At 46.2% G+C, this 70,451-nt stretch overlaps 5 protein-coding genes and 3 non-coding genes across 9 annotated transcripts; 5 read left to right on the top strand and 3 right to left on the bottom strand.

Moving 5' to 3' along the window:
- Positions 1–11,747: 11,747 nt before the first annotated feature.
- Positions 11,748–12,224, bottom strand: LOC112880074 (early nodulin-20-like). Its single transcript, XM_025944548.1, has one exon. It carries the CDS (start codon positions 12,222–12,224, stop codon positions 11,748–11,750), a length of 477 nt encoding a protein of 158 aa, XP_025800333.1.
- Positions 12,225–12,886: 662 nt separating this feature from the next.
- Positions 12,887–16,169, bottom strand: LOC112881936 (nuclear pore complex protein NUP50A-like). Its single transcript, XM_025946870.1, has 2 exons — positions 15,983–16,169; positions 12,887–14,554 (listed from the first exon to the last, which is right to left on the bottom strand). The coding sequence occupies exon 2, from the start codon at positions 14,534–14,536 to the stop codon at positions 13,181–13,183; it is 1,356 nt and encodes a 451-aa protein (XP_025802655.1). The 5' UTR covers positions 14,537–14,554; positions 15,983–16,169; the 3' UTR covers positions 12,887–13,180.
- Positions 16,170–16,698: 529 nt separating this feature from the next.
- LOC112880073 (basic blue protein-like) lies at positions 16,699–17,314 on the bottom strand. Its single transcript, XM_025944547.1, has 2 exons — positions 17,149–17,314; positions 16,699–17,039 (listed from the first exon to the last, which is right to left on the bottom strand). The coding sequence occupies exons 1-2, from the start codon at positions 17,312–17,314 to the stop codon at positions 16,699–16,701; spliced, it is 507 nt and encodes a 168-aa protein (XP_025800332.1).
- Positions 17,315–34,346: 17,032 nt separating this feature from the next.
- Positions 34,347–46,083, top strand: LOC112880414. Of its 2 annotated transcripts, XM_025945026.1 has the most exons (16): positions 34,347–34,672; positions 37,855–37,977; positions 38,763–38,880; positions 39,410–39,490; positions 40,334–40,446; positions 40,567–40,608; positions 40,692–40,835; positions 40,923–41,007; positions 41,086–41,267; positions 42,280–42,444; positions 42,532–42,603; positions 42,686–42,797; positions 43,473–43,865; positions 45,095–45,429; positions 45,525–45,592; positions 45,974–46,083. In XM_025945026.1, exons 2-16 carry the CDS (start codon positions 37,861–37,863, stop codon positions 45,984–45,986), a joined length of 2,040 nt encoding a protein of 679 aa, XP_025800811.1. In that variant the 5' UTR covers positions 34,347–34,672; positions 37,855–37,860; the 3' UTR covers positions 45,987–46,083. The 2 variants fall into 2 exon arrangements, with proteins under 2 accessions (XP_025800811.1, XP_025800812.1); XM_025945027.1 differs by lacking the exons at positions 40,567–40,608; positions 40,692–40,835.
- An 18,569-nt stretch (positions 46,084–64,652) lies between these two features.
- LOC112883189 (eukaryotic translation initiation factor 3 subunit I-like) lies at positions 64,653–68,587 on the top strand. Its single transcript, XM_025948450.1, has 8 exons — positions 64,653–65,186; positions 65,301–65,428; positions 65,892–66,011; positions 66,092–66,181; positions 66,677–66,763; positions 66,847–66,926; positions 67,806–67,908; positions 68,358–68,587. The coding sequence occupies exons 1-7, from the start codon at positions 64,787–64,789 to the stop codon at positions 67,879–67,881; spliced, it is 981 nt and encodes a 326-aa protein (XP_025804235.1). The 5' UTR covers positions 64,653–64,786; the 3' UTR covers positions 67,882–67,908; positions 68,358–68,587.
- LOC112883674 lies at positions 67,020–67,102 on the top strand. The gene has a single exon (XR_003226928.1). It is a non-coding gene; the product is annotated as a small nucleolar RNA U54 (small nucleolar RNA).
- On the top strand, positions 67,413–67,495 carry LOC112883672. Its single transcript, XR_003226926.1, has one exon. It is a non-coding gene; the product is annotated as a small nucleolar RNA U54 (small nucleolar RNA).
- On the top strand, positions 67,571–67,652 carry LOC112883673. Its single transcript, XR_003226927.1, has one exon. It is a non-coding gene; the product is annotated as a small nucleolar RNA U54 (small nucleolar RNA).
- Positions 68,588–70,451: the final 1,864 nt, after the last annotated feature.

Raw genomic sequence — 70,451 nt, 5'->3', positions numbered from 1 at the left:
GGCCGGCGCCGTCCGCCGCCGCCGCCCCTGCCCCTCCCCTGTTTCCTGTCAACGGGAGAGGAGGAAGAAAGGGGCATTATGCCCATAACCCCCTCCCTTTCCTGTATTCCCTAAAAGAAACCCCCCCTTGGTTACTTCTTTTGCCAAAGAGACCTTACTCTTCTTAATATTTCAAACCGGGTCCTCCATTACGTAAACCCAATTATATTCGACACCCTTTAGCGTACACTGAATACTTTTAGGGTTCGCAAATAAGCCCCTACCCATTTCAGATAATCACGAATGAGTCCCTGGACCCCCGTGTAAGCCCTGAAACCACCTTTAGCGCGTCATTTTATGTGCGAAACGACCTCCGATCGACCCGAAACTTTACCACACCCTTTCTAGTATAGTTTTAGCCATGCCATTAAGAAACCACCCAGAGATACCACCCCTAACTCCGTAACTAAATTATTTCCGATTCAAGCCCAACGATAAAAGCTTTCAGTTCTTGTGCTTGATTGTGTGTCTGTTTGTTTGCGTCGTAGGACACGGAGTGAACGACGAGGTTCCCGACCGCGACCAAGCAACTGAGGACCAGTTCTGCGACCCCGAACCCGAAGGACAGTGCTTCGATCAGGACTTCCCGCAAGGGTTTGACGATGGCAAGTTCAATTCCGCCCTTTGATGCATGTTTTTGTCCTAGTTTTTATAAACACAACCCGATGGCCTGTTTTATAAAATTGCATGGTTTTGCGTGCCGTAACCATGGTAGGATAGCCACCCTTGTTGTGACAACCATACCTTGACCACCTGATTTTATAAAGAAAATGCGTGTGTGTGAGAAAGGGTAAAATGTGGATTTGAGAAACGAGTCGGACGGGATGGATGGCATTTCTGTGTGAATTGCCGTTGGTGTGCTCGTACCTGTGTGGTTGAGCGAGGAAGGGAGATATCCATCTTGTCACCCCTAAGGACCGAGTTGATGTGACATCTCACCTAGCTTCTTGTCGTGCGAACCACTTGACCGTTGTATGGGCAACGGCTTAGCATAAATCCCACTAGTTAGTCTGATAGCCATCAGGAGAGCTGAGAGCAACGGGTGATCAAGGAGAAGGGATAAGCTCTGTGTGACTTATGCCCTGGTTAAACCTCGGAGATAGGTTGAGTGACCCCTTGGTGGATCCCGTGATGGCTAGTCAGGTCTAGCTAAGGTGGGTAATGGCTTTGTTGGGATCTGCACCGGCACTAAGGTGTTCGTGCTGTGGTACCCCACCTGTGGGTAAAGTTGCACACCTCTGCAGAGTTAAAAATCTATTCGAATAGCCGTGCCCACGGTATTGGGTAAGTTATGGTGTGGTCACATAACTAGTGTTTATCTTGGGAATGGATGGGCTAGTGTGAGTTGTTTGGAAAAGTGTCCGGCAGTTGTGCCGTGTGCTACGGCGGACGGGGAGTCTGGTAGCAGTTTAAAACTTGGATCCTGTGTGGATCAACATCGTGTGCTCCTTGGTATTGGAAAACTTGTTTTGAAACGTTTTCGAAATGAACCCTTGCATGTAACCGAGTTTCCGCAAAATAAACCCTAACCGTACCCTTGGACTGTCCTTTGCATTAAATTCTGTTATACCCCCTCCGTGGGTGTGATTGGACTTGCTGAGTACGTTCGTACTCACCCCATTCCTATTTTTACAGTGGAAGACCCAGACTACGTCCCCGAAGACAACGAGTAGGGTTTCGTCCTGCACCCAGTCTTGCCTGTGGTTGAGGCCACCGTTGGATTCCGCATGGCGCAAGACTCTGATGATTCTCTTTTCGTAGCTAGTGTAGTAGTGTGGGTTCTGGTTGTAATCCTCGCGATAGTGGCGCTTCACTGCCCATTACCGCGTAGAGTTGTACGGTGATGTACCATCTGATGTAATAAAAGTGTTATCAGCCTCCTGGGACTGATAAATCGACACTTTTAAGTCTTCCCTGATGGGGGGACGCTTCACGCCGGCCTTCCCAGTATAGCATGGTAAGAAGATTCAAAGCTGGCCACCTCGAACTTGATGAACTCGGTACGATAGTTCTCCCTCGTCCCAAAAGTGACTGGGAGAACGACTGTTCCAAGCGGGTGCGCGGCATTGCCGGGGACAATACCGTAAAAAGGAGCTTTGCTCGGAGTGAGCTTGTTGGTAAGGTCCAGACCCATCTTCTTCAGCGTGCTAGCGAAGATAAGATTGAGTCCACTCCCACCATCGATAAGAACCCGAGTAAGCTTGACTTCTGCGACCACGGGATCCAGCACCAGTGGGAACTTCCCAGGCTCGGAGAAGCTAGTCCATTGATCGTCACGGGAAAATGATATGGGGACCTCCGACCATCGGAGTGGTCGTGGTACCGCTGGTTCAACTGACAGGATCTCTCGTAGCAGCAACTTCTGTTCCCGCTTGGAGCAAAAATCTTCGTCACCGCCAAAGATAACATTGACGGTCTTGGAGGCATCCTGGAACTTAGGCGTCTCAGATTTGTCCTCCTGTTCCTCGTCTTCGGGCTCTTTGCCCGTCGACTTGTTTTTCTTGCCGTTTCCAGGAGAGCCGAAAGTACGCTTGAGCTGAAAGCAGTCGATCGCTGCGTGTTTACAGTTGACACACCACGGGCACTTCTTCTGCAGAAGCTTTTCAAACTGCTCCTGCGTGGTCGACTTCTTGCCACGCGAAGGGCGTTCCACAGCCGCGACGAGATCGTCTGGCTTGCGTTTACGGGACGAACCCGAAAAGTCCTGCCGGCCTTTGTCAGTCCGGTTGTCGTTGTTGCGCTTCTGGTTGAGGTCGGTGCGTCTTGGGAACCTCTCGCGCATCTTTTCTTCTTGTTCGGACGAGTCGTGCATCATGTCGCGTAGTCCTGCAACTGTCTTTGGCCTGTTACGCCCAAAGTCACGATATATACCTGGGTCAGTGAGGCCGTTGTAGAAGCAGTCGATGATGTCCTCTTCTGAGATGTTGGCGATGGTGGCCCGCACATCGAAGAAACGGCGGGTGTAGGATCGGAGGAGTTCATTACGCTCCTGCTTGCACTGAGCAAGGTCATGCCGTGTTCCTGCTCGAGATATGGCCCCCTGGAAGTTATCGATGAAGACCTTCTTGAGGCCTTCCCAGGAGTCGATGGAATCGCTGGGGAGACTTTCCAGCCAAGTCAACGGTGCAGGTTCCAGAGCCATCGGAAAGTAGACGACCTTGGTAGTGTTGGAGCCGCCAGCCACCTCAATGGCAGTAGAATAACAGCGGAGCCATTGCTGGGGGGCCTGCTTGCCGTCATACTTGGTAATGCCAATTGGCTTGAAACCCTCCGGGTACTTATAGTTGTTGAATCTCGCAGTGAACGCGGGGAAACGATCGCTGCAGTCAGCATCGTCTCGCTCGACTACCTCGCGCTCCCGTCGTCTCGAGTCGAGGACTGATCGGGCATCGCGCCCCTCATTGATCTTCTGACGAAGATCAGGTTGGTGACGTGGAGGATTGGGCTGCCTCGGGTTGTTTGCCGGAGGTGGCTGTCGCCTCCCACCGGTGATCTGGCTTCCACCCACGCCATCATTGTTGTTGCTGCGTTGGGGTCGCGGGCGATGACCCGTTGTTCGACTTGGGGCCTGGCTTCGGCTGTCTCCGACGTGTTCGCCCCTGACGAGCGATGCCGGAGCCTGCTGGTCCAACTGGACCCACGCCCGTTGGGCGTAGATGAGTGCTTGTCGGACGTTGGGGTCGTTGCTTCGCTCGAGTAGTGCTGTTACCCGAGCAATGTTGGCCACAGGAGTCCTGAAACCACGTTCATCTGCCGCGGCGAATTCGGCGTCGAGTTCGCGCTGTGCAGAACGTATGCGCTCGTTGGTGCGCCTTCTGCGAACCGCACGAGCTCTGTTCCTTGCACGTCGCGCGTCGCGCTCGGCGTCGTTCTCGTTCTCGGCTTCTGCGGTGTCTTCATCTTCCGATATGCCGTCAAGTGCGCCAATGGGGATGAGGGCGTCGTCGTCCCCTTCTTCCGCCATCATGACTTGGCGAGTTGCGAGTTCTTCGGAAGGGGCTTCGACTAGCTCAGTCGAGCCCTCGGATATGGCAGCCAATGCCCTGCCCTCTTGAAAAGGCAAAGGCTCCAGATGGGCTACCAATCGGTCTTCATGTCCGAGTGGGTCGGACAAGTTCATCCCCCTCCAATGAACAATTCGTCCTTCGGAGGTGGTGGTGATCATCAGCCCGCAAGCAGCCAGGTGATCCTCAGCCTCCCGACATGCGGTGGCCTCGGAGCCTCCAGCCTGGAGCAAAGAGTCCAAGTCCTTCTCCAACGTGGAAAAAGGAACAGTAGAGACAGATGCTGCCTCGGTTTCCCTGGCAGAGTCAGAAAACGGCAACTCGTCGAGATTATCGACAAAGTCGTCGAGCCTTGCGGCAAGTGTTTTTAGCTTGAAGGTGTCGTCGACGGCGTGCCGACGGAAACCGCCTGCGCCGTTAGCGACGCAGACCCACGAGCCAAAAACGAAGGTTGTGCCCTCAAGGAGCACAGGACTGGGGAACTTAAAAATCGCCATCGAGTTCTCCAGCGGATCTCTGATGCGCCCCCCTACCTGGCGCGCCAGCTGTCGGGTTTTATCCGGCTGCCCACCAAGGGGTATACCCAAGGTGGTAGGTTTTAGGTTGGGATGCGCCGAGATCAGGAACTCGAATGTGCAGACAACACAAGATTTAGACAGGTTCAGGCCGCAATATGCGTAATGCCCTACGTCCTGTATGATGGTTTGTATTGTCTTGATGTTGATCTGGTGATCTTATGTTTTTAGAAGGGTCCCTACCCGCCCTTATATATCCGGGGGGACAGGGTTACATGAATCCTAGCCTGATACTAGCTTAGGAATCGTACTCCAGTACAACTCGAGTAGTTTCCTTCTGTATCGACTAGTTCTACTCCGCATGCGAGTAGAATACAATATAAATGAGGTACAGCATATGTCCTATCCCCTAGTCCAATACGGACTCCTTAATGTACACAGCCCCGTGGCCCCGGGTCTGACAGAGCCCCCAGACGACATGTGGTAACTCATGCACCCATTTTCCTCCCTTCTTGCTATTCTCATCATAGAGTCTCTTCTTGAGGCCGTCGATGATCAAGCCGTTCGCCCGTTCGACTTGTCCGTTAGCTCTGGGGTGTGCAATCGAGACATATTTGACTTCGATGCAAGCATTCTCGCAGAACTCCCAGAACTGGTTCGCCGTGAAGTTTGATCCCAAGTCCGTAATAATGGAGTTGGGGAAGTCGAAACGATGCAGAATATCTGAGATGAAGTCGACGACCCGATCTGGTGTGAGCTTGGTTATCGGCTTGTACTCGATCCACTTGGTAAACTTGTCGATAGCCACCAGAACATGGGTGAAACCGCCTGGTGCTGTCGTGAAGGGCCCGATCATGTCAAGACTCCAACAGGCGAAAGGCCAGGACGGCGGTATGGTGATGAGGCTGTAAGCTGGAACGTGCGTCTGTTTGCCGAAGAATTGACAGTTTTGGCACATGCGCACGAGATCCTCCGCGTCGGTCACCGCGGTGGGCCACCAGAAGCCGGCTCGGTAGGCTTTCCCCACCAGCGTTCTTGAAGCCGCATGGTTACCGCAGACGCCGTCGTGGATCTCCCGCAGTATGGCGTAACCATCTTCCTTGGTGACGCACTTCATGAGAACCCCTGACCGGGCGCCTCGCCGATAGAGCTTGCCGTTGACCAGGACGAAACCCTTGCTTCTTCGCAAGATGCGAGCTGCGTCAGTACTCCTGGCGTCGACTCCCGCTGGCAACCGTTGATCTCGTATGAAGTCGATAAAAGCCCCTCGCCAATCTTCCTCCAGCACCATAACCTCTCGATCGGGTTGTTGGGAACCCGCGTCGATGGCTACTTGCGGAGAGAACTTGATCGATGGCTGGTTGAGCTCCTGGACGTAGACTCCTGGCGGGACCTGGGCGCGTGTGGACCCCAGTTTAGACAGGGTGTCCGCGCCGACATTGTGCTCCCGCAGTACATGATGAACCTCGAGGCCGGAGAACTTGCTTTCCAACTTGCGCACTTCCTGCACATAAGCGTCCATTGTTTTCTTGTTGCAATCCCATTCCTTGTTGACCTGCTGAACAACAAGAAGAGAGTCGCCATATACAAGTAGTCGCTTAATCCCTAGTGATATCGCCAAACGAAGCCCGTGAAGCAAAGCTTCGTACTCGGCTTCATTGTTGGATACCGCCCACAGGATCTGAAGAACGTATTTCAACTGCTCACCTCGTGGGGAAATAAGCAGAACCCCAGCGCCGCCGCTGTCGAGCTTGAGGGACCCGTCGAAATACATGGTCCAATGCTCTGGCTTGTTCACTAGAGTTGGGACCTGATTCTCCCTCCATTCGGCCATGAAGTCGACTAGAGCCTGTGATTTGATTGCAGTGCGTGGCTTGAAGTCTATTGACAAAGCCCCCAGTTCCACTGCCCACTTGGATATGCGCCCCGTGGCATCTTGATTATGGAGAATATCCGCCAGCGGGAAGTCCGTGATCACAGTGATCTTGTACTCGTCGAAGTAATGGCGCAGCTTTCTGGATGTGATCAAGATAGCATACAAAAGCTTTTGAACAGCGGGATACCGTACCTTGGATTCGGAGAGGACCTCGCTGACGAAGTAGACAGGCCTCTGCACTCCAAACGCATGGCCTTCTTCGCCTCGCTCGACCACAATAGCACTGCTGACGACATGAGTTGTTGCCGCAATGTAAAGTAGTAGATCCTCCCCTGACAACGGTGCTGCGAGGATTGGAGGTGACTGCAGATGATGTTTCAGATCTTGCAGAGCCCGCTCAGCCTCCTCTGTCCATTGAAACTTATCCTGTCGTTTCAGGAGCTTGAAGAAGGGTAGTGCTCTCTCCCCGAGCCGGGAGATGAACCTGTTCAGAGCCGCCATACAACCTGTTAACTTTTGCACATCCTTGACTGTGGCCGGAGCCTCCATATCAGTGATGACCGTGATCTTCACAGGGTTGGCTTCAATGCCCCGGTTGCTAATGATGAACCCGAGCAATTTCCCTGAAGGTACGCCGAAGACGCATTTGGTGGGATTGAGTTTCCACCGGAATCTGCGCAAACTGCTGAATGTTTCCTCCAAATCCGTGATCAAGTTATCGGACTCTCTGGTCTTGATGACCACATCATCCACATAGGCCTCGACATTCCGATGCAGCTGATCGGCGAAACACATCTGGATCGCCCGCTGATATGTCGCACCTGCATTCTTCAACCCGAAGGACATTATTTTGTAGGCGTAGGTCCCGTACGGGGTGATGAACGCGGTCTTGATTTGGTCCTCCTCCTTGAGCGCAATCTGATGATACCCTGAGTAACAATCAAGAAAACAAAGAAGGACACATCCAGCCGTTGAATCGACTACTTGGTCAATGCGCGGCAGCCCAAAATGATCTTTTGGGCAATGCTTGTTGAGATCGGTGTAGTCGACACACATTCTCCATTCATTGTTCTTTTTCTTTACAAGGACGGGATTCGCTACCCACTCTGGATGGATTACTTCTTTAATGAATCCAGCCGCGAGAAGTTTAGCGATCTCCCGTTTAATGGCCTCACGCTTGTCGTGGGCAAACCTCCGGAGCCGTTGCTTCTTAGGCGTGGCCTTCGGGTGTACATTTAAAGCATGCTCGATCAACTCCCTGGGCACCCCTGGCATATCCGCTGGTTTCCATGCGAATACGTCTCGGTTAGCCCGAAGAAAGCTGACGAGCGCGAGTTCCTATTTATCACCCAAGCCCGCGCCGATGATGGCGGTCTTGGATGAATCTCCCTCCTGGAGCTGGATCGTCTTAAGGGCCACACCATCAGTCGACTAGATGCTCGACTTGTTGGCCTTCTTGGAAGGGATCTCCAGCCCGGTCTGGGAGAGCTGCTGTGCGGCCGCGAGTACTTCTCCCGAAGCATCTGGCACGCGAGTAGTCGAAGCGTACTGGATCGCCTCCTGATTGCAGTCATACGACTTCTTCAAATCGCCACGGAGGGTGAGCACTCCACCGAGTCCTGGCATCTTAAGAAGCAAATAGACATAATGCGGCACTGCCATGAACTTGGCAAGTGCCGGACGACCCAGTATTGCATGGTAAGAAGAATCAAAAGTAGCCACTTCGAACTTGATGAATTCAGTATGATAATTCTCCCGCGTGCCGAATGTGACTGGGAGGACCACCGTACCAAGCGGGTGCGCCGCATTACCTGGGACGATGCCGTAGAAGGGAGACTTGCTGGGAACCAGCATCTCCTTGAAGTTCAGGCCCATCTTCTTCAAAGTATTGACGAAGATGAGATTGAGCCCACTCCCGCCATCGATGAGGACCTTGGTAAGCTTGACCTCTGCCACCACCGGGTCCAAGACTAAGGGGAACTTGCCCGGCTCGGAAAATCTCGTCCACTGGTCATCACGAGAGAACGAGATGGGGACCTCCGACCAACGGAGTGGTCGTGTTACCGCCGGCTCGATGGACAAAATCTCTCGGAGGAGCAGCTTCTGATCCCGCCTGGAACAGAAATCCTCGTCTCCCCCGAAGATGACGTTGACCACTTTGGACGCATCCTGAAATTTCAGGTTGCGCCCGTGATCCTCCTGATCATCATCTTCGGGTTCCTTGTCAGCAGGCTTCTTATTCTTCTTGCCACCACCAGAGTTGCTGAACGTCCTCCGAAGGTGGTAGCAGTCAATGGCAGCGTGGTTGGCGCCCGGGTGCCATGGGCATTTCTTCTGCAGGAGCTTCTCGAACTCCTCCTGAGTTGTTGACTTATTGCCCCGCGAAGGACGATCGATAGCCGCGATGACATCATCTGGCTTTCGTTTCCGGGGTGGCCCAGAATAGTCCCACTGGCCTTTGTCGCTGCGGTTGTCGTTTGAGCGCTGCAGATTGCTATCATGGCGCCGCGGGAACCGCTCCCGCATCTTCTCCTCCTGCTCGGACCAATCGTGCATCATATCACGAAGGTCCGCAACAGTTTTCGGCCTGTTCCGCCCGAAATCTCTGTATATGCTCGGGTCGGTGATGCCGTTGTAGAAGCAGTCGATGATGTCCTCCTCCGAGATGTTCGCAATGGTGGCGCGGACGTCGAAGAAGCGACGCGTGTAGGACCGTAGAAGCTCGTTGCGCTCTTGCTTGCACTGGGCAAGATCGTGTCGAGTACCTGCACGGGTAATCGCTCCCTGGAAATTGTCGATGAAGACCTTCTTAAGTCGTTCCCAGGAGTCGATGGAGTTACTGCCGAGGCTCTCCAGCCAAGTGAGCGGCGCAGGGTCCAAAGCCATCGGGAAGTAGACGACTTTGGTGATATTTGAGCCCTCCGCGACATCAATGGCCGTGGAGTAGCAACGGAGCCACTGCTGGGGAGCCTGCTTGCCGTCGTACTTGGTGATGCCGACTAGCTTGAAGCCCTCCGGGTACTTGTAGCTGCTAAAACGAGCAGAGAAAGCTGGAAATCGATCGCTACAATCAGTACCTTCAGCTTCGACTTCTTCACGAGTCTTGCGCCTGGAGGAGATCACGGTGCGTGCATCGCGACCATCATTGATGTGCTGGCGCAGGTCCTCCGGAGGAGGTCGTCGGCTAGCCTGTCGCGGACGACCCCCCTACGGTGGCTGTTGCCTCCCGCCAGGGGCCTGGCTCGCGCGTGCGTTGTCGTTGCTGATCTGATGTTGAGGACGACCACCAGTCGTTCGAATGCGGGCCTAGCTCCGGCTCTCGCCCACGCGCTCTTCCCAGATGACGGACACCGGATTATGCTGATCCAACTGGATCCAAGCCCTCTGCGCATAGAGGAGTGCTTGACGTACCTCCGGGTCATGGCTGCGCTCGAGGATGGCCGTGACCCTGGCAATGTTGGCCACCGGAGTCCTGAAGCCCCGCTCGCTTACGGCAGCAAACTCGGGGTCGAGCTCGCGTTGCATAGATCGCCTACGCTCGTTAGCTCTCCTCCGCCGGATTGTTCGGGCCCTGTTCCTGGCCCTCCGCGCCTTACGATCGGCGTCATTCTCGTTACCGGCGTTGGCCGTGATCTCATCGTTGGAGATCACATCAAAGTTATCGATGGGGAGATCCCCGCCGTCCTCGCCTTCTTCGGCCATCAGCACCTGGCGGGAGGAAAGTTCATGAGAACTTTCGTCGACTAGCTCCGTCGACTCCTCCACCGCGGTGGCCAATGGCCTACCTTCCTGGAAAGGCAATGGCTCGAGGTGAGCCACGAGCCGGCTCTCTGCCTCGAGTAGATTGGAGAACTTCATGCCCTTCCAATGCACGATGTGCCCCTTTGGCGAGGAGGCGATCACCAAATCACCGGGGCCAGAACAACCCGAAGCCTCCTGACACACGGTGGCTTCAGGGTTTCCGTCCCGGAACAGCAGGTCCAGATCCTTCTCTAACATGAAGAGGGATCCAGGCGCGTTAGCCTCCTGAAGATCAGTGGCCGATTCGCACAAGCCGGGTTGAGTCCGACCATGCGAATCCCTAGATTGGAACAAGTCCAAACCAGGAGAAGTTGTCGCGACACCAGAAGAAGTCGAGCTTGGAACAGATTCCATCTCGACCTGTGCCGCGGAAGCGTGGAGCGACAAGTTATCGAGCTTGTCGACAAGCTTGTCGAGGCCGCTGCGAAGATCCGCAGCGACGGTTTTTGGCGTCATGTCGACGAGGAATCGCCGAAAGTTGCCCGCACCATCTGCGATGCAAACCCACGAGCCAAAAACAAGCGTCGTACCCTGAGAGGGAACTGACCTGATGAATTTAAAAGATGCCATCGAGCTCGCCGGTGGATCTTCAACGCGCTCCCCTACCTGGCGCGCCAGCTGTCGGTGTTTAACCGGCTGCCCACCGAGGGATATACCCAAGGTGGTAAGTTTTGGGTGAGGGAACGCCGAGATCAGGAACTCGAAGGTGCAAAGAACACAAGACTTTAGACAGGTTCGGGCCGCACGGAGCGTAACACCCTACGTCCTGTATGGTGGTTTGTATTCTCTTTGATGTAGATTGACCTAATGATCTTCTGTTTTGAGGGGGGTCCCTGACCTCCCTTATATATCCGAAGGGTCAGAGTTACAAAGATGCTAACCAACCCCCTCCGAGGGATCACACCAGAACTGGTCTCGAATAGATCCTCTCCGTGTTGGTTAGCTCTATCTCCTATTTAAACGGGATAAACAAGAGATAAACAAAACGAATAAGAGATAAGACGGGCTTAATCTCTTAAACTCCGTAACATGCCCAGCCCGGTGGCCCCGGGTCTGACACCCACCAAAGTTCATAAATTGTGATATACCTTCAAATCATATACTTAAACTAAATTACAATTTTATGACATATTTGGGCAAGAGAAGGATTAATCTACTAAAAGCTTAGGAGAAATTCACATTAGAATTTGAACTATGTGCTCCTAGTATGTCAATAAGAGTTTGGCCGAAAACCTTTGGCCCAAAAAGAGACCTCCTATATGTTACAAGGGTGATATAGCTCATGAAAACATTGTGGGCTCAAACAGTAAACACCAGGTTCATCTTTTTGCTGGCTGAAATGTATTTGTCCCACATTTTTTTTTCTAGCTGCCTCAAACATTGTCCAGTAAAAGTACAGTACAAACAAGACCAAACGAAAAACTAATCCAACAAACCAACGCGGCGCTCACGACAACATGCCGGCGCACATACGCGTCCATGACCATGATCAGAGCTCGACGATGACTCGAACTACACGAACACGGCCGCGACAAAGGCGCCTGCCACGACAGCCGCCCGAGCAACCGCCTCGCCGATCTTGTAGCAGTTCAAGCCGGCGGACGACTTGTCCGGCGACGGAGGAGCTTCCGGAGTGGGCGCAGGGGACACCGCCGTGGGCGCCGGAGACATCGGACGAACGTTGACAGGCGAAGGCGCCGGATTAGGCGGCTGATGATGCTCCGGCGCAGGCGCTGGGGCCCCGGAGGCGCTGCCGCCGGCGACGCTGACGAAGAGCTTGAGCCCCAGGTCGCAGTGGTTGGCGAGGCTGGAGAAGAACCAGCGCCGCCCGGGGTTCTCTAGCGGGACGACGTCGTGGCCGGAGGTCCACTCGTGGACGGTGTTGCCCTGAAGGTAGCACTCCCTGAACGTCTCGCTGTCCACCTCCGTCACCGTGAACTGGCCCTTGGGATAGTCGAACACCGCATCATGCGGCAGAGAATGGGCCATTAATCGATAGAGTGGCTTTAGCATTTATGAAACAGATTTTCATGCTTGGATTCTGATGAAGTTTTTTTATTAAATAATTGGATCATGGTGATTATTTATATGGTGAAGTTTTCTTGTATTGTGTTCCTTCATGGATCATTGGTTTATATGGTGAAGTTACGCTGAAAGTCTGAAACAAATTAAAAGTGTCTTTTTTGTACCTAGACTGTCGCCAACTTTGAAGGTTTTCCCTTCCGGCCAGCCGATGGGGTAACTCAGGTTCCAGCCAGTTGTGTCCCCCACTAGGAAGATCTCCGCCACGGCCGGCACCGGGAGGAAGGCAGCGGCCATTGCCGCCGCGGCAAAGAGCCAAGTCAGCGTGCTGCTGCTGGAAGCCATGGATAGTGTTTGGGTCTCTTGCTATCTCAGCTTGATCGTCTCTGCGTCCTTGGCTGCTGTGTGTGGCCGGCATTGCAAGCGTGAGATGGAGAAGGCCATGCATTTATAGCAGAATGGTAGAGCTTATTAGTGTAGTGCAATGCAAGGGGAGCCGAGCATGATGCTGCTACGAAGCCGCTGTTCCATGGCGCCGGCCGGCATCATGCTGTCCGCATTTGTAGTATAGTGCCCAATGGAATGCTGTAGAACAGATATGCGCTAGAGAAACACACACGATGGAAGGCTATGCTAACACGGCACGCATATCTTAACTGACACAGCGTAAAGGAGCATAATACAAAAGCATATAGACCAAGAGTCTCATCTCCAGGTTACTAAGAATATGGCTGTAACAATGAAAGTTCGACAGGCTACCCACTGTTCCAAAAGCAGCATCAGGGAACCGTATGAACCAGAACTAAGAACACCATCGCATGATACGATGTTCTTACTTAAACACTCCGCGATAACTGACAGTACCTCTCCAGCTCCTTCCTGGACACGTATAGAGGATGCGCAAGTGTGACTCGAGTGCAGCTTCAGACCTCCGCTGCCTTGGGCGAGTTCTCAGTCGTCTTCAGCGGTGCTTCAGGTGCTTTTCTGGTCTTGTGAGCCTCCACCTGGTCCTTGAACTCCTCCCTGGTAGCGGTGTCCTTGAACTTCAGGGCAAACGTGGCGAGGCCGCTCTGCGACTCGCTGATGCTGTTCACGCAGGCAAAGGTCGCGCCCTTCTTGTCCATGTCCTTGAGCGACATGTCTTCGTAGAGGCTTGCGTTCAGGACCAACCTGTAGTTGCCCTTGGTCCTCATGACAAGCCGAGCCCTCTCACCACCAGATACAGGGACGTTCAGCTTCAGTTCACCTTTTCCTCTTTCTTTCCAGCCCCCATCTAAGTATTCATACAGAGCGGAATCAGCAGTAAATACCGCCTTCTCGTTTTCTTCACCAGTTTCAACAGGGCCCTCTGTCATAGCAAATTTCTTGGGTGCCTCTGCTGAAGTAGCAAGAGCTGAGTTGTTAGCACCAAGATTAAAAGAAGGGAACGAAGAACCATCAGTCTTCAAACCAAATAGGGTACCAGCACTTGAGTCATCTTTAGAGGCTGAACCAAACGAGAATGATGAGCTTGAAAATCCAGTTCCAGCCAGACCTGTGAAGGCATTTTGACCACTTGACAGATTCTTGAATGAGAAAAGAGGTGTTGCTGATGATGTCTGCCCTTTGTTATCAGCATCTTTCTGCTCGTCAGACAACCCATTTTTGGTCTCCGATTCACCTCCATCTTTCTTGGAGGTATCATCCTTGCTAATTTTATCTTTATTTTCAGCTTCATCTGCCCCTTCCTTTTCTTCAGCATCTCCTCCTTTTGTTTTGCTCTCGACATCAGATGGCACGTTGTTACCTTTGTTGGGTTCTCCGACTACCACTTTGTCTCCAACAGATCCATCCTTTGTGCCTTCTGCCTTGTCACTGGTTTCAATAGGTAGATGTGGAGCTTCAGTTGTGGCACCAGTATTTACAGTTGATTCATCCTTCTGAATCTCAGGTACCTCACCAGAGCCTTCATTCTTGTCTGGCACAGACAAAGTATCTTTCCCACTACCATTGCTGCCCTCATCAGCTTTGACATTTGAAGGCTGAGGCTCTTGGACAGGGGCACTAGAATCACTTGGGGTAAATCTGATTGCAGAGAAAGGATTAGAAGAAGGTGCTGATGATGGCTGCTGGCGCCGAACCTTTACAATTCTTCGGGAAGCCATTACTTCCTCACTAGCTTTCTTGAACGTACCCATCTCTTGCTCTGGTCCGTCATCATCAGGCTCAGGATTATCCTTGTTGATTTGGGTATCTGCAACCCTCTTCTTAGAGCTTGGAGCTAGTTCCTCATCTGCCATCTTCCAAGTTGGCAGCACCTGAAATTCAAACATAAGCGCAAACTAAGAAAACAGCAAAAAGAAATAATTTAATGAGCCAAAAAAATCATAAGACACAAAGCCACAAGGGTACCACAATTCAGAAATGAAAATGTAGAGTCAAATCTAAAATATAGGGTTTATACTACAGCATTTACATGTTAGCATGCTATCTTGATAACCCATCAAACCATCTACATTCTGAAGAAACCTTGAAAAACTTTCCTACGAAATGCTGAGGATGAACAAATAGCAAACCATGGTGCAATAGGTTCTACCTAGGCCAAAATAAACACAAAGATATTTTTTCCAACCTATCTGGCATCAATAACCACACAAGATTTGTCATCCAAACCCTAGTCATGGACAAAAACCTTCCCAAACAGTTCAATAAATTTTAAATATGATTAAATGTTGTGCAAGCTATGCTGACATCTGATAGCATGAAATATATATATGCTAGATAATATAACCCAGCCAACGAAGCATGTTCAAAACTCTATTCATGAAAATAATATAACCCCGGAATTAAGCCTCTCTTCTGCTTGCTCTATATATAACGTCCACAGGAAAGTTTCTGATCTACTGGGGCCATTTTAGTGCAAGTATGTCACCAGGAATCAGTTTGGGCTATTGTTCCAAATTCCAATTCCCTTCTCATCCATTTTCCAACTTCCCTCAAAGTTTAAACTCAGTGAGCAATATAACAAAGGTTCATATGCTTAAACAAACATTAATTAAGTTATATTTCATCTAACCACTCACAATTTTCATTACTTCTCATAAAATTGAGAAATTACAAAATCAAAGTGGTTTCTGATAGCAAAAGTGGCAGCTCTAAGCCTCTAACCAATTTAAGCCATCAAACGCAAACGGGAACAGGGCATTAACAGGAAGAAACTGTTCCAGTTCCTTCAAACTCACTAAATCTACAAGTTGCATCAGTTCATTAGGAGCTGGCATGTGATGTTGAGTTTGGAACTAGAACATGTTTGGTTCTTAGCAAACAAAGAGGCATTGCTAGAACTGACCAGTTCATTAACGAACCACTACAGTAAATAGATTAACTGCTTAGAAAACTCAACTCTAGATGAGAAAACCAACAGGAACATGTCTCTTATGCTCTGCAAATACAACCCTATGTTTCAGTTGGGTCATAATTCATCAACCACCACCACTATGCCCCTATCTTAATGAAATCAGCCCCCCCCCCTCACTCAATTAAACTTAGTTCTGTAATCACCCAACTAAACACGCGATAAGCTCAGTCCAATCGAACACCGGAACAGACAAATCGGCCTTACACATGACTACGCGTAACCCTAGTCCACCAGGAACCGAACCTTAGAACCCGAATCCACTCCAAAAGCTCGACCTTTTCGCGGGCAAATCCAAAAGACCAGGAACAAGATCAATTCAGATTGGTACCTTCCGGAGAGCTGTGGCGAGCTCGCCGCAGGTGAAGTTGACGCCGGCGGTGGCAACTCGACGGGGCCGCAAGGGAAGGGCTGGAGACGGAGGCACAGCTCGCCGTCGTCGCCTGCCCTAGGGGCCTTGCGCTGGCGTCGCCTGCGGAGTAGGGTAGATGGGGCGGAGGGACGGCGGAGTCGGGAGCGGCCAAACCCAACCTAAAAACCTAAAGACGTGAGCTCAATTTAGGCTCAGACCCGCCCATGGGCCCTGGAAAGATAGGCCCGTCAAGCTACTGGTCGGGCTTATAGGCCCACAACAAACTCGGCCTATCCTGAGCCTGGCCGAAGTGCACTTTTTTTTTAATGCCCCAAAAATAGAGAACCCGACGACCATGCAGGCTAGAAAATTACACCGCTTTTACATCTCTGGTCAATAAAATGTGTATAACCCCTCAAAAAAATAAAAAAAATAAAATTTTTATAGAGATAAACTTTATTAGAATGAACTTATTAATGCCGGCAATACAGAGGACGGCAAACTCAAATCACAACACATGACTAGGCAGGCCCCGTGTTACATACCGTTGAACTCATGCTACCTAGTACTAGTTCAAACACGAGTCATAGCAGCAGTACATGTAAATCCAAACGACGGTAATTCGCCGAACAAGAAAAAAAAATGACCGGACCACACACGAAATGAAGTCATGTAACGATCCTTATGCAACCGTCCTAGAACGCGAGCACCACCGCGACCACGGCGCCGGCCACGGCGACCGCGGCGCCGGCCGTGTAGCCCATGACGGGGGCGGACGACGGCGGCGGAGCCGGCTGCACCGGGGCCGGGGCCGGGGCGGCGCCGTCGCCGACGACGTTGATGACGAGCTTCATGCCGTTGTTGCAGTGGTCGTTGATGCTGCAGAAGAACCACATCTTGCCGGGCTTGTCGAGGGGGACGACGTCGTTGCCGGAGGACCAGGCGCCGAGCTTGTTGTTGGTCTTCACGTTGCACGCCGCGAAGTCCTCCTTGCCGACCTGGATCACCGTGTGGTTGCCCTTGATGTACTTGAACACTGCAAGCGAGGAATCGGAGGAGCAAACCGAGCCGGCGATCAGCTACAGTATACACATGCACCGATTTCTGAGAGAAAATGAATAAGCAGCAGGGGCGTGCTTGCTTACGGAGGGTGTCGCCGACTCTGAACGTCTTGCCGTCGGCCCAGCCGGTCTTGTTGAACTGGGCCCTCCAGCCGCCGTCGTCCCCGACCTTCCACTCCGTGGCGGAAGCCAGCGACGCGACGGCGAAGACGACGGCCAAGAAGAGCAGAACTTGCCGGTGAGCCGCCATTGCGCTGCCTCTTCCCTGGCGAGCGAGCTGAGCTTCCGATCAGTCCCGCTGCTGCTGCTGCTGCGGCTTGGCAATGGCAAGCACCCGCGTCGTCTATTTATACAGCAGAGGGCACAGACTTGCCTTGACTAGGTAGCACGAGACCAGATCGAACAAGTCTGAGGTCGGTAGCGCCGCCAGAGGCGCAAGACAAATGGAGTGTTTCGCCATCCAGGCATCCAGCTGATAAAAGCGAGGCGAAGCCTGCATTGGGATCGTCACTGGATGGAAGACTGCGGGGACATGGGAAAGAGACAACGTCCGGCGACGCATCGGTGTTTCCACCGCCGGTTCGTCGCGCGCCCGGGCCGGGTTGACGTTTTCCTGGCAATTTCCTCGCATTGCATGGCTAGACGTACAGCTCTCGATCCCGCGCGTACATAAACCTGGCGCAGGCGGACAGGCTGACCTGACATCGACCTGCAGGAAACCAGGAACAACGCGAGACACATCGTTCATTTTCAATCCAACTGCTATAAATAAAGCTCATCGCCTGAAATTTTTTTAGAAAAAATTCGATTTACACCCTTAAACTATCGCAACAATTCAATTTTCAATCTTCAATTACGAAACAGGATAAGAGAGGTCATCCAACTGTCGAAACCGGATAAATTTGGCCCTTAGGGTAGTTTCGAATGTGGTTTTGTATTTAAAAAAATAAAAAATTATAATTAGATCTAAAAATTAAAACTAATTCATTTTAAATCAGAAAAATATGAAACTAATTCCTTTTTAAAAAATGTAACATATCTATTATTGCTCTATTTAAATCTTATTTATTCAAAGGCATAACCACAAGCAACCAAATATTATGAGCATAAAAAATGGATCCGAATAACTAACAAGTCCAGTGCCAATAGATAGACTATATTTTTAGAAAAAAATTGCTACCCATTTCATATTTTTTATTGAAAATAAATTACTTATTAATTTTTTAGTTTAAAATTGAATATTTTTTATTTTTATAAAAATAGAAAACCACCTTGGAAACCACCAAAGGGCCAAAATTGCCCGGTTTTGACAGTTGGATGGCCCACGTTATCCGATTTTGTAGTTGAACGTTGAAAATAAGACTCCTGTGATAGTTCGAGGATATAAACCAGATTTTTTCTAAATTTTTTTAAAAATATTATGCAAGTGACTCCGGTAGATGATGGTGCTCGATCGACACGAAATCTTGTTTGCACTCAGTAATACGTCCGGGGATTAGAAGTATATGGGTTACAAAATGAACATACACACATCTCACGGACAAACACAAACAACACACGCATCACGAATTATTCACGTCACGCATGTATGCTCCGCCGCATATACGCAGAGATAAATAAATAAATACATGCGGGGAATTCAAGCATGCATTCGCGCCACACGCGCATCATGGGGGCGGCGTACAATGCGTGGGGAGCCTGTTCTCCACGACAGCCTCGAGGGAGACCTTGCGCGGCATGGACAGCCCGAACTTCTCCTCCATGCCCAGCTCCTCCGTGCAGAAGGTTGGTCAGGATTACCTGTACCATACCTCAAACATGAATTGTACATTTGGATCGGAAGCATAGTGGCGCTTAACGAAGAACTAGTAGGAACTCGGGAGATGTCTCTCTTTCAAATGTCTCTTAACTTTTGAGGGATTCTTTTCCTTATCTGCCAAGTAGATAGGATACTATTTAATATTCGATGATTGACAATGTGTTTTGACTGTCTCGATCTGAGTAACATGAGGGATGAACAAAGATGAAAAGACATACATAGTTGTCAACATATTATGTACGTAGCTAAGCTTACAACTATTATCATTTTTTGGATCTCAGGGAATAAAAATATTACCTATCAAATTATCCATGTAGACTGAACGTGTAGTATAGAACTGGAAAAGAAAGCTACATAAGTTTAACAGAAAGTTAAACAAAGCATGCACAAAAACTGAAAATCTTTCAATTCATATGCTAAATATTGCAGGGAGTAGATGTAAGCATCTAGGCCCTCAAGGTATGTTTCGGTGATTAATGACAACCATTATTGTGACTAATGAGTTTGTGCAGCATTATAGATCATTATCGCTCATTTGGTCATATGTCAAAAGAGGCCCCTAATTTTCATTATTCAAAAAGGCGATCTCGGCATTCAACTCAATAATATGTCAAGACTAAGAATCTTTCTAGTCCTAAGTGTCATAAGGTTGAGAAGGACACTTAGGTTAGTATAGGTTTTATAGTTTTGTAGTGATCGCACTATTAAGAGGGGTTTTTAGGCCAAGTAACTTGAGCATGGACATGGTCATTTGAAAATGGATGCACACAATGGTCACTCAGGTTTCTAGAAGCTCCAATAAGTGGTTCTCAACTTATATCTCAAGAATAATTGGATTACATTCAAGACTCAAGTCAGAAAAGGCAAAATCAGGAAAAATTCTTAACACCGGTTTAACCGACGCCTCAACTTTTCTATACGTCGGTTAAACTTGGTCAGCAGAGTCTGGACAAGTCAATACACCGGTTAAACCGACGATGTTTGAAATTGGACGTCGGTGCAGTTGTCCAGAGACTTGGTTTTTCAGTTGATCAGTGGACAACTACACTCACCGGTTAAACCGACGATATTTGAAATGAGACGTCGGTGCAGTTGTCCAGAGACTCGGTTTTTCAGTTGATCAATGGATGACTACACTCACCGGTTAAACCGATGATACGTCGGTTAATCTGCCCAAGCTGTAACGGCTAGTTTTCAGATGGGGTAGTTTACATTCACCGGTTAAACCGACGATGACTATTGGAGGTACGTCGGATTAACCGGCGCTATGCAGTCTTCTGGCAGCTTTTTCTCCAACGGCTCTATTCGTGTGAGCTGCCTATATATACCCCTCCAATGGGTCATTCTACCACTCTTGACACCAGGCAACATCCAAACACTCATACTATAGTCAAGAGCCACCTTGAGCTTCATCATTTCACGTACTTGTTCATTCAATCATTCAAGAAGCAAGATTAAGGACTTGAGTAGAGAGAAGCTTGTGTGCATCCGTTCTTGGTGATCGGTTCTTGCTCAAGTGAAGGTGTAAGTGCAATCAAGCTCTTTGTGGGTTTTGGTGTTGATGACCACCTAATTAGGGAACTAATGAGATTCATCGAGATGACATGCAGGTAATTTAAAAAGAGGATGATGTACAGGTTGGAGGATCCCCCAAATCTATTTGATGGCTATCTTGACTCATGAAGGCTTAATTTATTTTATATTTTGAATATTGAGTTTAAGGAAAGCCGTACTATAAAGAGGGATCCAAGAACAACTGTCCAACTGTTGAACCAAATGCTCAAATCCTGAAAACCACATCCTCGTACTCAACCAAAACAGCCAGCAAAATTTCATATCCAGCAGAGTTGTTTTGATGGGTGCGGCAGTGCCGCGCCTTGGTGCGGCAGTGCTGCACTTAATGTACCGCTGGGACCAGAGGGGTATAAATTCCCCAACGGTTACAGACCTCAATACAGGGCTTCCCAACGTTCATATTCGCAGAAGACAGAACCAGAGCTCTTCTCTCTCTCCTCCATTGCTCCCAACTCTCCCCTCAAGCGGATCTCCACATCCCACCACCAAATCTTGAGGGAAAAGGCAGCAAACTTCGATTGGAGAGCAGATCTACTGTTTCCCCCACTCAAAAGAGCATTTGGTTCACGTTTGGCCGGCGGATCTAGGGTCTGTTACTCTTGGAGTTCACTCCTAGCCGGCTAGTGGTCGCCCTCGAGCTTGCCCCTTCGTGTGGCAGCCTTGGGAGGTCTGTAACATTCTCTTGCAGCTAGTAAAATCACCCCTCATCTCAAGAGTTCACCCTCTTGACTTGAGAACGAGGAAGGGCCGACCTTTGTGGTGAAGCCCAAGCCTTTTGTGGCAGCCTCAACAACGTGGACTTAGGCCAGCCTTTGTGGCGACGCCGAACCACGGGATAAATCCTTGTCTTGCGTGCTGATTTACTTTATTGGTTAGTTTCGTTCTTGTTCAAGGTTTGAGGCCGATCTATTTATCTACTGCTGTGTTCCCTGTTCTAGTTCCATATATGTGTTGCTGACACCTGCAGGAAGCCTAGGAATTAACTCGATCTACTTTTGTTTCAGCAGTTTTGAATTCTGTAATTTGTGTTCTGTCTGAGCACGGCAGTGCCACACTCGACACGGCAGTGCCGCACTCTCCTCTAACAAGAATTTGGAGTTGAGTTTTTGCAGGCCTATTCACCCCCCCCCCCTCTAGGCCTCTTTACTGGTCCAGTGATCCTACAAGTGGTATCAGAGCCGCGTTGCTTCGTATACGCTTCACCGCGTGAAGTATGGAGACCGGTGGAGGTTCGAGGAAGATCGGTGGCAAGGGAAAAGAAGTTCGCATGGAGGATGTTGGTAGTAGTAGTGAGTTGTCACTATCTACAGCCAGCAACACCACTCTCAAGGATGCTCCCGAAGGAAACACCACCGATGCTACGAGAAGAAAAGAAAGAAAAGAAAGAAGAGAAGCAAAGCTCAAGAAAAGAGAGGAGCGTGAGCAAGAAAAGAAGCTTCAAGAGAAGCTGAGCCGCAAGGAAGCTAGAAGAATCACAAGAGAAGAAAGAGCCAAGAGAAGAGAAGAAAGGGTCAAGAAGGTGTATGAAGCATCATCAAGTGAACTATCATCTAGTTCGGATGATGGTGATGATGATGTATCATACCATGTCTCTAAGGACAGCAAGAATGGTGAGAAGAAGAAGAAGGATGAGAGCAGCAGCACCGAGCATTTCATAGCAAATTGTCCTTATGAGAAGAAAAACAACAACTACAAGAAGGACAATCATGAAGGCAAGCATGAGCACAAACAAGTTTATAAGAGAAAGAAGAAGCCTATGGGAGAGGCACACATTGGGCATGAATGGGATTCGAGTAAGGAGTCAAGTGAAGAGGATGTGAAGATTGCAACCGTAGCCATCCAAAAGCCATCCTCTACACCAAGACTCTTCAACAACATGTCCGATGATGATGACTACCACTTCTCTCACATGTGTCTTATGGCAAAGGGTGAGAAGATAAAACTGAAAGCCACATCTCCTTCCTCACCATCTCTTGGTGATATCTCTAGTGAACTTAGTGATAGCTCTAGTGAAGATGATGTCTCTAGTGATGAGGAACTAAATGAGATAACTAGAAAACTAGACCCTTCAACTAAAATCTTCATCACTAAAACTTTGGAGGACTTAGAGAGTGTTCAAGCTGAGCTAACAACTAGAGATGATGATCTCTTAGCACAAGAAAAGCTGTACATTGCTTGCAAGGAAGCTCTTGCATTAGAGAGAAGTGAGGTGTCCTCTTTGCGCAAAGCTTTGGCTAATGAGCAAAGAGAACATGCTCTCACAAAGAAGGCAAATATTGCACTCAATGACAAGTATTGTGTCTTAGATGAAAAGCACAAGGACCTTGAGATGCAATATAACCTTCTTTGGGAGAGCACCTCACATCCTTCTAAAGCAAAGGACACCTCTACTTCCTCCACTAGTCAAGATTGTGGAAAATGTCATAATGTTGATTTGAATGTTTATTCCACTAACCTTGCAAACATGGAGGCCATGAGAAAGGAGATTACAAGGCTCAATGCTATGCTGAATAAAAGTGGCAAAGATGAACAAAAAGGACCAAAGTACAAGGATGGGAGATTACCTCACATCAAAAATGGACTTGGTCATGAAAGGGGTAACAAAACCAATGGTCGCAAAGTGATCAATGGTTTTGAGTGTGTTCAGTTCATCAGCAAAGGGAAGATAGGTACAGATAGACCTGCACAGTGTGTGACACAAAAGCCAACCCGAGCAGCACAGCCTGTCAAGCGCAGCAGTGCTGCTGTGAAGGGCGGCAGTGTCACGACCCCAAGAAAGGGGAAGGTCACCTACTTTTCTTTTGCTCATGATAAGCCCAAGAAGCAGGTCTACAAAGTGAAGAATGAGCCCCAGAAGTCGAAGAATACCATCTGGGCCACCCCAAACAGATATTCTTATCAACCGAAGGCTCATGCATATAGACAAAGCTTGAGTTCATGCTTTGTGCTGAAGAAAAACAGCAAGGAGGAGGTGTATGCCAAATATGTTGGCAAGGACAGAAATGTTCATATTAACACCTCTATTTGGGTTCCTAAGATTCTTGTTACTAATATGCAAGGCCCCAAAAATATTTGGGGACCTAAATCAAGGAACTAAATCTGTTTTGTAGGCATACTCCTCCGGTGGATCAAGTTGGGTGCTTGACAGCGGATGTACAAATCATATGACCGGAGAAAGGAGTATGTTCTCATCATATTCCCCAACTACAGATTCGAATGAGAATATTATTTTTGGTGATAACTCAAAGGGGGATGTGATTGGTCTTGGTAAAGTTGCTATTACACGTGAGCATTCAATTTCTGATGTTTTACATGTTGATTCGTTGAGTTACAATTTGTTGTCGGTTTCACAACTTTGTGAGAAAGGCTTCAATTGTCTCTTTACGGATAAGGGTGTGGAAGTCTTTAGTAGGGAGGATTCCTCTATTGTCTTCACAGGTCACCTCAAGAACAAGCTCTACTTAGTTGATTTCAACAAAAGTGAGCCTACGCTTGAGACCTGTTTAGTGGCAAAATCTAGCATGGGTTGGTTATGGCATCGCCGACTAGCTCATGTTGGGATGAGGAACTTGGCCAAACTACAAAAGGACAACCACATTCTTGGACTAACCAATATTGACTTTGACAAAGATAGGATTTGTAGCGCTTGCCAAGCCGGAAAGCAAGTAGGCGTACCTCACCCACCAAAGAGCATCATGACCACCACTCAACCTTTGGAGTTGATTCATATGGATCTCTTTGGACCGGTTGCCTACCTTAGCATCGGGGGTAACAAATACGGATTAGTTATTGTTGATGATTATTCCCGTTTCACTTGGGTATTCTTTGTCTTTGATAAGTGCCAGGTACAGGACAAGGTAAAGACATTTGTAAGAAGGGCACAAAAGGAATTCGGTCTCCCTATCAAGAAAGTGAGAAGCGACAATGGGACCGAATTTAGAAATACCCAAGTTGAAGAATTTCTTGATGATGAGGGCATCAAGCATGAGTTTTCAACCCCATATACCCCTCAACAAAATGGTGTAGTAGAGAGAAAGAATAGGACACTCATTGATATGGCAAGGACGATGCTTAATGAGTACAAGACGTCGGACATCTTTTGGTGTGAAGCCATCAACACCGCTTGTCATGCCATCAACCGCCTCTACTTACACAAGAAACTTAAGAAGACTTCATATGAACTTCTCACTGGTAACAAACCAAAGGTATCATACTTTAGGGTGTTTGGGTGCAAATGTTTCATTCTAAACAAAAGGCCCCGAACCTCTAAATTTGCACCTAAAGTTGATGAAGGCATTCTTCTTGGTTATGGATCAAATGAGCATGCCTATCGTGTCTTCAACAAAACCTTGGGTAGAGTTGAAGTCACAATAGATGTGACATTTGATGAATCTAATGGCTCTCAAGTAGAGCAAGTTGATTCAAGTGTTGTAGGAAAGGAGGATCCACCATGTGAGGCAATCAAGCAATTGGCCATCGGTGATATTAGGCCACAAGAAGTTCAGGCCACAGATGAGGAGGATCCACAAGTTGTTGCTGCACAAGATTCCGCTGACGTACTCGATGACCAAGTGCAGCACACTCCTGCTGGAAATCAGCAGAGCGGCAGTGCCGCACTTAGGAGCGGCAGTGCTGCTCCCTCTGCCTCGGCAACAGCTTCACCAACTTCTGCACCACCAATTCAGGGGGTCAATCTTGATCCCATATTTGAAGTAGAAGAAGCTGAAGGTGAAGAAGAAGAAGAAGAAGAAGAAGAAGAAGAAGATGTTGAGCATCCTAAACTACGCCAAATCATTCAACGGGATCACCCTATTGACAACATCATTGGAAGCATCCGAAGGGGAGTAACAACAAGATCACATTTGGCAAGTTTCTGCCAACACTACTCTTTTGTGTCACCCAAGGAACCAACCAAGATTGAAGATGCTCTAAAGGATCCAGATTGGGTTTTGGCAATGCAAGAAGAGCTCAACAACTTTGAGAGAAATCAAGTGTGGAGCTTGGTGGAAAGACCCAAGACCAACATCATCGGCACCAAGTGGGTTTTCCGCAACAAGCAAGATGAGAATGGCGTGGTGACAAGGAACAAGGCAAGATTGGTAGCTCAAGGCTTCACTCAAGTTGAGGGCTTGGACTTTGACGAAACATATGCACCGGTGGCAAGGCTTGAAGCAATCCGGATACTCTTAGCCTTTGCTGCTCATCATGACTTCAAGTTATACCAAATGGATGTCAAAAGTGCATTTCTCAATGGTCCAATTCAAGAATTGGTATATGTGAGGCAGCCACCAGGATTTGAAGATCCCAAGTTCCCCGACCACGTCTTCAAGCTCCATAAGGCGCTCTATGGGCTTAAGCAAGCTCCAAGAGCATGGTATGAATGCCTTAAGGATTTCTTACTCAAACAAGGCTTTGAAATAGGCAAAGCCGATCCTACACTCTTTACACATAAAGTTGGCAATGATTTATTTGTGTGCCAAATATATGTCGATGACATAATATTTGGTAGTACTAATCATGTGTATGTTGAAGAGTTTAGTAGGACCATGACAAAGAGATTTGAGATGTCTATGATGGGTGAACTCAAGTTCTTCCTTGGATTTCAAATCAAGCAATTGAAGGAAGGGACATTCGTATGCCAAACCAAGTACACCCAAGATATGTTAAAGAAATTTGACATGGTGAATGCAAAGCCAATCAAAACTCCCATGCCAAGCAATGGACATCTTGATCTTGATGAAGAAGGAGCACCCGTGGAGACCAAGGTATATCGTTCCATGATAGGCTCTTTACTTTATCTTTGTGCATCTAGGCCCGACATTATGCTTAGTGTGTGCATGTGTGCTAGATTTCAAGCTAACCCGAAAGAGTGCCATTTAACGGCTGTTAAGAGAATCTTGAGATATTTAGTGCACACTCCTAACCTTGGCTTGTGGTATCCCAAGGGCTCTAAGTTCAATCTACTTGGGTATTCGGATTCCGATTACGCCGGTTGCAAAGTAGATAGAAAAAGCACTTCGGGGACTTGTCAATTCCTTGGACGGTCCCTAGTGTCTTGGAGCTCTAAGAAGCAAAATTGTGTAGCCCTTTCCACTGCCGAGGCCGAGTATGTTGCAGCCGGTGCATGCTGTGCTCAACTACTTTGGATGAAGCAAACCTTAAAAGATTTCGGATGTCAATACTCAAAAATCCCACTCTTGTGTGACAATGAAAGTGCTATCAAACTTGCAAACAATCCTGTAGCACACTCTCGCACCAAACACATTGACATCCGTCATCACTTCTTGAGAGACCACGAACTTAAAGGAGATATCGAAATTCGCCATGTGAGCACCGAAAAACAACTAGCCGATATCTTCACTAAACCTCTTGATGAGTCAAGGTTTTGTGCTTTGCGCAGTGAGCTAAATATACTTGATTCTCGTAACGTGGTTTGAACTCCTGCACACCTTTTGAGTGATCAACTAGCATGTGTAGGAAAAGAATTTTAAAATAAAACATCATATTGGGTTTCAAAACTAATTGCAAAACTAGCTCCAAAGTTTCTGACCATAGCTTGTATTGATTATTTGTTTCTGGTCATGAAACTTGGAAAATATAGGTCCATATCTAAGATAGGAAGAGTCACCTAGATGGTAGCTAAAACTGGTCACACTGGGCAGGTGCGGCAGTGCCGCACTTACGGTTTTCTATTAAAAATTTACCCGTGACTTATTCTCTCTGTGGGGGCCCGTTTTTATTCTTTCCTATCTACTCTGGCCCTGCAGTAACTCTTCCTCTCTCTCTCTTTTCTCCCCGTCGCCCGTGACCGTGCGCTCTCTCTCCCTCTCGCGCGCACACGGGGTGACGGCCGCCGCGCGCCCTGTCACAGCAGTGCTGCGCCGCCTCTGGGTGTCCTCCTGCTCGACAGCACCCAAGGGCTAGGGTTCCTGGCCGGACCCCTTCTCTCCTTTCCTCTCCATTCCACGCGGGTAGTCAAGGTAAAACCCTAACCAAATCTGTTTGTGTCCGATCTGTGCAATGTGATGTTCCTGCTCTCGGATTTCTGTTTCTAGATGCAATGTGGGGTATTTAGAATTGATTTTGATGGTTTAAATTGAATCAATTTGGTGTTCCATGATTTGGAAGAAAAAGGGGGAGGGCGGCAGTGCTGCCCAAGGCAGAACATCAATGTTCTGTGTTGATTCAAACAGCAATATATCCCTCTTTCATCCACATCATTGATAACCAAATAGATTGGATTTACTCTCTACAAAGTCAAGTCTTTATTTCCCATGTTTATTCTCTCAAATTCATGAGCAAATATCATAATTTTTTAGACTGTGATTCAGAGATTTTGATAAAGAAAAGATGGAGCACGGTGATGATCAGAGAGGCAAGAGAAAGCCGATTAGGAAGCAGCTTGCTCGCAGAGGCAGGGGGAGGGGATCCAGCAGCAGTGCAGCCCCTCGAGAGTCAGTTGACAGAGAGACTCACAGGCAGGACATGCATCAGGAGGAGTTGCAGCAGCAGATTGGGTACACCATCCCTACTGAAGGTGATCAAGGCACTCCTCTTCACCTTGCAAATGCTAACATTGGATACATGGTCTTAAGAACAGAAGAATTTAACCTCACAGCTCCAAAGAATGCAGCAAATCACCGTTTTGAAAGCTATTACAGAAAATTCAAGGAAGTGGCAGATGCTAGAGAGATCAATACTTACACAAATCCAAAGAGTCTAGTTGTTGACCATAGATTTTGGGATGGGTTCCATTCCAACTTCTATGCTTCTGTCATCTTCGACTGTAAGAAGAGTAAGATTTGCAAGATGCACTATATTGACTGGGCAGCTATGAGAGATAAAAATGAGCCCGAGTTCAATGCTGCAATTGACACTTGTGAGAAATATGAGTTGACTAACATCATGGGTTTCAGGTATAATTGGAATGTGGAAATCCTTGCTCAGTTTCATTCCACATACTTTTGGAACAGAGATTCAGATGAGATCCACTGGATGACTGATGGTAGACATTACCGTGTTAGCTTTATCACTTTGTGTCAGATTCTTAGTTTTGGGCAGATGCACAGAACTTACTCCAGGATTCACCAGGATAATCCTTTCAGGGTCAGTGACATTAGCCATTGTTGGAGAGACCCCAACCAGGCAGATGGCAAGAGAAGTGGTCTGAAAAGCTACTATTATGTCATGAACAACCTTCTGAGGAACACCATTGATCCTAAGGATGGAGCAGCTTCAGATATTTGTGGCTTTGTGAGAAACTTGCTTGCTCGTTTTCCTGATGGTGAGAAATTCAATGTTGGTAGGTTCATTTGGGTGCAGCTAGCTTATGCTATGGATGATGCTAGGAGGAGTCTGCCCTATGCTCCCTATCTTATGTTCATGATTGAGAGGGTCTCTGGTTATATTTTTCCTAAGGATGGTTTCCACACCGTCTATAATATTGAGAAGACCCAGTCTTATGCAGTAGCCACAGAGACAGTTGGTGGCACCTCCAGGGGTCGTGAGGACATTCCCGAGAGTTCTCACTCTAGGTCTCGCTCTAGGAGCAGTGGCAGAGGGCTGAGTAGCACTGTTAAGGCTTGGATGAGAGCTATCTTTGGACATTGCTCTTATACTTCTCAGACAGCCTATGACACAAGGATGGAGCTCAGAGAGTCACTCAAAAGGACCAGAGAGCGTGCTGGGCTTGCACCATTTCCACCTGCTCCTGTCCCACCTCAGTTTGAGTTGCCTGATCTTTCTGGGACAGAGCAGAGCAGTGACTCAGGACAGCATTCAAGTGATGATGATGATGAGTGATTCCTCTATCTTCTCTTCTCTTTTTGGTACTTGATGCCAAAGGGGGAGAAAATTAGAGGGGTCAAACTTTTCTTTTGATGCCGTGTCCCTGCTGCAGCTGTGTTTCATGTCAGATCCGATGAGAGCAGATGTTAGGTTGTGAGTTTGAGAGGCGATCAAAACTCTATTTGTGTAATATTACTACCTATATGACTCTATTTGTATCGGATAAGGACATGCATGTGTTTGTGTGCTGCAGCGTACTTCATATTTATGCTAGAGATATTATCTCTCATATATGTCTTGCTGAGAAATCTTTCTTGTTGATCTGACTGATGCATATGAGTGCGGCAGTGCTGCACCTGTGTGCGGCAGTGCTGCACCTGTGTGCAGCAGTGCTGCACCCCATTGCAACAGGCAGATCCTATTATGCTCTGAACTGTCACATGCATCACGTATTGTTATTTTGACACAGTGTTCAGCACCCCACAGCAGGCATGGATGTAGGGGGAGCCCCCAAATCACATCTAAATATATGAACTTTGACCTTTATGTCAAAATTGGAATTCAAATCCAACTCATATATTTAGGGGGAGGCTCCTACATCCATTTCTCGAAAAAGTCTCAGTTTTAGTTTATATTTTTGTAAGCTCTAATTGGGTTGTCATCAATCACCAAAAAGGGGGAGATTGTAAGTGCAATCAAGCTCTTTGTGGGTTTTGGTGTTGATGACCACCTAATTAGGGAACTAATGAGATTCATCGAGATGACATGCAGGTAATTTAAAAAGAGGATGATGTACAGGTTGGAGGATCCCCCAAATCTATTTGATGGCTATCTTGACTCATGAAGGCTTAATTTATTTTATATTTTGAATATTGAGTTTAAGGAAAGCCGTACTATAAAGAGGGATCCAAGAACAACTGTCCAACTGTTGAACCAAATGCTCAAATCCTGAAAACCACATCCTCGTACTCAACCAAAACAGCCAGCAAAATTTCATATCCAGCAGAGTTGTTTTGATGGGTGCGGCAGTGCCGCGCCTTGGTGCGGCAGTGCTGCACTTAATGTACCGCTGGGACCAGAGGGGTATAAATTCCCCAACGGTTACAGACCTCAATACAGGGCTTCCCAACGTTCATATTCGCAGAAGACAGAACCAGAGCTCTTCTCTCTCTCCTCCATTGCTCCCAACTCTCCCCTCAAGCGGATCTCCACATCCCACCACCAAATCTTGAGGGAAAAGGCAGCAAACTTCGATTGGAGAGCAGATCTACTGTTTCCCCCACTCAAAAGAGCATTTGGTTCACGTTTGGCCGGCGGATCTAGGGTCTGTTACTCTTGGAGTTCACTCCTAGCCGGCTAGTGGTCGCCCTCGAGCTTGCCCCTTCGTGTGGCAGCCTTGGGAGGTCTGTAACATTCTCTTGCAGCTAGTAAAATCACCCCTCATCTCAAGAGTTCACCCTCTTGACTTGAGAACGAGGAAGGGCCGACCTTTGTGGTGAAGCCCAAGCCTTTTGTGGCAGCCTCAACAACGTGGACTTAGGCCAGCCTTTGTGGCGACGCCGAACCACGGGATAAATCCTTGTCTTGCGTGCTGATTTACTTTATTGGTTAGTTTCGTTCTTGTTCAAGGTTTGAGGCCGATCTATTTATCTACTGCTGTGTTCCCTGTTCTAGTTCCATATATGTGTTGCTGACACCTGCAGGAAGCCTAGGAATTAACTCGATCTACTTTTGTTTCAGCAGTTTTGAATTCTGTAATTTGTGTTCTGTCTGAGCACGGCAGTGCCACACTCGACACGGCAGTGCCGCACTCTCCTCTAACAAGAATTTGGAGTTGAGTTTTTGCAGGCCTATTCACCCCCCCCCTCTAGGCCTCTTTACTGGTCCAGTGATCCTACAGAAGGCCTTAGCTTGTTACTCTTGGTGATTGGCATCACCTAGGCGATCTTGGTGATCGAGGTGATTCTCGCGGAGCTTGCCAAGGATTGTGGAAGCCCGGAGAAGAAGATTGTACGTGGCTTGATCTCCACCACACCGGGATGGTGAATGGAGACTCTTAGTGAGCGGCCTCGTCTTGGTGACTTGGGAGGTGACAATACTCTTTGTGAGTGTCACAACGTGGATTAGGGGTGTGTGCCAACACATCGATACCACGGGAAAAAATCCGGTTGTCCCTTGTCCATTTTACTTATTCAAGCATTATCTTTCTTGCAATATTTTCATGTGCTTGATTTAGGGATCATCACTTTGCTCTACCTTGCTAGGCTTTACCTCTTTTTATCTTTCCTAGCTTGCGTAGATTGTTTAGTTACCCGGTTGGTAAATTGATGCCTTTCTAGCTTTGCATAGGTTAAGGTTGCTTTACCTTGTTTTAGAAATTGAAAAAGACCCAATTCACCCCCTCTTGGTCCATCGATCCTTTCAGTAGATCTCATACACTACTAAAAAAGAATTTTAAAGGCGGGTAAAAATGTATTTATAGTGGTGGAATCGGTACATGTCCATGCTTTCTTCTCGCAGCTAGAAATAGTTGTTTGCAAGGGCGGATAACGTATCCGTCCTAGAAATTAATTTGTAGGGGTGGGTTAGCCCCTATAAATACAAAAATTTAGAAAAAAATTGAAAACAACAAAAGAAAAGGAAAAAAATATCCTAGTCAATCAGCCACCATCCATAAGCCCCTCTTCTTTTACCAAATATGCATACTTGTGTTAAACAGGGTTTGAACCGCTTACCTAAAGTCTCGCGCATACCCTCCTCTCCATCGTACTACATAATGACTCGTGACTTTATGAGGTATGCCATTCTTTTGTATTATTTCTAAAATTGATTTCCACTGGCGTGTTACGCCACCACACGCCCTGAAAATATTTTTCTATTCTATTCTGAAAAATTATTTAAATCTTTAAATATAGAAAAATAATTTTTTAAAAAGTGAAACTTCTACATTATGGTTATTGTGAACTATGTTACAGAGAAAAAAAATATGCCAAACATATTTCAATGTATATAAAAGTTAAGATTGTGGAAATCTAAAAGTATAACTTGAGTTGTATGAGTTGTACGAGATACTACATTAGTCGTAACCATGGGTAGGGCACAACTATTAAATAATATTATGATCCTAAACGGTCTTAAATTAATAATGTATAAACTATAAAATTTCAGATCTTACCACCATAACTTTGATATAGAGCTACTCGACATCTGTCGCATGATGGGAAAGGGGTCCACCCAGCCCTGGACAAAATTAAGGATAAACGGGCTAAAGGCCCTCCTAGGCCATTAGTAGTAATAGGCCAAACTGAGACGCCTTCTAGAGGATTTGAGACCGTGGGAGGCCAAGTGCCTCTCCAGGATGGGGCAGTTCCTTCGTGGAGAAGGGATCGCCTGACGGCGCATTTAATGCGCCCGCCTTGCTACAACTAGGTGAGGCACGTGGGCGGCGCGTCTTCCCCATAAAACAACATGACTACGGGAGAGTGCGTGCTCTCAAATGGCGCGGCGACCGGGACAGAGGAAACCTCCCATCCCGGGTCACGTCACGTCATTTGGCGAAGGATGGTGGGGTGGCCCCCACCACTCAAACCTCCCGTCACATCAGATAGATATGGAGAGATGCGCCTGCGGCCCTGGGCAACACACAGGAAAGCCCCCGGACGATGAACGGAGCCCGGAAGAAACCTCGGAGCATTCTGGGGTCCCTCAAGGAGGACCTCGGGTGACGACACTCCTAACCCACGGCACAAGACCCTGCATGGCGGGCGGACGCCATTTGCAGGCCGGCACGCCTCATCAGGCGCCACATTCACACTTAAGGCGGTAAGCCTTTATCCGGGACCCACAGGGAAGGCTGTAAATAGAATAGACGATGTGTAAAAGGGGAGGGGACTCAACTGAATACAAGTATGCTCCACACAGAACGTAGGGTGTTACGCTCACAACGGTCCGAACCTGTCTAAATCCTTTTATCTTCTGATCGTCACACGGCCGGAATCCTACTGCGTGTTACATTCCTGGCCGAATCTGTAAACGAGATTTCCCACGAATCTCTACTTGCGGTACTCACCCACCGTCAACAACCGAGGTTGTTTGAAAAAAATTCAAAACTTCTATATTTTAAAATTAGAAAATTTATAATATGTTTTTGACTATTAAATAATCTCAAATGAAAAAATTATCAACTACAAAATTTTTAGATCTCGTCAAACTCTACAATTTTGATATAAAATTTGACTTCATCAGATATTATATGAAAAAATTATGAATTTATATGCTGGACCATATGTAGGGCCGGGTCATACCATCACCCGCTCTTGAAAATTAATTTTAGAAGCGGATGATCCCATCACCCGTACAATGCATTCCAGAGGCGGGTGACACCATCACCTACCCTGCAAATTATGCCCTTGCAAGTGATGGCGTCACCCGTCCTTAAAAATATTTTTTAATTGCTAGAGTAATCCCGGCTCTGTTTGTAGTAACGGGTTAACTTTTGGATCATTCTAAAAAACAGGATACTACTGCAAAATTATTTTTTATAGTGATAAACGGTTCATAACAGACGTGACAGTTTGACGAGCTCCATGCCATTGTCGCAATGGCGGGAAATGGTGCAGAAGAACAACCACTTCCCTAGCTTGTCTGAGATATTGGGATGTATCTTCTAAATAAATCTGATCAAAGATCGTGTTGGATTGAAAAAACCAAACTTATTTATTCCTGAACTGAATTCTATTTGAGGGAGGAGTCGAGTCAGATTTTGAATTAAATATTGCCGAACTGCAGTGGGTTTTCAGCCTAGTCGGTCCGGTGTAGTGGTCGGGTTTTTTTCTTTCGAATGGGTCGAGACAGGTTAGCCGGGTTAGGCCATCCTCGATCAATCCTCGTTTTCGGTGTCCTTAGGAACCCCAAAATATTTATTAGGGGTCCTTATACACATTTTCGAGGATAGAGAATAGAGACAGAGGATAGGTAGTTTGTTGGAGTGGATCGGGGACGGGGCGGTCCGCAAAAATCGACGGGAATACGGGACGGCGCCATCCCACTCACGCGCGCGTCACTCGCGGGTTTCCTCTCCTCTCTAGTCGTTCCGACTCGGCTCCTCCCCCCCCCCCTTCCACCTGGCGGGCGGCGGCGGCGCATCTGTTGGACGGCTGGTGTGACGCCGATCGCCGGTGAGGTAGCGGCGGCGGACGGCCTCCCTCTACTCCGTCTAGGAAGCAGGCGCCCTCATCTCCCTCCCGCACGCATCGGAGGGGAGCCCCGCGCCCTCCTATCTAGTCCGAGGGGAGCCCCAAGCCCTCCTGTACGCATCGGAGGGGAGCCCAGGGACGCCGCCGCGCGCCTTAGTCTCTCGTCGGCTGCTTCTCGTCTCCGTTTCCTCCCTCCTCATCGGCTGCCGGATCACCGGTTCCTTTGCCCAAGGTAAGCAAACCCTAGAACTGCGGATTCGTTTTTTTTTTGTCAATTTCTTCACACTAGATGCGAAAGAGTAGCCATTATGATGCGATTTGTATTTAAGCCATGTTATAGTTTGGTCAGTAAAACCCTAGGCTCCGAAGATTTGTGCGTAAGCCATATTAATTTTGTCAGTAAACCGAAGGCTCCAAAAAAATGCGCTTAAGCCATGTAGGAGTACAATGCTGAAGGTGTTGCAAGATGTTGTCATAACATTGCGGTAGGTGTAGCATGAGCATGAAAACGGGACAGGAAAATTCCCATCCTGACTGGCACTGTTTCCTGCTTTTCCTGACCGATTCCCATTTTAGTCAGGAAGATCCGAAACTGATCAGAATTCGGTGACCGAGATGCAGGAACAGAAACGGAATTGGTTTTGAGCTTTTCCTGACCGTTTCTTCGGTTCCCGTTTTGACACGTGAATTCCCAGTTTTGTTTGTTTCCTTTCTGTTTTTCCTTGGCCGCCCAAACACAGGAAGGCACCTTGGCTTTGACTTACCTGTCTCAGAGCCTGGCCTTCTAATATAGACCGCCAGCCCCTCCCATCTCACCTAACTGCGCGAGGTGGGATAAAATGTGCCGCCAACAGCTGCTAGCTGCTGTTGCAGTGCTGCCTGCCGTGATGAATTAAGAATGGGCCGCATGTGCATGGGGGCCTGCTTGGGGGTTAGGTAGACCATCTGTCTGGTCTGTGCGATAGTAAAGGGGCAGGCCCTGCACGTCAACAACCAATCAGAGGAGGCCATAACTAAAACATGCGCTTTCTTATATCTCTTTTTCCTTTTCTGGCTGGGACTATATAATACTATGAAAACTTATATATTGGCTTTTGAGAGGTAATAGGAAGGGTTGGGAGCGACTGTTATATATCATTTGCATCTGGATTTTCATTGAACTGTCATTTGCATCCATTATTTTTAGTTGAGCGTTGGAGGTTATGATTATATGCTCCTGATTTTTGTTATCTGTTCCCGACCGATATCGACATGTTTCTGTCTGAATTATTTTGTTTCCGACATCCTGTATATCCGATTTCGCTTTTCCGACCGAGCATTCCCGATTTCTTGTTTCCAAATAAAATGACGAAAATGAAAGTGGTTAGGGACATTTCCCGACCGCTTTCATCCCACAAGGTTTTCTATTTGCGACTTGTTGTTGAGCATGGCATGGCGACATATTCATTTTTTGTTTAATACTCATGATCGTACGCGAAAGGTCACTGTGACATCATCGGCCTTAAATCCTGGATCCATCGCTGGCATGCAGGGTGGGATGCGTATGTCTTATGCAGCTGCTGCAAAATCTTGATTGTGCTGGTCTTGCGTTTGAGGTGGTGGAGTGAGGGTTTGTCTTGTTTTTGGGGGCTGGCGATTGGGTGGTGTCCTAGGGTATCTATCTGTGCACACGCCGTGGAGGAAGTCTGCTAATTGTAGGGATTAGAGATGTTTGTGGTGATGTGGATGTTCCTGTATTGGGTATCAGTGTTTCTTTGCAGGCAAGTGGGCATGACATTGTATTTACATTTTGGCTATTGAGGCGGCCTTTCTGTTGAGATCAACTCTTAATGGCTCTTTGCACTGGAACTGTTTGCATGTAGGAGTACTTCATTTTTTAAAAACATGCATGAGAGTTAAACAAGCCTATGCAAAGCACATGATCTAGTAGTTTGGTGAGGGGAGATGCATGATTTCTCCTTTTCCTTTGAACACTTGAAACAGTCTCAGTGGTGGATGAACCTCATAGTCCGTCTCTTATGTAGGGAGCAGTACTTATATTTTCACATGGTCAATTTAACCTTTTTACATGGCATGTTAGAGATGACCAATTCAGTTTAGCAAGCACTAGTGGGTAACATAAGCTTTAACTTGTAGGTATTGTTCAACTTAAAGATATGAGCAATTGTGCTGCCTTTTGTTGCAATCGGCATATTTGACATCTTTAAAGCAGTGTGTCTCTGTTTGGGGGTGGGGTTTAGCCTCTGTGATCTTCTGGGGCACTTGTGCTTGATGAAATGTAAGGTTATACACTAGGGTAAAGAGAACGGTGAGCACTTAATGTTGATTTTTTTTCATGGCGTACTTGCTTGCTGCCACTGCAACCATGATTTTGTACTTTGTTAGACTGCCACTAGGTTCACTTCACAGTAGAGAGCAAGAGGTATATATGTTCTTTTTGTCCCACCCAAAAAGTGCTTCTGTTAACCACCCACTTCTCCATATGGTTTCACTTTCCTTAAGATGCCATATATATATATTTATATATATATATATATATATCAAGATTTTACAGCAGCTGCATAAGACATATGCATCCCATCCTGCATGGTGCATGCTAGCTGATCTCATGAATTTGAAGTCAATTTCTTAAAAAACTAGGTGAAGGAAATGCCATATTTGCGTTCGTAAATTTCACTGCACTGGTACACACACCTTGAGATAGAACTGATAAACCGCATAGTCTAAATAAGCCACTTCCACTTATGGTTCATATGGGTCTATTATTTCCATCCTTCCGTTTTTTTTTTTGCGTGCGGGGGGTGGGGCTACATTTAGTATTTTAGAAGTTGACGGTGGTATAATTGTTTGATGCTTGTATTTCATATATCTTTTGTTGATTACCTTCTCTTTATCTGTACTGTTACTTTCTGCATCTGCTTTGCTGTTTAGTGCTTACCTATTCCCATAAATTACCATCCTTTTTATTCTCCTCCGTCGTCTCTGGATTCAACCAGCTCCTGCAGAGGAGTTTTATTAAGATCTAGCTACCACGGAGGAGTTTTATTAACGATCTAGATCTCCCCACGAGAGAGCCGGCTCAGGCTCCTCATTCTGGTGTTATTACATATAATAAAGTCGAGTTGCTCCATCACCTGTGGTGGACTATATCATACCATTGAGCATGCTTGCGATTTGTTTTGCTACTAGTTCTCCAGATCCCTATAACAATCTATGTGAATTTGGTTGAATAAACAGATGCTTTTTGTTACTTGCATTATCATAGAGACAAAATACCATGTTTGGTTAGGCTACAAAGTCCTACTATGGATTCTCAATGCAATTGAGTTCCCCGTTTTCTTCTGTTTGAACTAATTTTATTTGATACAAATTATATAAACTTGCTTTTTATGGATCTAAATTTCTTTTGTACAGGAGACCATGGAGAGTACTTCAGATGTACAAATGCAACATTGCCCTGAAGATTCTGAGACTACAATTGAGATCAAAATCAAGACCTTGGATTTTCAGACATACAATTTGCGTGTGAATAAATGTGTATGTTGATAACACATATCTCATAAACTGTTTGTTTGTACAAATACTTTACATAATTACATGCGTGTTATTTGTGGTTGCATACTTTTGGTGAGAAGGCAGGGCTTTCTCCATGCAAGATTTGTTCACAATCATAGTGTTTTCTGAATTACACATAAATGGTTAACTTGGTCACTTTTCCAAGTAACTTTAATAATATCTGTAATATCCTATGTTTAATCATTTTCATGACATGGTGGTCATTTCTGAGGCCATTTCTTATTGTGTCCAAACAGTTCGAAGTGCATTTTAATTCCAATCAGTAAATTTTAGAAATATTTAAATGTACATGTAAGATTCTTAAATAAATGTTGTTACTCATTTGGATATGGTAGGCTATTAGCCTTTGATTTGGATTGTTCCGCAAAATGTCTTAAATTATCACAAAAACTTCTGAGTAAGTTTTAATCAAGGCATCTGCTCATAAATCCAAAACTGTTTTGAAGATTCAACTGTCACCTTGTAGCTAGTTGTTTTTTCTTCGGGTAAGTATCTGGATTGTGGTTATTCGAAGCATTTATAACTCTGATAGTTTTATGTGCGGGTCCTGGATATGTTCGTGCACATGGCCTTTTGTGCGATTGTGTGCAGTAGAGCTACCTCTGAACCTCAGTGAAAAACACAGCAAATGAAATGGAAACCAAAATAGTTGTTGCAGTGATTATGAGTTTTTTACATTAACCCCTGCAACCCTTCGTTTTTGTTTTTTATGCATGCCACATGCTAATCCGTTGTCCCATTTACAGGTGCCGGTTCCTCTGTTGAAGGAAAAAATTGCTACTGTAACAGGAATATTGTCTGAACAGCAACGCTTGATTTGCCGTGGGAGAGTCTTAAAGGATGATGAACTCTTGTCTGCTTATCGTATCCTTTTCTACTTAACCTTTGCATTCTTTATTCTATTTTTTTATATTTGCCTTTTGAGATTTGCTTACTCCATCTACAGAGAATGCCCTATGTATTTGATTGCTAGATGACGTCAAGCACATTAAATACTGTCATACTTCCGAAAATTGCCTGTGTTGGGGTTTAATTTGTTACCACTTTGCACGAAAACCTGTTTATTTTTTTCGCTGTCCAATTTTCTTTCATTCGGTCTTTTTAGTTTCAAATATTCCCTCCAATCCAAATGTAATGTTATAGTATTTTTGCTGAGTAAAGATTCGTAGATTTACCATCAATAAATGTGTAGAAATAGAGAAGAATTATTAGTCAAAAGGGAAAATCTTGCTGAGTGCGTTGATAAGCAATATGGATAACTCGCATCTGTTTTATGTCCCTAATTTCTGCTGTGGGTCCTGTATATTGAGCATAGGATCAATTTTTAGTTACTACGAGGAGTTTAATCATGTCATTTATCCAATACGTTGCTTTTCCCTAATGATATTTTTAGATGTTGAAGATGGTCATACATTGCATCTTGTTGTTAGACAACCAGGCCACTTAGCTCCATCAGGAAATGCAGGAACTGAAGGTTTGTAAAATTATAAGAATTGTAAATTTGTGTGAACTTCTGTTAACCAGATAAAATTTCTAAATTGAATAAAGCATATATTTTTTAATTTGAAGCCTTGAATCTTTCAAGATGTCCAATATTTGTGGAGGTATAATTCCTATTTTACGGTCAACCTGTTGAATTATGTCCTTCCATTGGAGCAATTTAGTGTGTGGCGGCAGCTTTTGCCACAACACATTTTAGTTTTTGTGTTCAACTATTAGTTTCATATATACTCCCAGTACTGCAAAGTACTCGAAGTATTAGTATTGGATCTGTTATCTTCTAGGAACACACACAATTTAACAAATGTGGTTTTTTAAAGTACTGCTTTCAATTTTTTTTATTAATAGGTTCGCTGTTCTAGTCATGCCTATTTATTTACTTCTCCAAGATGTAAAATTTGCACTTCTAAGACCTAATACATGCCCATTAAGTTGATGTAGTAGTATTACCTTGGAATGTTATCTGTAATGTAAGCTAATTTCATCTTTTGTGCTTTAGATCTTCCATATGCATTATGTTTTAGTTTGTGCCATTGACTTAATATTTCAGCTTGTGTTATATAGCAATTAATACACTCTCAGCCACACTCTTCAAGCTAAACTAAATTATTTGCTTTATGAAGGACTTGTCTCTGATGATCCGATCTTTGTTGGGCTCGTTCCAGATAATCCTATAGTGTGCAACATGTCTGGACTGTGTTATTTCTAACATTATGGGCATACTAGCTTTACATTTCCACATTGCATCTTAGAACTATTCCATGTTCCATTCTGGATTCTAATGTCTATGCACTGTAAATTTTTTACAATTTTACAGCTAACCAATCAAATTCTGGCCGTCGTCGTGGTCCCACCATGGCAAGAAGTGTTGTACTTGAGGCTGTTAATGTGGATCCTGGGAGCAGTGAACTCCCAGCTTTTGTTGCGCAGGTGATACTAAAAAATTCCTATGTGCACTGAGACATTCAATCCTACCCTTCTTTAGCTGAAGAAACTATAAGTTTGACATGTGGCTTAATTATGTTCAAATTTGTCATCGTCTTCTGATAGATTCTCCAAAGTGTACTTGGAACAATCAGCGCACAATCTTCGGTAATCCATTGATCTTAAAAGTAATTTAGATTATTTAGACTGTAACTAAAGTAACTTTTTGAAAATAACTTCTCTGACACTAGGGTGTGCCAGCATCTTCTGACACCAGACCTTCAGAGCCTACACAATCTTCCATCCCAAATACTGTAAGAGTTGAATTTGACCAAAACCAACAAGCTCCTCTGCTTTTCCCGTCTGAGCCAGCACATGAGTCATCACAACCAAATGTAAATATTCATTTGATCGGTGTCACATACTCACCTTGATTCCAAGATATCAGGATATATTTAACTCATTTATTCCTTTGTTGGTAGGTCATCCCTGATGCCTTGACAACTATGTCACAGTACATTGAATTTATGAGGGTCTCATTTAGGAGGGAAGGCTTTAATCATGATGGTCTGACTTTGTTCTCCTATGAGCTACATCCATTATGTGGCTTACTTAAGATTCACGTCCATTTCTCTTTTTCTACAGGACAAGCAGAGGGTAATGTGGAAAACAGAACTGCAGGAAGTACTAGTGTTGGTGGTACACAAAATCAGGAAAGCCAGCCTGAATCAGCTTCTACACTTGGGCTTCATACTGCGTCATTGCTAGCTGAAACTATGCACTCTACTAGGCAAATCGTTGTTGAACAGGCTGGTGCAATGCTATCTGTAAGTAACATCTTTCAAACTCTTGCTGGCACCAGTTAGCTAATCTTAATTAGGCTATTTGGTGCATAGTTTAATGTCTTCTGTTTATTGCTATCAGGTTGAGGAATAGTGCATTACTTGATCTGTACTGATAATAAACCTCATCTATGTCTGATAATAAACATATAAAATTCTCAATTCTTGCTATTTTGGTGATGGTAAATGTTCATGGACCCTCGGTTGTCACTCTGTTAAATCCAGTAACCAATAGTAGGATAATGTTGAGAGCTCTACAGTGGCATCTGGTTTCTTAAGAATTCCCTGGTTAATACACACTTTTGTGTACCTTGAAGTAACTTATTGAAATAATACACAGCATCATGGTCGATTAAAAATAGAAGCATATACACTTGATGTCCCCAGTTATTCTTTTTAAATGGTTCTCGTTATCTATTTGGTCAGTTGTATAGTATCAAGGAAACTTTCAGTGTTTGTTAGCATTAATCTTGTTACTAGAGTGTGTCCAGGTCCAGCTAGTGTCAGTTGACTCCTATTTGCTCTAGCTAGATTTCAGCTGATCATATGGCATCAACTGCATTAATTCGGAGGATATCATGGAAAGGTGCGCAGCCTTGTATCTGCTATATATATGTGAGAGAACGACGAGGGCTTGAATGGCCGCATTGACCAAAAGCTTCTTTTGTTGTTTTGTGCTTTTATGTGTGTACACTCAAGAGGGGGTGATTCCTGACAGTGTTGATCATGACTGAACTATAACAGTGCTTTTATTTTGGTAATAAGTTATCTGTTAAGTCAGGATATTGAATGCGGAATCCAAATGTGTTAACTCCTCCTTTAGCATGTATACTGTAGCGCTTCAATAAGAATGAATTATTTGTGATCTTTTCCAAAAAAAGAAATGATTCCAATGCATGGCTCATGTATTTTTTGTTTGAATTTTGTTGCATCTATTTAATTATCTGCTTATAAACTTTTGTCATTTTCAATTAATACTCTTGATACATCAATCCAGCAACTCTCAGCTCAATTGGGAGGTCTTCAGAATGTAACTGATCCTGCAACACGAAGGGACCTTCAAAGTAGTGCATTTCGCTTGGGATCTCTCCTTCAGAACCTTGGTTCTTTGCTTCTGGAACTTGGCCGCACCACAATGCTGCTTCGTATAAATCCTGTATCTGTAGGTTTTCTGTGACAACTATGCCGAACTTATTTCCTCTTGGAAATTGTTTATAATTTTGTATTGATTTATTTTACCTTCTTTCAGTCAGAAGTGGTTGTAAACTCTGGACCAGCTCTTTATATATCTCCTTCAGGACCTAATCCTCTTATGGTTCAAGTAAGTTACTAAACATTTAAATCTAACATTCACTGATAATCCCCTTGTCATGTTTGCCTGTGTGCTAACTTATTTTATTCAGCCTGTTCCATTTTTTCCAGGAAGGTCTGTCCAAATGGGTACATTATTTTCTAGTCTTAGTTCGCAAGGTTCCGTTCTACATCCAAGAGATGTTGATATCCATGTCCGTACAGGTGAGTAATGTTATTATCGTCTGTTCCTCAAATTTTCCTCTTGGTATGACATCATCTTGCAGCAGGCGTCACATTTCTTTAACTGAATTTACATATAAATTAGTCACATCACGTCTAACTTTAAGTATGCTGACCTCTTTCATATGGCTGAACTGCCTTTTTCAAGACTAGTGTCAATCAGGGTCGTGAATTTTGGATTCAATGTCTACAATATTAAATAAATAGAATATTTTCATCTATAGCATTTGAGGTGTACTTTTCATCTATACTGCTAGCCCGTGTCAATGAATTCCATTGACTGGCTTGGTGGTATGGATTAAAAGCACCCCTTAGGTGGTGGTATGGATGAAAATCCCCCAAATAAATAAGTACAAGAAGAGTGGGCCTGGCAATAGATAATTTATATGTTACAATCTGTGGCGGATGGTTGAAAACTTGATAGTGGATCATGGAGGATTTCCATCTGAGATCTTCTCTGCATGCTTTATAAACCAGGACAATTTGGTGTGTTCCCCCTAAAAAAAAGGATAAGTTGGGTTTGTCAGTTGAAATTACTTAGTAGATTGCACAATCAACAGCTATACTAAACTTGATGTATCTTGGTATCTGGTTTTTCTTGAGTGCACATTACTTTGGTTATGGCAGTTATTAAACACATTATTTTTTTATTGTTAGGTGGGTCTGTGCCTGTAGCCAGTACTAACCCAAGTGAGCCGGTTGGTGCACAAGTACAGCAACATGCAAATAGGACAGGAGATGCTTCACATGCAAATATTGGTGAAGCATCTGCAGGGCTTGCGGGTGGCTCTCCTTTTTCTGTGGAGTCTGGAGTTAGACTATTGCCGCTTAGAACAGTGGTTGCCATGCCTGCTGGCATCAGTCGTGCTCCATCAGGGTCTTCTAGTGGAGGTGTTGGTATTATCTATCCACTGATCACCAGAGTTCGACAAAGAGCAAACACTAGTGGTGGTGATGAACGAAATGGTCAATCTCCAAATGAACCTGCTCGTAGTAACACCCATCCTAATCAACAATCATTTCCTCAGTCATCTCAAGCTCATGAAGCAGGTGAGTTTTCCTCGCTTCCATCTTTTTCTACCTTGTTTTAATGTGTTGCATGTCTTCAATAAACCAACTAGGGGGCACAATATGGTTGGACTGGCCCGGGTTGAGCTGATATTGAATCTGATCTGGCAGTGACTTATTTAGCTAGCAGTAATCAGATTAAGCTATGTTTCGGATTTTCTTTTAAAAGAAACTTCGCTTAACTGATGACTTGAGTCAAATTACTGGCAGCCATTGCACAGACAATCTAGCGTGTGACCCTGCCATAGCATGAGATCATGTAACAATCAGCTTTCTCCTAAGTCGGTTAAGGAGTCGCTACAGAATTACAAATGCGAGAAACAGCTGAACAGGAGAGAAACCAGATACAACTAGGGCCCATTTTGGACTTAGGATAGCTATCCATCTGGTTTAAGATTATCCGAGTATTCTAGCGGTGCGCTGAGGCAGTGCCAATCTTTATTATGTTCCATTTTTTCTTTTAAAATTCAAATAACTTGTATACTAAATGTGTTGATTAGTACTTGAGCTTCCTCCTAAGGCAGTTAAGTCCGCTACAGAATTGCAAACGCGCCCAACAGCTGACATGAGAGAATTCAGATACAACTAAGCCCCATTTGGGACTCAGGATAGCTGCCCATCTGATATAATATTATCCACTTACTCAAGCGATGCGCTGAGGCAATGCTATAATCTTCACGATATTCCTTTTTTTCCTTTAAAATTCAAATGACTCCTATGCTAAATTTGTTGATTAGTACTTAAACATTACAAATATATATATTTCCGGACTTTGAATCTGATAAGTTAGTTTTTGATATTATGAAAACTAACATCCAAGTACTCAATCTGATTGCACCCATGCTCTACATGAATATGCATTACCTTTTCTTGGCCGTACTTTGTTTTATAGATGCTTTTCACAATGAATGTTATGGTATTGTTTTACTATTCTTCATTCAGGTGGTTGATATTTTTGCTTCACCTGCTGCTCCGGCAAAAGAAATAAAAGGCGTTGTTGTACTATGCTTTTCTAGATCATCAACTGATTGCCCTTGCATTAACCTATCTAGCTTGAATCAGGTTAGAGGGGTTTAGGATGCGCGAGGCTCTTGTTTTGGCTCTGTGGCTTCATTCAGTGTCAGACTTTCTTGAATTTCTGTTTTCTCTGTTGAAATGGAAATGGGATGATCCTCGTCCTGAAAAAAGATAACAACTGATTTCTTTTACAGGTAATTTGGGATCTCCAACTGATGTCAATGTGGGAAATGGCTCTGAGACCTCACCTGGGCAGCAGAATGGCCTGGTCACTCTCTCTCATATAATGGACATTCTTGGATCAATGCTCCCTGGAGAAAATGTTCGAGGAAATAGCTCGAATCAGCAAGCACCAATGGCTTCCACTGAGCAGGGAGATGGTAGAAATCATGCAACAACACACGTGTCAGGAGCCAGTGAGGAGGCGCTACGCTTTTCTAGCATGGTCAGACAAATTATGCCATTTATCTCCCAAGTTGAAACACAGAATCAAAGTGCCCCACCAGACAGTGGCAGCACACGTTCACAGGCAAGTGCTGCTTCTGCTTTTGCATATTATGTTTTATTATGTTTGATAAAATATTTAATCTCTTAATTGGTTTGTAACATTGGCACTGGATTCAGGCTGCATCTGGGAATGCTAACAGAGCAAGGGATGGCCCAAGTGATGAGCCTAATTCTAAAAGACAAAGGTGGGACGCTGACTTATCATTATAAATCTACTGTAGATGCTTATCTTGGATACATTTTTTTGATCATTGAGCTTTAATGATTTGTAGCTCAAATGGTACCCATATATAGTCTTTGAGCCTTTACATTCTTTAGTGGTGTAGTAGGAAACTCACCTATGCAACATTGGAGTATCGAACAATACTGCAGTTTCAGTTATTGATCCAAGTGGAGCTTTTGACATAATTTGGATAGATGTTTTGCTGCTTCGTGGTCCCTTGAGATCCGTGTTTTGGCTGCTTTCAGTTCCTTAGAACCCCGGCTGCTTTCAGTTCTTTAGAACGCCATAAGACTTGTCAGTTGATATTTACGGACTAATCATTTTCCACTGAATATTTTTGCAGAACCAGCGACTGATTCAAATATGCTTGTGAGCTGAGAATCTTGCCAGTTTCTTGCTTACCACAGCGGGTTGTCAAATCAGGAGTCGAGGCAAATGGTGAAAGTACTGAGACAAATGGATCTAGTAGTATATAGTTGGCATTGAGGACACTAGACGAGGCAACTACGTTATCCTTCTGCGCATCTTATAAGCTGTTATTTTTGAGTGCACAACCATACACCGGCATCCTATCTCCATTATGTAGAAGTTCCTTATAAAAAAAATGTACAAGTTTAATTTTTCCGGGCTGGAATTAGTTATGTGATGATTGATGAATCAAGCCTCTTCTCTGGTTGTTCTTGCCGGAGCATGTGGAGGACTTTTGCAATCAATAATATCGTTATGAGAATGTATAGCTTAAGTTTTCAATGTTTATTGAACGTTGTGTTGTCGTCTGCTATTGCTTACGCACAGAATAGGAAGTTGTTTTGGTCTTGTTCTTAATTCAGCGTAGCGCTGTTGGAATATACAGGGCATGATTGGTTATTTCATGTTTTGCTGCCATTGCTTATGGGCTGTAGCAAGATGTTTAGTCAAATCGCATCTCCTCGAGCAATTGGATTCTTTTGTTAAACCAATAAGGCAAGGGAATTTAACAAGAAATTCTGGGGAGCTTTCTGTCTTATATGTTTATTTTAGCGCTGCCTTGAAATTCACAGGGAATTTGAACATTACTGATCATCCTAAGCTGCAAATTTGCTTTAAAACTTAAGGTTTGTTTGGTGGGGCTCTGGGCCATCCTAAGAATTCTAGGTTTGGCTTCAATGGTTAAACAGCTTTTTGGGTGAAATCGAAATCGTTTAGCAAAATGTTTGGCAAAATAATTTCTCTGTGGTGATGTGCTAATTTTAAGAACACTTTAATACTTGAGGGTGGAGAAACTGGTAAAGCCACGTTTTTTAGCTCCTCTACTCCAGTGTAACCTATTTTGGGGCTTTATGATGACTTTTCAGATGGCCCTTTTATTTTCCTGAAAAAGTACGTTTTTATATTAAGTATTGTAAAAGTGTGACTTTCATCCTTAATCTTCCAATTGGTACAAACCAACCCCTTAACCAACAAAATCAATACACTAATTATCCCCATCTTAACTTAAATGGTTTAGTGCCACTTGACAACGATTTATGCCACGTAAAGCTATGATAAATTTATTTTGGTTCTTCTGCTATTCTATTGTAAAGTGTGTTCAACCATATTATTTCATGTTCTGCAAAGTGATATCAAAACAAACGCGTCATAATATTTTTTTCCTGGTGGCTAGCATGTAAAATTTAAGCTTCATAGAAAATCTTGTACAATAGAGACTGAGCACGATCTATACCACCTAGCACAACCCAAGAAAACTCCCATACTCTCCCCAACGACGTTATTATGGATCGCCGATGACAAGATGACAAGGGTTGTGTAGTGGTAGCAAAGGGGAACATGGCAATTTTTTATAGAAAAATTAATGAAATAGATTTATGCTGGATAGTTATTGACATTGGTTTCATTCATCATGTAACATGGCTAAGTAGTGATTAGTTAAGTGATTACATGGCCTAAACCGTTACCAGATGGCACTAAATTGATATTAAGTTGAGGTGCGATGATTAGTGCACTGGTTTAGTTAGTTAAGAAGCTAATTTGCACCAGTTAAAATATAAAAAATGAATGTCGCACTTTTATGATACTTAAGCCCTACCAAATATGCCCTAAGTTATAACTACTTGCAACATCATTGTTAGCAATTTAAGTTATAACTACTTGCAACATCATTGTTAGCAATTTAACTACCTACGGCAAAAAAATGTACGCTATACACTACAGGAAAACAGCCAACTTCCGACGGCTAAAACAATCTTTCGACGGCCCCGTCGGAAGATATTTAACTTCCGACGGCCAAAGACACAGCCGTTGGAAGTTATTTATCTTCCGACGGCCGCAGACAGAGCCGTCGGAAGTTAAGTAACTTCCGACGGCCTAGGGTGGGCTGTCGGAAGTTAAGGGCCGCCGTTACCCCCGCCGGGCTCGCGTTTTGTCAACTCCGTTTTCTTTTCCCCATTTTTCCCCTGCTAGCTGCGCCGCCAGCCGCGCCGCCGCCCTGCAGCTCAGCCCGCCCACCGTGCCGCCGCCCCTGGTCGCGCCGCCCGGCGCCCTGCCGCCCGGCCCCGCCGCCCCCCGGCCGCGCCACCCGTCCCCGCGCCGCCCGGCGCCCCGCCGCCGCCCGGATCCACCGCTGCCCGGCGCCCCGCCGCCCGGCCGTGCAGCGCCGCCTGTCCCCGCGCCGCTCGGCCCCGCCGCCGCCAGGCCGCGCGCCTCTGCCCCGCCGCCGCCAGGCCGCGCGCGTCTGCCACGTGTCGCCCGTCCCCGTGTCGCCCGGCCCCGCCGCCGCACGGCGCCCTGCTGCCCGGCGCCCCGCCGCCAGGCCGCGCGCCTCTGCCCCGGGCCGCGCCGCCCCTGCCCCCGGCCGCGCTGCCGCCTCGGCCCCCGGGCCGTGCCGCCCCTGCCCCCGTCCGCGCCGCCGCCTCCGCCCCCAGGCTGCGCCGCCCCCCGGCCCCGCCGCCGCCCCCCGGCCGCGTTGCCGCCTCTGCCCCCGGCCGCGCCCCCCGGCGCCGCCGCCCCGGCCTCCCGCCGCCCGGCTGCCCCCCCGCCGCCCGGAGAAATAGAGGAAATCGTGGAACTGAGTCCTATCACATCTACGGAGGTGATGGGCACTTCCGATTGACGAAACGTATTGTAAGTGAACTCTTTGAAATGAATTCTATTAATTTTATTTATCAATGCATGCTTCTTTAATTTTTTGTTGTATGTATAGGAAGTTCGCACAGGTGTAGCGCCGAGTGATATTCAGGTCTACCTCGAAGGTCATAGAGGACGTGATCCTACAAATCCGGATCAGTTATGCTCTCAGGCGGCTACAGAGCGTCTGGTATATCTAAATTTACAAAATTAGCACTAACGAGTTGTCATGAAACAATCTTATGTAATTGTGTGATTTTGTTCGTTGAAGGCGGCATATGGTGACCAAATGATTGCTCGACATGGGGAGGGTTATGACTAGAGAAACGCGCCTATTGATCCTGAGGCCGTTTACAGTAGTGGTGGTGGAAAACCTCATGGCCGGTTAGATTTCTTTAAATTTCAATCTAATTTTATAATTTAAGCAAAAATACATATTTTGAATTTGCTATATTTGGTCAATATTTGTAGGTATGCGTTATTCGACAAAGTCATTGACTCGAGTCAGGTGCCGTCACGTCAAAGAGCGGGATCATCGCGGTCAGCAAGTCGTAGCACAAGTAGTGGCGACGACAGCGCGGAGGTTGTAAGGCTGCGTGAAAAAGTAAGACAACAGGAGCTACAATAGCAGTGGTTCCAAGCTCAACTTGCACAACAGAATGCAATACTGCAGGGAAATCTTAATTGTTACAACTTAGGTTAAGTTACATTCTTGCTGACAAATTTGATCTTTCAGCAAATAGCGACCCAACAGAATATACAAGTGCCACCATTAGTACCTCCACCTTTTGCACAGGCCCGTTGGCCATCAGCTTCACCTCAAGTATGATAGTTAAGGATTCAAATGTTAGTTCATAGTTATCCAATTAATAGTTATCCAATTAGTTATCTTTCAAACTAATCCTGTCCATTTATCTTTTATAGCCTTTTCACACCCCACCACCTAACTTAGCGGCACCGGGAGACTCACACGTTGATCCAACAACGAATTGGGCGGATCAATTCATTGGAAGTGGCGGATCAACTCAACCAGGTGATGGAGGTGGCCAAACTTAAGTGAAATATTATTGTTGTATAAATTTGTTTAATATGATACTTGTATGAAGTTTGTGAATTTTGATTATGAACCTGTGAAGTTTATGTATGTGGATATATGAATTGTATACCTGCGTGCAATTTGTGATTGTGAATTATAATTGTGGATGAAATTTGATTATATATAATGTTTGTGGTTGGTTTTGGGGTTTCAAGCTGTGCTGTTAGTTTGGGAAGCTTAACTTCCGACGGTTTCCAGGAAGCAGTCGGAAGTTTGCGGGGATTAACTTCCGACGACCTTTGAAACCGTCGGAAGTTAAGAGACGGCCGTCAGCCGCCGTCTGCTGGCTAACTTCTGATGGTTTCACCAGGCCGTCGCAAGTTTATTAACTTCCGACGGTTTACGGTTAAGCCGTCGGAAGTTGAGTATTTCCGACGACTTCGGCCCGTCGAGCAAACTTCTGACGGTTTAGCGCTAAACCGTTTCTTGGCGGCAGTTTACAAGAATTATTGTCTTTTTTTTGTTGATACGCTCTCTTTTTTTGGTTAAACGTGGCTAGCTGCTAATTAATAAAAAGTTTAGATTCCAACCAATGCAACGTCTAAGGAGGTGGACAAAACCGTGTTCATTATTATTATAGTATCACAACCGGTGACCGACTCATGACAAGAAACAAAGCAATCTAAAGCCCTCTCTAAAGTAGAAGTTCTTCAAACACACAGCCTTTTGGTGAACCTACGCAAATGCTTTACGAAGAATTGCATCACCGTGGTCTTCGAAATTTGACATTTGAATTCGATGCGCTGAAGTTCAGAGACTGCAGTGGTTCACAGACGCCACTACACTAGAACCACCAGCCTGACTCCGGCGCCGGCGCCGGCGCCGGCGCCGGCACGCCGTCGTCGCCCAGAACGTTGACGACGAGCTTCATGCCGTTGTCGCAGTGGCCGGGGACGCTGCAGAAGAACCACCTCTTCCCGGGCCTGTCGAGCTGGACGACGTCGTTGCCGGAGTTCCAGGCCCCGAGCAGGTTCGCCTGCAGGTTGCACGCCGCGAAGTCCTCGCGGCCGACCTCCACCACCGTGTGGGCGTCCCTTGCGTACATGAACACTGCCAAGAATCAAGAGGAGGAGACAACGAGCGTGATTATTTTTCGTCGCGAGATCGGATGTGCTAGCTGGGCATCGCGCACGTACTCAGGGTGTCGCCGACCACTACGCCAGAAGCCCTAATCTGAGACGCGCCCTAGGCAAAATGCTAGACGCGCAGGGTCGCGTCCCGCATTACCGCGTCGCAGATAAAAAAGTAATCTGAGATGCGCCTCACGCTCGTCTCAGATTACCAAAACGCAAGACGCGCCTCACTTACGGCTCGTCTCGCCTTGGCTTCACACAGGCTTCCCTGGGAGCCAAATGCAAGACACGCTCTAGGCTAGACGGGTCTCGCATTAGTCTAAGATGAGAGACGCGCCTCACTTACGGCGCGTCTCGCCTTGGCTTCACACAGGCTTCCCTGGGAGCAAAATGCGAGACGCGCTCTAGGCTAGGTGGGTCTCGCATTAGTCAAAGATGGGAGACGCGCCTCATTTACGGCGCGTCTCGCCTTGGCTTCACACAGGCACTCCTGGGAGCCAAATGCGAGATGCGCTCTAAGCTAGGCGGGTCTCGCATTAGTCACAGATGGGAGACGCGCCTCAATTACAGCGCGTCTCGCCTTGGCTTCACACAGGCGCCACTGGGAGCCAAATGCGAGACGAGCTCTAGGCTAGACGGGTCTCGCATTAGTCACAGATGGGAGACGCGCCTCATTTACGGCTCGTCTTGCTTTGGCTTCACACAGGTGGCCCTGGGAGCCTATTGAGAGTCGCGCCCCAAGCGAGGCGTGTCTTGCATTAGTCTACCTCCAACAGGGGCCTTTTCTTTCCCCAGCTGCATCCTGGAACTAGCCAGGATTTGGCAGCTGCAATCAAATACCTGCAAAAGATTTCAATTCACAGAATTCACCGCAATCATCGCACGCATCCATACAATTCACATAGTGCGATACACACAAGGAAAGATGGTATTATATAACACATGTACAATCAATTAGCAACAATGATCGATAAGAACAATAGAGTACATGCAAAGCAAGTCTCTCAATCTAGCTCAATGTCGCGGGCCGTGCTATCGTGGATGGAACTCCCCCTTTGTGTTGACCACCTCCATCATGAGGAATCCCGCTAGCCTCTCTCGGATATCCTTCACGTTACCAAGCGTCGTTTGATTGAAATAATCATCTTCGTCCTTCGAAATATAATTACAAGCAGTTAGAATACAAGATGAAGACAGATTTTTTTTAATTATAACACGTGATAATTCTTACCGTGAAATCCGGTTTCTCTGCAACTAGAAGCATGTTGTGGCAAACATAGAACCCACATGAGTTACCCGAGGGTTGCCGTGTGCACTACATGTCAAAGATAGATAGAAATTAGCATTTTGCGACACTTAGAACCAAGAAAACATCGTAATAGTAAAGCGATTTAGTTATAGTAGTTACCGTCCACGCGGTGTGATGTGTAAACGCAGCTTGACGTTGCTCTTTGTATCCTTCTTTGGCCCTAAGATGCCTGTCAAGAGACCTAAACACAGACATCCGGATGTTATATTACAAATGCTTCTGAATTGGGCAAATGATAAAAAACTAAAGCAAACAACAAACTTACTCGTCAAGGATTGAGATGACTAGAGAATAATCACGTATCTGAGGCGCGCCCGACTCATCTGATGGAATGCTCGAGTCAAGGTAGAAGACTTGCTTGCTCCTGACATTGATGATGAGTGTAACCCAATGGTTGCCTGGGTTGTACGGCACCACAATGTGCTCCTTGTCAGCATGTACTCGCATGCACTTCACCATGTACCTAACCAAGTTGAAATGGAAACAAGCGGTTACATGTGTTAAATGGAAACAAGTGACTACATGTGGCTACAAGTTGAAATGAAAACAAGTTTAATTGTTGCATGTGCGCACCTGACCAAGCTATCTCTATCTGTCAGCATAAATGTCACCGTCATCAGCTGTGGGTCAATGTACCCACACTTCTTTCCGGTTCGACGCCTTGTCTCTTGTTGCATGTGCCTACACGATCCATATGAATTGAAATAGAAACGACTTAAATTGTTGAACGTATATCAAATGCATTGAAATGGAAACAAGTCTTAATCGACTTACAATGCAAAGCACCGAATGAGAGAAAGATCCAAAGCGTCGAGGTTGAAAAGGTCGAACAAATCGCTCCAGGCAACAATAAAGATGTTGCCGTTGCCCTCAAGCTGCAGAAAGTGCCGCTCTTCGAATGACACCATGATTTCCTCGGCTTGATTGACATTTTGCATGTAGTACTTGTGCAGGTCCATACAATATGGACCTGCTGCCCGAAGCTCAGAGACACTAAGCAAGGCCTTTCCAACCCTGTACTTTGGATTCTCAGAAGTGTAAGCCCTTGTGACCGGTTGTTTTATCCGCTCCACCTTTTTCTTCCCCTCTGAGATCTCCCGCTTCGTCGCCATCGGCCTACTCTGCTTCTTCCTCACAGGATTAGCCTTGCTTGGCTTCTTGGGAGCGGTAGCTGGCTCTGTCGGAACAGGTGGAGGGGGGGTAACCTGAGGCTGAGTAGGGACAGGAGGATGCGGTTCCGATAACGATTCCCGTGTATCCGGCAGCTGTGGGCATGGCTCAGAAAACGTCGGTGGCACTGCAGCACTCTGTGGCTGAGGTTGACTGGTCGGTACTGAATCTGCATCTGCTGGATCAATATGAATACCAGCTCTCCGCCACTGAACCCTTCTCGCAACTGCATCCCGCAAAGTGGTGGTCATGTCATCTGGTGGCACCTCCAGCTTGATATTCTTAGCAAACTCATGCACGTAGTCAATCTTGACCACAGCACAATCAGCCCTGACCTGCAACAACATCAACAACAACAACAAAGCCTTTAAATCTCAAGCAAGTTGTACATACCAAAAGAAAAAAAACAAAAAGAAATAGGAGAAAAGAAAAGAGAGGCAAAGACCAATGCACTGACCTGGACACCTTCAAGCTGGGACATACCGGGATACACAAGCCCGTTCCCGACCTCCATGAAAGATGAATCTCCGACCAGCTGCACGAGAAGACTGCATCGGGTCGGACGAGCCAAGCCATCTATCGTATCCGACTCCACTGATGTAGGCACAATTGCCCTCTCTGTCCCTCTACTCTGAGAAGCACCCGCTGCAGTACAAGCGAAGCTGTCCCTTCTCTCTTCACTCATCGTACTCCCCGGCATATCAGGGAATGACAATCCCTGAGACTCGAAGATGGTCTTCAGCTCTCCAAACATCTCCATCTTCACCTGCTTTTTGATCTCATCTATGTCAACCTTTGATGAGGAGTCTCGAGTCCGCTTCCGGTATCTGCCTTTGTGTTCAGGGAACCCCTCCTTCCAGGTCAACTGACTGGAAACACCACGGACACGGCCCCGTTGCTCACGGGTTCCCAAAGCCCTGGTGAGCGCATCAAACTCCCTCACTCCTTCATTTGAACCTTGGCTGCTCTCCATCAAAGCCCTTTGAGCAACTTCCTCAGCGCTCGTGCTGTAGAAATTGATATTGCCATCCTCCGTGAGCTTTGACCTAGCACGCATAAATGGTGCCAGCCGTCCCTCAAACGATTCATAGGGATTCTCAATGCCCCTCGCTGCCAGCATCTCATCCTCCTGCTCCCACTTGCGTTGCTTTCCAGCATATCCCGCTGAGCCAAGGTGGTGGTCAAGCTCGTTCCGCGCTCGGAGACCCCGAAAATACTCACTTGACTGTTGGAACTCGGGAGTATTCCACTTTTCAACAAGCTCGTCCCAGGCTTCTTTGGTCAAGTCCGCATACTTGTCAAAAGGGTTCTCTTTCTTCTTCCAACACTTTAAAAGCCTGCACGACAAAACAATAAATCTGCATAAGTGACAGTAGATAATGAAAAAATGTTAGTAAATGACAATAGTAAGTGACAACACTTTACTTGTTCTTGTAGCTCCTCCAGGCTTTAGAGATGATCTTCATAGCATTCTTCGTAGCCTTATCGTGCAACTCTATCGGATATTCAACATAGGGTTGAATATTGTTTTCGAAGATTCTCTTTTTGTCGTCCCAAGACAAGTCATCGAAATGTTCCAAGGTGAGTGGCACCCTTTGCCGGGCAGTGAGGCCACAAACCCGTGCTAATCTCACCAAGACTGATGATTCTTCGGGTGCTGCCTCAGAATTGAGCCGGCCACAACTTTTCACATCTGATGGCCACTTTGTCTGTGACCTTTTCTTTCTGCCAGCACCAGATGTGCTAGCTCCTGACTGTGACCGTGCCGGCCGTCCTGATGATGCTCTGTCATCCGTAGGTTGCTGCACACTGTCCTCACCGCCTGCAGCTTGCTGCACACTGTCCGGACCACTGGACATCGTGCTACATGAGAAAGAAAAAAAAAACAGATACAACCATAGAGTAAACGCTCCGAATCAGATACAACCATAGAGTAACCGCATGAATCCCATACCTAGGCCTAGACATGCTTAATGCTTTAGTGATACATATTCTCGCAAAGTAATCTCCATTTTTTGAAATATATGACTCAATCTTTGGTCATTAACCGCTCTTTTTTTTTATTTGGCTAGGTTGGTCCATGGAAGATGTTTCTTGCCCTGGTACATCCATATGTAGGGTATGAACAGTGACTAATTAGAAAGGGGGAAAGCTCACCTACGGCGGCAGTGGACGACGCTACGGTGGCTTGGGGCGGCGCTGCGGGGCCGGGGACGACGGCGCGACGGCTCGGGGAAGGCTCGACGGCGGCGGCACTCGCGGGGACGGGAGCTCGGGCCCGGGGGGCGCCGATAGCGCGGAGCGGCGCTGCGGGGCCGGGGACGAGGGCCGCGAGGGAGTGACGGTCTGGCTCAACGACGACGGGCGGCGCGAGACGACGGCGCGGCGGCGGGGAGCAGAGAACGGTTGTATCTGATTTGAAAATTTGACCTAAGTCCCCGAAGGCCGAGCGTCGCGTTCTAACCGGGGAATGCGCGACGCGCGGTACCCACGGCACGTCGCGCATTGGTGTGGGACTGGGCCCCGAGGGCTCACCCGTTCAATCTGTTCGTGGTCTTATGCGCGACACGCGTTACCTACGGCGCGTCGCGCATGATGATATGCGCGACGGGCCGTAGGTAGCGCGCGTCGCGCATTTGAGGCCCCCGAGATGGTTGCCTGATCAGGCGCGCGTTGGGAGGGGATTTTGTCCCACCTCGCCAACGCAAGGCGAGTGCGTCCAGCTTATAAGCTTGGGCGGTCTTCGCCGTTTCGAATTTACAATACATGTACCTTTGAGCCGCAGTTTCCTCTCTTTGCCCATGCTGGCGGTGTGGGTCTGGGGCCCGAGGGCTCCCTTGCCGGTCGAACCCGTTCAATCTGTTCGTGGTACCCTGCGGGTTGAGCCCGGTGGCCCCGGACCCACAACCGGGGTGTAACTTTTTTTTGTTGCCTCTCTGAGGCACAAGTGTTTTCCGCCCGGACCCCCTTATAGAACCGGAAAAATAATTGCAGATACCGGAGAATGCGCGACGCGCGGTACCCACGGCACGTCGCGCATTGGTGTGGGACTGGGCCCCGAGGGCTCACCCGTTCAATCTGTTCGTGGTCTTATGCGCGACACGCATTACCTACGGCGCGTCGCGCATGATGATATGCGCGACGAGCCGTAGGTAGCGCGCGTCGCGCATTTGAGGCCCCCGAGATGGTTGCCTGATCAGGCGCGCGTTGGGAGGGGATTTTGTCCCACCTCGCCAACGCAAGGCGAGTGCGTCCAGCTTATAAGCTTGGGCGGTCTTCGCCGTTTCGAATTTACAATACATGTACCTTTGAGCCGCAGTTTCCTCTCTTTGCCCATGCTGGCGGTGTGGGTCTGGGGCCCGAGGGCTCCCTTGCCGGTCGAACCCGTTCAATCTGTTCGTGGTACCCTGCGGGTTGAGCCCGGTGGCCCCGGACTCCCAACCGGGGTGTAACTTTTTTTTGTTGCCTCTCTGAGGCACAAGTGTTTTCCGCCCGGACCCCCTTATAGAACCGGAAAAATAATTGCAGATACCGGAGAATGCGCGACGCGCGGTACCCACGGCAGGTCACGCATTGGTGTGGGACTGGGCCCCGAGGGCTCACCCGTTCAATCTGTTCGTGGTCTTATGCGCGACACGCGTTACCTACGGCTCGTCGCGCATGATGATATGCGCGACGTGCCGTAGGTAGCGCGCGTCGCGCATTTGAGGCCCCCGAGGTGTAACTCTTTTTTGTTTTCTCTCTTTAGGCACAAGTGCCCCAGGGTCCCTGGGTTCCTCCCGGAGTAGGTATATGAGCGACGCGCCGTAGGTAACGCGCGTCTCGCCTTTCTTGTTCAGTTCCAGAACTGAATGTCCAGAACAATTAAAGTCACAACCATTCAGTTCTGGAACTGAAAATTCACACATATTGATATCTCACAAATATGAATTCGTACTTCACAAATATTCACACATTATCATATCTCACAAAGGCACAATTAAAGTCACACTTTTACCATATTTCACAAAGGAACAATTAAAGTCACACAATTCCCATACTTGACAAAGGAACAATTAATATACATTGTGTGCCCAATCATTTTGCTACTTTCCGTTGATCCCTTGGTTTTTTGAAATTCTTGACTTTTTCTTTATGGTCGTTGCGCAAGTAGGGAGTTTCGTTGGCCGATGGTATTCTTGGCTTGATCATTGAGGTGGCGAAAGGAGGTATCTCATCAAACTGATCGAACTCTTCCTCGTCGACCGCATTCTCAACACCGACGATTCGCCGTTTTCCAGGTATAACCACCTTGAGTCTTTTGTTTGTGGTGTCGGAAACATAGAACACTTGAGCCACATGTTGTGCGAGGACGAAAGGGTCCGTCTTGTATCCGTGACGGCTAAGATCGACACTAACGAACCCGTAGTTATCTTTTTGTACATCTCTATTTGCATCAACCCAATTGCAACGGAAAAGAGCAATTTTAAAACCGTGAAAGTCAAGCTCCCATATCTCTTGTATTTGACCATAGTACGCAGTTTTGTCCTCTCCGTTAACATCGTAAGCATCAACACGTACACCACTATTCTGATACATGCTTTTCTTATCTTGTCGTTCGGTGTAGAACGTGTATCCATTTATGTCATACCCTTGGTATGTCATAACGGTGAATATAGGACCAAGAGCCAAAATTTTGAGTTGTTCACTTATAGGAGTATCTGATCGTGAAATTCGATTCCGGAGCCAACCACAGAATTTGTTCATGTGTTCCTTTGCTAACCATGATTCACTGTGTACAGGATTCTCTCTAAGCAACAGCTCCTTGTGCTCATCGAAGTACTCAGACACAATGTCCATTTGTTGCAACACGTGCAAATGAGCCCTATGAAATAAATCTCGATCTGGAATTATAGCCTTTTTCCCGATCGTCCCCGTGCCTGTGAGCCTCCCCTCATGATGAGACTTGGGAACACCAACCGGGTTACTCGGGTCAGCGTAGTTTAGAGCCCACTCAATGGCTTCCTCTGTACAATATCCTTGTACCATGCTGCCCTCGGGGAAAGCTCGATTTCTTACTAGTGACTTCAAGATGCCGTTGAATCTCTCGTACGCATACATCTGGTGAAGGAACACAGGACCAAGTAGCTTTATCTCCTTGATAAGATGGCCCGTGAAATGAAGGCTGATATCGAAAAAGGCAGGTGGAAAATACATCTCAAGAACGCACAAAGTTTCATAGTGCTTCTTTTCCAATGACTCAAGATCTTCTTCACTTAGAACCTTTTGACCAATTGCATTAAAGAAAAAGCACAGGTTCATAATAGCCTCCCGAACATTGACCGGTAGGATATTCCGAATTCCTACGGCAATCATCTGCGTCAGCAATACATGGTAATCATGAGACTTTATGCCGGGAGATAGCTTTAGATCAGGCATTGATACAAGCTTCGAGACGTTGGTTGAGTAGCCAGTTGGAACTTTCACACTTTTCAAGAACTCGCAAAACTCCTTCTTCTCATTCTTTGACAGGGTGATGCATGATGTGGGCAGCTCCATTCCTTTAACGGAGTCATCATTGAGCCACAACTCTTCTCTAATTTTCATTTTCTTCAGATCAGCTCGTGCATGTGCGTGATCTTTCGTTTTTCCGTCCATGTTAAGCAATGTGCCGAGAAGGCTCTCACAGACATTCTTCTCCACGTGCATCACATCAATAGAGTGACGGATGTCTAAGTCCTTCCAATACGGTAGCTCCCAGAAAATCGACTGCTTCTTCCACATGTCATCTTCTTCAACAACGACCTTCTTGCCCCTCTTGCCTTTCTTCTCTCCTTTCCGCTTACCGAGGACAACATGGACATTCTTAACCATTTCGTAGACATCATGACCTGAGAAATGCGGAGGAGGACGCCTCTTCTCGGCCTTACCGTTGAAGTGATCACACATGTTCCGGAACGGGTGTTTCATTCCAAGGTAGCGTCTATGTCCCATGTACACTATTTTTTTTGACTCACTCAAGTACTCAGAGTCTGTCTCTCTCAAACAATGTGGGCACCCGCAACCTACTTTCTTGCTCTGTCCGGACAAGTTCCGTGCCGCTGGAGAGTCACTGATAGTCGCGAACAAAATGGCTCGAAGCTGAAAGTACTCACGCTTGTACTCATCCCAGACCTCCACTCCTTCACACCACAGCAACTTCAGATCGTCAACCAAAGGACTGAAATAAGTGTCGATGTCATTACCAGGTTGATGTGGCCCCGGTATCAAGCCCGACAGCATAATGTACTTCCGTTTGTTACACAACCAAGGTGGAAGGTTGTATATCGTCAGAACAATTGGCCAGGTGCTATGTGTGCTATTGTTCATGAATGGGTTCATGCCATCTGTGCTCATTGCAATCCTAATATTCCTCGGATCTTCCGCAAATTTAGGATATCGCAAATCTATGTTCCGCCATTGTGTGGCATCAGCAGGATGTCTTATCAACCCGTCCACCTTATGCTTCTCCTTGTGCCATCGCAACAATTCTGACTCCTTTTTGTTTGCAAACCAGCGCACCAATCGTGGAACAATTGGAAAGTACCAAAACACCTTTTTAGGTCCGCCCTTTGTTCTGTTGCAGTCCTCATCATCACCACCATCTTTTCTACGGTTGAATCGATCGAGTCCACAAACAGGGCACTTCTCAAGGTCCTGATAATTCGAGCCACGATAGAGAATGCAATCATTCTTGCACGCATGGATCTTTTCCACCTCCAATCCCAACGGGCAGATAATCTGTTTGGCCTCATAAACGGTCTCAGGGACGGTGTTGCCTTGTGGAAGCATGTCCTTAAGGAGTGCTAACAACTCCTTGAAACTGCCATCACTCCATCCGTGGATTGCTTTCAACTGGAAAAGCTTCACCATCGCAAATAGCCTTGAGTATTTCAATCCACAACCAGGATAGAAAGGTTTCTTAGAGTCTTCGATCATCCTCTTGTACTTTCCGAGTTCGGCTCCTTTGAACTCATCGTCGCCGTGTCTGTCAGCATTGCAAACCATCTCCTCTATGTTATCAACCTGTCAAGCCAGACATGAAAAGTCATATTAGCACGACCTTATTATTCTAATTGTAAGCTTTATTATGGGGCCGGGTTTGAGTACTACCTGTTCCATGATGTCGGCATTGCTCAACCCTAGTATATCCGCCTCATCCACATCGTCGTCCTCTTCTTCGACAACACTATGGACCTCCCTCTCCACATAGGAATCCCTACTCTCTGCTTCATTAAGTCCTTCTTCACCGTGTTTATTCCAACATCGATAATCCTCCATGAATCCACGTTTGATCAAGTGTGATTTCAACACGTGCTCTTGAAGATATCGCTTCTCATTTTTGCAATTTTTGCATGGGCAATAGAGATACTGTATACCATTGTCCACCATATCTTTCTTCGCGTTCTTAATGAAGGCTTCAACACCATCCATAAAGTCCTTGCAAAGGCATGGACCATACATCCAACGCCGATACGACATCTATATAGAATATGAAATCAAAACGTTAGGATTCTCATAGTTTGGGGCCATGCACAACTAGTGTTTAAGTTCAAATATTGTTAGCAAGCATGGAATTATTGCTTGCTTGGAAGTGTAGTTCTGCCAAATATTATTCTGCATGTAGAATCTGTGGTTTTATAATTTTTTAGATGATGGAATAAAATTTATTATCCCAGCTTCTGTATCTTGACGTGTCATCTACGATATAATACATGCAGGCAAGAGGCAATATTAATTAGAGACACGAACTCTTACAAGACAAACCATAGCCAGTAAGGTCATATGTGGAGCCAAATATTGCCAATGATGCAAGAATGTAAAAATATTTTAAGATCTTCATCTTTACTTTTCATGCTATATGATTTATCTTGGATTTATTTAGTATTAGATGCTCTTAACGTCTGAAGACAATCATGGAAAAATCTTGGTGTATTTTCGAACATAAGTTATAATGCCCTATTCTAGCCATAAAAGTTTGAACTTAGAACTTAATTATTACATGGTGAACCAAAAGAATCGATATCATATCGGAGTTACCTTGCCACTGCCCCCGCGACACACGACAGCAAGAAGAGGCTCGATCGTGCTCCAGCCGCCCGCCGCGAGACGCTCCCCACGAGATCTCCACCGCCCGCCGCGGCAGATCCACCCAGCCGCACATCCGCCAGCACCACTTTCCCCAGATCCACCCAGCCGCACCACCAAAGTATCAGACTGCAAGTTCGGATAGCTTGTTCGGACCTCCAGACCCCCAGGCGGGTCTTGTCTGAGGTGGGAACAAATGCAAGACGCCCATGATCTGAGACGAGCCTTGCAGCCGCGCGTCTCCCATCCTCATTATCTGAGACGTTCCGTCCAAAGGCGCGTCTCCCATCTGATGATCTGAGACGAGCCTTCCAGTGACGCGTCTCCAGACCCCCAGGCGGGTCTTGTCTGAGGTGGGAACAAATGCAAGACGCCCATGATCTGAGACGAGCCTTGCAGTTGCGCGTCTCCCATCCTCATGATCTGAGACGATCCGTCCAAAAGCTCGTCTCCCATCTCATGATCTGAGACGAACCTTGCAGTAGCGCGTCTCCCATCCTCATGATCTGAGACGATCCGTCCAAAAGCTCGTCTCCCATCTCATGATCTGAGACGAGCCTTCCAGTGACGCGTCTCCCATTTGTCTCAGTAAAGTAAAGCGAGACGCGTCCCGGCTATTTATCGAAAGAAAATTATAGTCACTCGATGTACTGCTGAACGAGATGACCACGGCTGAAATCCCCCTCCCCAGCGTCCCGGAGACCGAGGACCTCGCCACCGCCAAAATCCCCCTCCCCAGCGTGCCGGAGACCGCGGCGCTCGGCATCACCCTCCTCGGCGCATCCTCCGAGACCGCCGCGCTCCCGGAGTGCACCGCTTCGGAGATCACAGCGGTCGCCACCGGCAGATCTGCGGCGCCTCCTCCAACGGGCTTCTGCACCACCAGCCGCAGATCTGCGACACGGGGACCGCAGCTCCCTTCACCACCAACATCCCCGGGCTTCTCCACCACCAGCCGCAGATCTGCGACACCGGGACCACAACGCCCTTCACCACCAACATCCCCCGCACATAAGGATCGGGTACCTCCCATTGTTGAATGTATTTGTTGGAATCGTCGCATTCTGCCTGAATCTGCATCAGCAAACCCACGGAGGAAGCTTCTCTTTGTTTGCTTTAGTGGTAGTACTCTATCGATTTCTATTGTCTCACGAAACCCACGAAACACGAGCGGGCCCAGGATGAAATTTCCGAGCTGGTCGAAGCTGTTTAGCTGCTTCGGCGGCTGCCTCCCCTGCAGCGACTGTTCAGTCACCCTAAACTGCTGTGGCTCGGGGAACAACAACGTTTACAAGGGGGAGGACGGTGATTCAGCTCGCGAAGCTGCTAGCGCTCGTAAGCCAGCGCCATTGCCTGATTTAATATCTATCTAATAATTAATATCGATGTAATAATAATTGCTGGATTTAGCTAGACATTGTAATGCTGGATTTAGCTAGACATTGTAATGTATTGTGAGATTATTTGTATTTCAGACATTGTAATGTATTGCTGGATTTACTAATGTAATGTAATGTAAGCCGGTTCGTTCGGTTTCAAGGGATTGATTCCATGTAATATGTATTGTACGCTACAGACGCGCCACCGCCACCCCCCCCCCCCCGATCAATGCGAGACGAGCCTTACTAAGGCCCGTCTCGCATTACTTGTCAACGATTTTTATAAAGCCACAGAAATTAATGCGCGACGAGCCTTAGTAAGGCGCGTCTCTCATTACTTTCTGTGGCTTTATAAAATGATCGGAGACAAGCCCTCCCACGGCGCGTCTCGCATTGAGGTGGGAACAAATGCGAGACGCGCCGTGGGAGGGCTTGTCTCCGATCATTTTATAAAGCCACAGAAAGTAATGAGAGACGCGCCTTACTAAGGCTCGTCGCGCATTAATTTCTGTGGCTTTATAAAAATCGTTGACAAGTAATGCGAGACGGGCCTTAGAAAGGCGCATCTCAGATCTTAAAATGATCGGAGACTTGCCCTACCACGGCCCGTCTGGCATTTGTCTCTTACCCTCCCCCACCCCACGCAGCGCCGCGCCCGCATTTTTAGCGCGTCTTTCTTTCTGTAATCTGCGACGTGCCCTTAGAGGCTTGTCTCAGATTGCTTGCTCCTATTTGCTGTTTTGGCGTAGTGGACTCTGAACGTCTTGCCCTCGGCCCAGCCGGTCTGGTTGAACTTGGCCCTCCAGCCGCCGCCGTCCCCGACCATCCACGCCACGGCGGAGGCCGGCGCCGGGAGGCAGGCGACGGCGACGGCCGCGGCGGCCAAGAGCAGCACAAGCCTAGGCGCCATTGTTGGATAATGGATACGTAGGGTTGGAGCTCGGCTCTTCTTACACGGAGCCAGATTGGAGAAGCTGCTGTGTTTATAGCGGCTGGTGCCCTCGGCCACGGGACAACGTATTGGGCAGCAGCTGGCTCGGCATGGCCATGGCAGCATTGGCTGTCTCGTCAGTGGAGCCGATGGATGGATGTACCGTTTCTTCGGCAGCTGGTGAGAGCGAGGAGAGGTTTCTGCTTTGGTATCATCGTTGGTATTCTCGGGACAATGTGCGCACATGACGGGATCATCGTTGGTATCATCACGCATCACGGGACAATGCGCGCACATGACATGGATCATCGTTGGTATTCTTGCGTTTGGTTGCCTTGTTCAAGTCTGCTTCGAGGACAAAAAAAAAATCCGCGCATGTGTCGGAAGAAAGTGTTCTTCGCATCTACAGTGACTTCATCAATTTTAAGATTTGCCGGTTTAGTTTTCGAAGGTGTCTCGTAGGGGTTCTCGTGCACATGTTAGAAAAAAAATATTCTTCCGAGTGGAAGAATAAATAATTTTAGTAATAGTTAGCTGTCAAGGGGATATATCCAATGACGACAGGTATTGCGGTTTGACGAGGCAAATCGGACTCAACCAACCACAGTATAAAAAATCCTCAAAAAAGGCCACAATTATAAACGAGGTTAAATGGGCTTTTTCCACCAAACAAAAACCCAGCGAAATCCTACGGCCCGGCCCGGCCAGCTCAAGCGTGCATCCCACGCTGGGCCAGTACAGCAGCAGCACGTACCGGGCCGGGGCAGAATGGGGACGAGTGTGGGCGCAGCCAGGACCGACTGGGTGGGAATTCTGCCTACATGTCGCGGCCTATAACACCCCACAGCCCTCGACGAAGTTCTAGGGTTTTCTCGTCTCCGCCGCCGACGCATCCCAAATCAAACCCTTCCCCATCCACCCTCCTCCCCCACACCCGGCGGCGGCGACCACCACCGGCAGTTGCGCCACCACCCCCACCGCTCCGCCACGATGAGGCCGATCCTGATGAAGGGGCACGAGCGCCCGCTCACGTTCCTGCGCTACAACCGCGACGGCGACCTCCTCTTCTCCTGCGCCAAGGACCACACCCCCACGGTCTGGTACGCAGACAACGGCGACCGCCTGGGCACCTACCGGGGCCACAACGGCGCCGTCTGGTCCTGCGACGTGTCCCGCGACTCGGCGCGCCTCATCACGGGTTCCGCCGACCAGACCGCCAAGCTCTGGGACGTCAGCACCGGGCGGGAGCTGTTCAGCTTCCGCTTCGACGCGCCCGCCAGGTCCGTCGAGTTCGCCATCGGGGACGCGCTCGCGGTCATCACCACCGACAACTTCATGGACCACGTCCCCACCGTCCAGGTCAAGCACATCGCCGAGGACCTCGACGACCGTGAGTGCTTGTTTCATTTAACAGTTTACGCGTCCTCTGATGTTTGGATGCTCAGCCCTGAGATCCTGTGTGAATGAGTGGGATATAAACCGAGGCGTGTGTTTGTGGATGCAGAGACGGATGAATCCGCGCTTGTGATCACCGGCATCAAGGGTAGGATTAACAGGGCCGTGTGGGGCCCGCTCAACAGAACAATCATCACTGCCGGCGAGGACGCCACCATTCGCATCTGGGACTCAGAGGTTAGCATGCCTGCAGGTTCTATTGACACTGTAAATAGGGTATATATATGTGCATAGGATTGTGCCAATTGTTTGTTGGTATGAGCATCTAGTGGTGTTCTAGTAGGTTTATTACCTTCGCAATGGTTCTTTTCTGTCCAGTCAGATAGTCACGTATGTCTTAGAATGCAAAATTATTCATTTTACTGCTACTGCTTAGTGGACTTAGATAACAAAAAAATGGTACTAGTATCTGGATGACTTTGTCACATCCTTTATTGATTACCTTATCCAGTGTTACTCTATTAATCTACACTTAATGAAGTCATGGTAATTTATATTGTGTACTCTTTCTACCTGCAAGGATGAAAGAGGGTTTTACTCCTGTTGTCTTTCACTACCATTTTTTCTCTGTTCAATATTCTTAATAACCATGGTCTAGTTGGTCTCATCACTCATGGGATGCTCTTTCAATTGAATGTAGACCGGAAAACTGCTGAAAGAGTCGGATAAGGAATCTGGACATCAGAAGACGATTTCATCACTGTCAAAATCCTCAGATTGGTCTCATTTCATTACAGGTTCCTTAGATAAATCTGCTAAGGTGAGTACTTGTATCATAAACATATGCATAATTTGTGTTTTTTTAAACAATTTCCCTGACATTTTGTGTTCCCTGCCTAGCTATGGGATGCAAGAACGCTAACCCTGATCAAGACGTATGTCACGGAGCGACCTGTTAATGCTGTTGACATCTCTCCAACTCATGATACTGTATGTTCCTCTTTAACAGACTTTCTTTAAATGCATGTTCTTTTTCTCCTTTTGCATGAGAGGAGCATAGAATGCCTCTGTAATATTGATCTGGAATTCACTAATGTTGTCATGGTGTTGCATGCTAAATGCACAAAATGCCTGTGATGAGCTTTCTGTTGAATCTGCTATCCTTGGAATTGTACAATCTAAATGCCTGAGTTCCTTGTGCTCCATTTTTAAATAATTGATATAAATACGTTTCACAGACTGATTTGACATGACTCAATAGTTTTGTAACTTCAGTGCAAAAATAGCTTTGTGCTGATTTAATGCATTTCTACGTATCCAGGAATTAATATCAATGGATGTGATTATGTAGATTCCATTATTATTCTCAGCAATTCCATTTTTTGGTGTTTACTATCATTTTTACTCTAGAACACGAAAATGCATCCTTTCCATAATCTTGATTTGATTTTGTGGTTACATAGATGCTCTTGTTTGTTTTTTTAGGTGGTTCTAGGAGGTGGACAGGATGCAATGAATGTGACTATGACAGACCGCCGTGCTGGTAAATTTGAGGCTAAATTCTTTCACAAGGTAAGTTCTTTTCTAGTGAAAATGTTGAGAGATTACTCCTCTTTTGTCACTTTTTGCTAACTTTTGTGCTCATGTCATTTTAGATTTTGCAAGAGGAAATTGGTGGTGTCAAGGGACATTTTGGACCAATTAATGCTTTGGCATTTAACCCTGATGGGCGGAGGTAATATTTTCTGTTTGACCCATATCTCTCTTTCTAATCAATGCTTTTTATATTTAAATTTGGCCAATGTCCATTTTATATGGCTAAGTGATATGCTCAATGATTCAACCATGTTAACACATGGCAATATACGCTATTCTGATCCACATGAGGATGTTATAAGCTTTATGAGAGCATATTTGTATTGACCAATGTTTTCTTTTTTTAATAGCATTTCATATATTTTTGGTACAAGTTTCTTCGAAAAGATATATTTGGTTCATAGTTCTAGCTCAATTGTGTGGTTATGTAACAGCTGACGCATTTGCTACTTTGGCCCACCCTTTCTTTAGCATATCAGCTTATGCTTTTTAGACCTATTTTGTCTGTAAACAATTATCTTCTTCATCTGTCAGTGACATTTGGTTATCATCGAGTTCTGAAGCTACATTTCTTTCTTTCTATATGGTTGAATTTTGTCTGTTTAGTCTACGTATCTTTCTATGTAGCTCAGTGATTGTAGCCAATTACATTGGCAATATACGCTATGCTGACCTCAATTGATGAAAAGTCAAAAGAGTATGAGAGCTATATACTACCCAAAGTAGCTTTAACAGTGATCGTACCTTTTATATTTTTTTAAGAATTGTATGCATCTGATGGTTGGCTCAATGATTTTTACCAGTCTATCTGGTTATATACGCTATTCTGATTTCAGCTGTTGACAAAATAGTATTTATGAGAGCTACCATTGGAACCTACCAAACATCCAATGCAAACATGTTTTTTTTCTTTTGATCTGAAGTCATGTTTTTTTGACTTTCTACTTCTGTCCTTGCTTATTCTAATAGTCATTGTTGAATCCTTATTGTATGGATGTTGTTTCTTTGATCTTATTAGCTTTTCGAGTGGTGGTGAAGATGGATATGTAAGGCTGCACCATTTTGATTCCGACTACTTCAACATCAAGATGTAGATAAAGGACATCACAAACTAATCTGAGGTAATACTTTCCCTGACTTGTGAAGGTCTTTGAGTTCGTTCTAGAATTTTGTTGTCAGTTCTCACCATTTTTGTTTGTCTATGTAATTGTTTAGATAACAGACATCAGACAGTAGTGATAACATAATCTTGCCTGGCATTGCCACCCTCCAAGCAAAACTGTTTTTATTGATAGTAGAAATGTCTAATAATGATCACTTTGTTGGATCATTAATTTCTTGCTTTCAAAATGGGTTGGTGCTCGTTTGAGTATTTTAATCAACTGCAGACTCATTTTTATTTTGACAAATGTCAATGATATCTTAAGAATCTTTGCCCTGACCTGCTGAACTGCCTAAACCTGCGCAATTCTTGCATTCAAATTTAGGATGCTTGGATTTCACTATTCCTCCTGTCTTGCTGTCCGTGTTTGTTGTGGTGCTAATCTTTCCATCTCCAACTCGTTTGCAGGTTGTATTCGAGAGGACCCAACAGGAACGAAGTTACTTTTTTGGTTCAGTTGGTGCTGGTTCGCGAGGCTCGGAGAGTTGGCTCAGATCTTAGCTATTGGTGTTGTGTTGCTTGTTAGACGCTCTTGTTGCTCTCGACAGGACAGGCAGCTTTTTGTAGATGCTTGAGAAATTTGTACACCTGGCAATGAAAAGATCCTTGAATTGCAATATGAGTTGGTTTTCTTTTCATCCGTCTCGTCAATTCTTGGTGTTTGCTTAGACACTCATGTTCTTCACTTGTGAACTGTGATGAGGCTGTATAGTGTATGGCTCAAGTGCACGACCAGCTCCCAAAAGAATATCCGTGTTTCAGCTGGTGTCTGTTCGTGGATATATGCTTGGAGTCGGTGGATGACACAAGAATACTCCCTTTTGTTCCTTGGCACCAAACAAAAGCTACTCCTAACTGAACTTTTGGTGGCTAGACTGATCGCTCTTCTTGCCCTCAAGCAAAATAAAATCTATTCCATGCATGGCGCACGAGAGGTGATCGTTTTTGTGGCCCGGGATCGCGCATATGTAATATTTATCGTCTCGTCCAATATTTTTTTTCCCTTTTGAATTCTTCTGGGGTTTTTTTTTTTGTCTTTGTGCAACTTGTATTGTTTACGTCTTTGTCGAAGACAGCCATGGGCTAGTCGGATTGTTCTACTGGCTCTCAAGGTATATGCCGACGATAGCAGCTGAGACATCAAAAGCTGGGGAACCCGTACTTTTTTTGAAAGCGACCTCAACGTTCTAGAAAAAGTCCATTTATTAATATGATGCATGGGAAAAAATCAATAAGTAAACTAAACTATGTCATTTATACGTAGTTTTTGATAATACGATTTTAAACTAAATATGCATAAGTAAAGTACTAGTCAATATCGTACCCAATGTTACACGGAAATGACAATGTAAAAAAGTTGCTAAGTTGCGATATTATCCATAACAAAATCAAAAGCTCAATCCCAATGATGTTTGTTAAGTTAATGGTCAAAGTTAGAGAGGTTCGGTTGCACATGTATGTATGTAATAGTTAATTCTCTTGTGTTTCTTGTTGCAACATAACCCCCACACAAGTGAAAAGAAGAAGAGAATAACAAGAAATCGGCTACTTCACTGGTGGATAAAAAGAAGAATTTGTATGTATTTGCCAGCGGTTTGCAAATGACTGGTGCGTATCTTTCTCATAATTTTTTGGCAGGGGATGCGATGACCCATACAAAATATTGGACTTAGTGAACTAAGCCCTTGTTTGGATAAAACAAAGTCTCCACAGTATGAAGTTTAAATCAAAGACTAAAAATATAATTAAGCTTGATATCGACTTTTGCTAGTCCTGTACTATATCTAATGGATATTGTTTTTTTTCTTAACTAGGTTGCTTCACGTACATTGTTTCAAAATTAAACAAGAATGAATTAACGATGCTTGGAGATAGCAATATTTATTGCAACAGTTCCCCTAAGGTTAACGATGCTTCATCAATACGTTTACGGCAAGTACTACTACTAGTGTTACGTACTATCATCCATGCACGCATGTCTGACTAGTAGCTTGTTCCATCATGTGTGTTCAATTTGTTCGTTCTTTCCGGCTTTAATTAGAGATTACGGATTCAAATGGTGTGTAGGTACGGTGCGCATATATATATATATATATATTGAAAGAAGTTTATATATATGTATGTGCTGTTCTTCCCTTAGTATCATACGAATTGGGTGTAGTTGCAACGTACAACGACATCCTTGTACTCCCTCCATTTCAAATTGTAAGTCGTTTTGGTAAATTTAAATACATAAATTTTGCTATACATCTAGATATACACTGTGTCTATATATATAACAAAAAGTCTGTATCTTAATTTGCCAAAACGAACTACAATTTAAAATGGAAGGAGTATTTTTTTTCGATATACCATACACACACAATGCATGTACGGCGTGGCCATGTGCACCCTGGATCAAATGGGGGATTCTGACCCTGTCATGCCATGACTTGAAGCCAAAACTTTCGATCGGCTTACTTCACCTGCTCATCACTACACACTGCGTGTGTGAAGGTTGAG

Source organism: Panicum hallii, chromosome 2 (genome assembly GCF_002211085.1).
Source record: "Panicum hallii strain FIL2 chromosome 2, PHallii_v3.1, whole genome shotgun sequence".
NCBI lineage: Eukaryota > Viridiplantae > Streptophyta > Magnoliopsida > Poales > Poaceae > Panicum > Panicum hallii.
Note: the sequence above shows the minus strand (reverse complement) of the source record. Positions and strands in the feature narration are given on the sequence as shown.

Bases quoted from the DNA above. Each gene is read 5' to 3' on its own strand.
- LOC112880074 (XM_025944548.1), bottom strand. From the start codon at position 12,224: ATGGCCCATTCTCTGCCGCATGATGCGGTGTTCGACTATCCCAAGGGC.
- LOC112880073 (XM_025944547.1), bottom strand. From the start codon at position 17,314: ATGGCGGCTCACCGGCAAGTTCTGCTCTTCTTGGCCGTCGTCTTCGCC. The intron at 17,040-17,148 runs GTAAGCAAGCAC...CCTCGCTTGCAG, and splicing joins CAGAGTCGGCGACACCCTCC to TGTTCAAGTACATCAAGGGC.
- LOC112883189 (XM_025948450.1), top strand. From the start codon at position 64,787: ATGAGGCCGATCCTGATGAAGGGGCACGAGCGCCCGCTCACGTTCCTG. The intron at 66,764-66,846 runs GTAAGTTCTTTT...ATGTCATTTTAG, and splicing joins AGGCTAAATTCTTTCACAAG to ATTTTGCAAGAGGAAATTGG. The intron at 66,927-67,805 runs GTAATATTTTCT...TGATCTTATTAG, and splicing joins TTTAACCCTGATGGGCGGAG to CTTTTCGAGTGGTGGTGAAG.
- LOC112881936 (XM_025946870.1), bottom strand. From the start codon at position 14,536: ATGGCAGATGAGGAACTAGCTCCAAGCTCTAAGAAGAGGGTTGCAGAT.
- LOC112880414 (XM_025945026.1), top strand. From the start codon at position 37,861: ATGGAGAGTACTTCAGATGTACAAATGCAACATTGCCCTGAAGATTCT. The intron at 39,491-40,333 runs GTTTGTAAAATT...ACAATTTTACAG, and splicing joins AGGAAATGCAGGAACTGAAG to CTAACCAATCAAATTCTGGC. The intron at 42,798-43,472 runs GTGAGTAATGTT...TTTTATTGTTAG, and splicing joins TGATATCCATGTCCGTACAG to GTGGGTCTGTGCCTGTAGCC.